At 35.9% G+C, this 72,089-nt stretch overlaps 1 long non-coding RNA gene across 2 annotated transcripts; it reads left to right on the top strand.

The window, feature by feature from the left end:
* Positions 1–9,553: 9,553 nt before the first annotated feature.
* Positions 9,554–53,516, top strand: LOC119238269 (uncharacterized). Of its 2 annotated transcripts, XR_008549911.1 has the most exons (4): positions 9,554–9,650; positions 46,490–46,713; positions 47,149–47,247; positions 53,208–53,516. It is a non-coding gene; the product is annotated as an uncharacterized LOC119238269 (long non-coding RNA). The 2 variants fall into 2 exon arrangements; XR_005123518.2 differs by lacking the exon at positions 46,490–46,713.
* The last annotated feature ends 18,573 nt before the right edge of the window (positions 53,517–72,089 follow it).

Consider the following 72,089-nt stretch of genomic DNA (forward strand, 5'->3'; position numbering starts at 1 on the left):
AGTTTTTATGAGAAGTGCTGCAAAATGTTAACTAGTTACCTTGTACAAACATTGGCATTTGAACTAATTTCTTGATTTTTCCCATTGGAACTCATATTTACTAAATTGACTCTGTTAATAAAATATTATTTTCTTGTCAGCTATACAGGCATATTGACTAAACACATAGTAATAGAATTTTTCATGTAAGTAATTAACATTTTTATCTCTTACTCTAATGTAGAATTATGAGTGGATAGTGTAACTGTTTTGTTCATGTTATGTTTTGTGCCCAACAATTGATATGTTGAATTTATCACCCTAAGAATCTCAGAATGAATGTATTTGGAGGGAGGGCATTTGAAAGAAGTACTTATGTTAAAATGAGGCTGTAGCATGGACCCTAATTCAATCTGACTGGTGTTTTTATAAGAGGAAAAAATTTGAACACACAAAAAAACATCAGGGGTGCAGGTGCACAGAGAAAAGACCATGTGAGGACACAGTGAGAGGGAGGATAACCATTTACAAACCAAGGAGAGTGGCTTCAGGGGTCACCACACCTGCCAACACCTTGATCTAGCTTCCAGAACTATGAGAAAATAAATTTTTGTAGTTTAAGCATCTTTGTCTGTTGGATTTTGCTGGCAGCACTAGCAGACTAATACAGTTAATTTGTTTGTATATTTGTTCATTCATTCGACAAATATGCACTACACATCCACTCTATTCCAGGTAGTTCTTAGTACCTGGGAATGGATGTTATATAAAGCACAGCATCCTGACAACTGTGCAATGTATATGGACTATTATTACCATGGAGCTAAAGAACAGAAAATAAGGAGAGACTGAGTTTGTTTTTCTGAATTTGTTTTATTGATATTTTGCAGAGGATGGTCAGAATGAAGCTCACACTGACCATAAAATAATTTCCAGATGTAATTTTAGAAGAGATGAATATTTTCTTCATAAGCAATAATGACATTGTATATATGTAATATAGAGCTGGTTAAGTGGATTTCACTTATTTTTGTTAATTATCTGTAAATTTAAATAAGTTTTTGTATTAGGGAGCTAGTTTTTGTATTAAGCATAGCTTGTAGAAAGAGGGAATGCCTTGCTCTACCCCTTCTTCCTAACACCTCCTTTATATGCACCTTCTGATTTACATGGAATTTGAAATGTCTCACATGAAAGATGGCACATGTATACCTATAAGGTGAATAAATTATATAATTATATATTAATATGTTATATATGTATGTGTGTGTGATTATCCTTCTCTCTCTTTCACTCGCTCTCTCTCGCGCGCTCTCTCTCTCTCTCTCTCACACACACACACACACACACACATATATGAGAATGGAGACAAATGGTGAGCCTGTGAATTTTTAGAGAGAATTCTACCTGGAAATTGTGAAATGTGGTGTGATAAGGCAGCTTCATTAATAAGGCCTGTAGCAGTTTTGACCTAGTCTTTCTTCAAGTTTAATGCTATGTGAAATTTCTGAAAGAATCGTGTCCTTGAAGTCCCTGTGAATGGATGCTCTGCTGTATGGGAGCAGGAAGGACAGTTCGCTTTTCTTCAGACAACAGAGATGATGCCATCATCTGGGCGATTCAGCAGAGTGTGAGCAGAATAGTTACCTAAGTAGAAACAGAAAGAGATTGTGTGGACTGGGCAATATGGAGAGCAACTCTGAACACTACTGGCATTGGTCCTGATGATTTTATGAGTATATAATTGAGTACATATCCAATGTTCTACAGATTCTGGAGTGGAAGATCCTCTTAGAAGAAGGCTAAAGATCTGCAGTTATAATGGCACAAAATGCGAGACTAGTGGCTAGCCTGATTTATTTTGTATTCACAGATGGATAAGGTCTTGGGATCAATGTTGATAGCACTGAAACATCTCCCCTAAACCTAGAATGAGCTAATCATATTGACTACTGAGACACTTTATTGCAAATCTTTATAATCTTCAGGGCTTACAGCCAAAACATAATTCTCATGCTATGTATTTTCTGTGATAATTTAGAGTTTCTTAAAAATTGCTTTAGTGCATGACTTCGTGCAAACCATGTATCACAGCTATTCTCTGTCATACTTGAGATTTGCTTTTAATACTTTAATTAAATTACATCATTTCCAAGTTTCAACTCCTTTCATGGATCAGTTAAACAAATCAAAGCATAAAGACTATTCTATTTGTAATTCCATTACTAATATCTGAATCACTTGAGTTTGGGCTGTCTTTTTTTCAGAATTGTACAAGCCAAAACAAAAGCATGCAGGGTACAATGGCAATTATACCAGGGTGGCAATTCCTCTATAGATAAATACATTAATATTAAATGTACATAATAATGTACCATTACACAAGTATAAAATACATATTATTATTGGATTCAGCACAACTTATAAGAATTTATTTGACTCTTTTTTGCTGGGGAGTTACCCATTTTACTTTTTGAGACCAACTGTTTCTGAATCAATTTCTTACTTTCTTCCTATATAATGTGTGTTTTCCTTTGGAACTTTTATGTAGTCCAAATTTAAAAGCTGAAAAGCCCGCATTTTTAACATTACAATTTGCTATTTTTAAATGGAAATCTCAAGTCACTCCAGGATCGTGAGTTCTTGTGACTGCCAAGTACTAATTCCAACTACCATGTGTTATCCTTTCAGGTAACCTCGGAAAAGAGGTTAAACATATCAGTTACCTTTCACCCTCCTGTCAATTCATTTAAATATAAAAATCATCTTTAAAACTTTTTAATCTATCTTATTTATCTAAATCAAGTCAAATCAAATAAACTTAAAACATTTGTGTATGGTCTGCGTATCATGAAATCCTTAATCTTGCTAGCAGCTCTTTCTATACCCACTCAAAACATACCTAACTGCAAATAAAATGAAGTTCTCCCTTCTACCACTCTCCTAGTAATTTCAATTCTAGGGTCAAGTGACATGGACAGGCAACCTATCACTACCAAGAGTTTGGAGCAGTGAGTTCCAAACTTCAAACTTCTATTTCTTTGATAAAGCATCACTTAACTCAATCAATTGAAATTCTGAGATGGGTCACAGAATTGGAATATGCATGTGTGTTTGTGTGTGTGTGTGTGTTTGGGGGCAAAGGGTGATGATTGGGTGTGAAAGAAAAGAATTCATCTGGTCAAGCTATATGGAAATAATAGCACTAACTGCTTCCTTTGGTTTGTTTTAGGAAAGTCCCTTTGTATTTGTCCAGTACACTGTTTCAGCAGTCCACAAGCGAACGTCAGCAGTTGGGAGAAGGGTGGCAGTGTGTCAGTGGTTTTTTCTGAGGCCATTGTCAGCATGGAAGTATTTGTCTGCGCTCTGTTGGCGGAGAGGCAGAGAAATGCAGCATCGCTGTGGTTAGGGTTTGCCTCTCCCCAGGGAAAAGAATGAAGCTTAGACTTCACAAAGCTCTTTAACCAGTTCTTGCCCTCTGCCTCTTGAGATTCCACTACTAACATTTATAATACGAGCCAACTTCATATTTATTGTGACACAGAAATGAATTCATAACCAGTTTTAGAACACTATGAGGCTCCCCTTCTCCAAATAAACCATATCATCAATTGATTTTCCGAATGTGTTTAAATGTAAAATCATAATATAACAAAATTATAGTGAGATATAAAAGCATAAGTAATAATCTAAACATAAAACAACTAATAATTATCTAATGACAATTATTTCCTTGCTTAATGTTTTTGGGCAAATTTGTTTTTTTTTTTTTTAAAGTGAAGGAATTAGGGCCTCCCCGGTGGTGCAGCGGTTGAGCGCTGGGTTGCGAAGCTGCGCGCGGCCTCTGCGGCGCCGGTTCGATCCCCGGCTGCTCCCCGGCCACCAGAGGAGGGTCCCACCATGGCGCGCAGACCTCTCCTGCCGCCCGCTGCTCCCTCAGCAGTACTTCGGTCCTTCTGCCTGCTCTGCTCCCCGCTCTGGCTCTGGTAATTCTCTCGCCCTCCCGCGCTTCGACTGTACCCAGTGCATGTATAACAAAAAAACAAAAACAAACCAGCAAACAAATAAATAAAGCATGCTCTATAAAAAAAAAAAAAAAAAAAAAAAAAAAAATAAAGTAGAAGGAATTAAATTGGAATTTAAAGTTAGTTATTTTATCCAAAAAAGTGAGAAAATAAACGCAAGAAAATCGATCCTAAGCTCCAGTCCATGTTATTTTTCCTATAGATGTTTGGACCTACAATAAAATGTACACCATCTGTAAAGAAAGGTTATGTGACTGGTTTAGTTCTCAATAGATCATTTTGTTCTCTCCAAGATAAATTGCCTTATATTTTGTCTCTAGCAAAAACCGTTTAAACAGTTAATCCAGTCTTCTTAGTACATTCTCTGTGCTAGAACTCTAGGATAAAGTACAGGTTGTGTAACTTAAGGAATTATCAGCCATCCTGGAAATAGTCTATCAATGGACTTCATCTTGATAAGTAAAAAATAGAAGCAAATGGTCATATATAGTTTCTTAGAATTAGAAATTCTGATAATATCATAGGACTTTAAAAGTGCATAGTGATAACATTTTCATGCCTACTTTCTTTTTACCTTAAGGAAAGCAGATTCTAATTCTATGGGTCCAATAGGCAAAAATAAATAAATTAGTAAGTCTCTATTGATATTTTTATTTTTATTTAAAGATGTATTTATTTATGAATACAAGAACTGGGGTATAGGCCAGAGGTGTGGGGAGTGAAAGGATTCACCAGAGACAGAGTGGGAAATAGAACAGGCAGATTGACTGAAATATATTGCTGAGGGGAGTAGTGGGCAAGTCAGGAGAGGTCTGCTGTGCCAGGTGGGTAGCTCCCTGGCCAGGGATCAAACTCATGCTGCAGTGGTTGAGGATAGTGTCATAGGATGCGGTCTTAAGCCCTTGCGCCACCAGGGAAGCCCAGGTATTTTTAAAAATCAAAAGCAATTAAGATCATGTTAAAAGTGTTTTCAATTGTATATTAATTTCGTTTGGGATTGTGAAATTCTGTACTTTTTGTTGTTAGTTGCTTGTTTTGTCACTTTTCCTTAGTATTTATTTCAAAGTTTCTTTCTTTGATTATCTGTTACTTTTTAATTAAGTTTAGGTTTTACAGATTATTATGAGACAATAAAATTTACCAATACATAGTCCTGTTCTCCTTAATCAGGCACCAGTTCATACAAGATACTTACACAAATAAATTAAGACCTGGAGTACAAAAAGCAATTCTCTGTGTAAGAATGGCTTTGAGAGATGCATTTATTTTTCCGCTATCTAATGAATCTGTGCGATACTAAGCAAAGAGAGATTAACAGAATTGCCAAGAATCAGCGTTCAGTCCTGAGGAAACAGGATGGAAAAATACACAATGACTAAGAGAATAATAGTCATAGATATAATTCCTTTGCTCTTAGGTGAAATATGTAAATATTTCTCTAAATATTCTATGACTGGGCCTCCCCGGTGGCGCAGCGGTTGAACGCTGGGTTGTGAAGCTGCCCACAGCCTCAGCAGGGCCGGTTCAATCCCTGGCTGCTCCCCGGCCACCGGAGGAGGGGAGACCTATGGCGCGCAGACCTCTCCTGCCGCCCGCTGCTCCCCTCAGCAGTGTGCTTCCGTCCTTCTGCCTGCTCTGCTCCCCACTCTGGCTCTGGTGAATTCTCTCACCCTCCCACGCTTCTGACTGTACCCAGTGCTTGTAAAAACAAACAAACAAATAAATAAATAAATATTCTACGACTTTATCATAAAACATTCATTGCAATTAGTTTACTTCAATGGCTTGATGTAGTTTTCTCCCATGATATGTGTGATGGTAAAAAGGAAAATGAAGCCAAATACTCAAAGTTTGTCTCTCTTGTACCTTTTTTAAATCCCTTAACTGTAAGCAACCTTTACAAATTGAGTAAAGAATTAAATATTGAAAGCTAAGTGACACTTTATATTGACACGGTTTTAATTAAAAAGAAAAAAGTTATGCATATTTATATATATACATATTTATATATGTATTATATAGAATTGAAATATGCATATACATTTCACTTTTTCAATTGAAAAAGAGAGAAAGAAACTAAGACTGGTTTCAGGCTAAACCAAAGTCTATATATGATCCCTGTGTTTTTAAACCTGAGTTCCACTGCTGACTTGCTATGAAATTCTGGTTATATAACTTAAACGGTATGTATATTGTCTTCCTAAAGAGAAATTACAAATGACTGAGAGTCTTAAAACTTTATCTTTATGTTTCATCTAGATATTAATAAATTGACAAACTTCTAGGGAGCCTATCATTATATTTTGTTCTATTGAATTGTGAAATGCACATAATATTAAGAAAACTATGTAACTGGAATGTTGCTTATATGAACCTTCCTAAAGTATCATCTCACTTTCATCTGGAGTCATTAAATCAGTTTCCAGAATTTGTCTAAATAACCTAAGTTAGAGGCAGAAAAGAAGGTAAAGTAGCCAAGAGTCAGGTAGAAACTCTTAATAAATGGGTAATAAACAAGAAAATGCAAATTTTAAAGTGTAATTATAAATTGTGATACCTATTCACATGAGGATCCTTAGGCTGTCATGATGGAGAATAATATAAGAAGTGGCCACTTAAATTTACCTTTGATCAAGTGACATTTAAGTGGCTATCCCAATCTTGGTGGAACCATGTGGACAAACACAAACAGGACAGAACAAGATGTTTCTGAGGATTTAAACAAAGGCCTGAACAACTGAAGAAAAGTGTACATCTACAAAATGCTTAAAAAGTAAGAATCAGTAAATAATCAGAGGATTCAGGGCCATGTTAAGGATCTTTTAAGAAATGCCATGTTTTTCATCGTCAAGCCATGTTTTCCATTGTCAAGTGTTTTTCTTTGCTAGCACCCTTTACCCCTAATACTATTTCTTCCTCAAAGCCTTCCTCCTTTTCTTTTCAAACTCATTTTATGTTCCTACTTGTATTCTAATAACCCCTCTTTTCTGAAATATCATTGTAAATCACATACTAGTCTGAATCCATAGGCTATGCTTTATTTGGACAGGAGCGCTTTCCTTTTAACCTGTCTATCTCCAGCACCTAGCACAATGCACAGCATATATCAAATGACTGGCAAATATTTGTAGAACAAATGTGTTCATTTCCTAGTGTCAGCTCTGCCTCAATGCATTTCATTCAATGTTAAGGTTGCTCAGCTCTTGAAATGTCAGTCATCTCCAAAGTCAGACAGCAGTGTTAGACACGGTGATTGCTCTCCTAAGTGCCTTCACTTCAAGCTGGGATCCTGGACGAGACACTGAAGCCAAACTACAAGTGACCTAATTAGTCCTTTGGTTAATTCCAAAAATTGGGGAATAATCATGAACTGGGTTGGCCAAAAATTGGGACACGCAGAGAGTTTGATGAAAGCTGAAATGTTTAGGGTGCCAGATGCAAGTCTTTTAGACAGCCTCAATAGTTTCCAAAACAAAGTAGTTTGCATTTTAATTGTTTTCTGGAGCTTTTATCAACAAAATATGTTCACTGAATAATCAGATCTTTGTACCAGATTAGAAATTAACAGTGTGTTGGCTACAAAAATAAGATACAAAATCTCTCTTTCTGGCCCTGCTCTAAAAGAAATTGTGACAGAATTCAGTCAGATGTCATGTATCTCTTCCCAGAGTGCAATTTTGGGGCTAACCAAAGTGAGCTGCTCTTAGATCCCATGCTTCTAATCAATGTCAGGGAGTGAATGCTAAGAAGGCAACCCTCCCAGAGGAATCAGTAGTTAATGGAACTTTGACAGGACTTTCATGCTCTTTTCTAAAGACTCATCTCTTGCTTCATAGTCACAGTTTGTTGGTGAGTTTGATGGCTGATGTCACAGATAAGCGTAACTAATACCCGACTGGCATTTTCTTTATGAAGGGGAAAATTCAAGAACAAGACATCTTTAAAGAAGACAACAAGCAAGGAGTGGTTGATGGGCTTAAGGTTTAGCACGATGTGTTTCAAATAAGGGGTAATTGACTAAGAAACTATATTCAAATATTTTGAATACTGCTACAGTTAGCTAGGATACAACACATATAAAAACTTCTTTTAGGGGCTCACATATCATTCTGAAGTGTTAAAGTGGTTATTGAAATTCAAAATATTTATTTTCTTAGATGTAATCCCAAAAGTCTTTATAAAAATGTACAATTGAATAAAATGTAATATATACCTACTTTATAGATTCGACACGTTATTCTGTCAATGAGTAACAGTGCCTAATTTTTAAGACAATAGTACCAAGATACAGCTTGAAAATCCAAATAGACAGAAATCACTGAGCAATACTTGAACCAAAATGGTTAAAGGCCATGTGTGCTGATTAAAAAAAAAAAAAATAGTTGACATTTGAAGAGAGCAAGGTCTGCTTGAGCACTTGCATAAAAGGGAAAAGCTCATCATTGTACCCACTGGTGGGAACTTTTATTTTTTAACCATTAATTACTCAAACTTTTGCCTAGGGCCTGTATTTGTAGACAGAGACTCACAGTCATCACAGATTTGAATATTACCAGATGAGCAGGATGAAGAAGAGGCCTAGAAAATTGAATGCAAATATCTAGGATAATCCAGCTTTAAAGTCGTTCATTTTTAACTTCTGCATTTCTTAAATTAGTGCTTCTCTTTCACAGTTTAAACATTTCAGTAGAGTCCTAAAAATTCACGCTGCTTCAGTGAAAATACCAGTTATTCTGTAAAATTACATCCTGGTTATAATAAGAATCTAGGTCTTTATTGTATGCATAAGTTCACTGTACACATTAATTGATCATTTAAATATTGTGTATTGACCTTTAAGATTAAAGTTTAAATGTTTCCAGCTGAATATCTGGAATCATTTTAGCCAGCACCCCTTCTTCTTTCCCTTCCTTCAACATACACTTACCCCATAAAAACCTCCCCTCTTTTCTTTTTGAATGCAAAATTTCCTACTTTTCCAGGAGAAGATGAAGACTTTACAGGATTTGAAGCTGTTACCTATTGGCGGGGGGGGGGGGGGGTACCATAGAAGAAAAAGAATGCAGAATTATAAGCTAAAAACATGACATTGTTTATTTTGAAATAACAAACTACAAATTTTAAGAAGTCGAAAAATGCCACCAGTGTCACAAAATATAGAAAAAAAACCCAGTATTATATTAATTTCCATATAACAGTCTGTTATCATTAGCTTTCAGGGTTCTTAAATCTCCTTCAATATGGACTTTTTCCTCAGTCTATCTTCGTCTTTCCTAATCTTAACAATTTTGAAGAGTCTAGGACAATTATTTATTTGGCAGTTAATTTTAAATAATTAAAACACTGCTTAGTAACAAGTTTATATATAAACTTTTCTGTTTTGTTCCAACTCGTATTATTGGCAAAACATTTATAGTCTGTGGGGTAAGAAAGGGGGAAAAGCATCAGGGTTTCCCGCCCTCCCACTGTGCATGCGCACTCAGCCAACCGGCTTGGGGTGGCGTGCGTGGCGTGCGTGGCATGCGTGGCGTGCATGCGTGGGTGGTGTAGCGTAGCGCAGTGTGGTGTGGGGTGGCAGAGCCCTACAGAGTACGATGACGACTAAAAGCGGAGACCGTGAAGACACGAACAGGCCTGCTGGAACCGGTAATGGACCCACCCGGGAAGGGTTGGTTGCGCGACAAGCCCTAAATGAAAGAACATAAGCAAAATATTTAACACAGAACTTGGCCTATGTATGTTGCTTGATAAATAATAGTTCTCTCCATTTCTATCTTCCTTCCGTGTATTGCTAAATTTCTCTCACAGTTATCAATTTTGTTCTATTTGGCTCCTTCCTACATCACTCCAGGGAAATTATTATGGCTGAAGTAAGCCTTTGATGCCCTCTGAATGTCTAGGTTCAAAAATATTGTTCTCATTCTTGAACTCTTTGCCAATTCAAAGACTTTACTATATTCTCAGGTCTTTGAGTCCATGAAAATACATAGTGTCAGTTATGTCGTAACAGCTTACCTGGTCTTGGCATTTCTCCCATGCTCTTTTCTGTGAGTGTTCTAAGGCATCTCTCCTTGACTGCACACTGTTTCCTTCATTTTCTGGCAACATGGTCTGTTATGTAATGGATGCTGGGTCCCACCAATTGATACGTTGAATCCCTAACCCCCAATGTGATAGTAACAGGAGGTGGGGGCTTTGAAAGTTAATTATATTTAGATGAACGCATATAGCTGCTGGAATGAACACTCTTATGGGAAGGGGCATCAGAGTTTCCTTTCTTCAGCCTGTGAGAATATGGTGACATGGTGGGCTTCTATAAGCCAAGAACTGAACCTCTACCAAGGCTCTCTTTTTTTTTTTTTTTAAGATTTATTTATTTATGCATACAAGAACTGGTATGCAGGCCAGAGATGCAGGGGGTGAGAGGATTCACCAGAGACAGAGTGAGGAGCAGAACAGGCAGATCTACTGCAATATAGTGGACGAGACAGGAAAGGTCTGCTGTGCCATGTGGGCTGCTCCCTGGCCTGGTATTGAACTCATGCTGCGGTGGCTGGATTAGCTTCATAGTGCTGCATCGTAACCCCTTGTGCCACTAGGGAGGCCCACCACCAACACTCTCCTAATAAAGTAAAAGTTGATGCCATAATCTTGGACTAGCCTTCAGAACTCCATGAAATGTCTATAATTTTAAGTTACTAAATCTATAGAATTTTGTTATAGCAGCCTGAGCTAATGAAGACATACTCTGTAGCATTTTCAATTAGTATTAATTTTTCTCTTATTAGCCCAGTGTTGTATATCCCACTACTCAAGTTAATATAGAGAAATAAAGATTTTATTCCCCTCTTTGCTTTTATCCCCCCTCTATTTGTTCTGACCTTTCAATTAATAACTATATTCTGATGATCTCCTGGTCAGCTGTTTGAAAATGTTATATGGATGTTTCTCCTGTTAATTATCTGTTCTCAGCGCATTTTTCACCTTCTCTGGACATAAACTTCTATCAAAAAACTGCAAAAGCTCCTATCAGAGCTGTAATGCTGTGGGGTTCCCAATATGGAGACATTTTTCCTCAACTTATTTCATATACTTTAGCCCATGTGAATTTTTAAACATCTGCTTTTAATGCATGCTGAGAACTTTTGATTGAGAATACGCTTTATGAAAAAGATAAATCTCATAGAGAAGAAAATATTTAAAGGAAAAGACTTTTTCCTTGTGATGGAAATTCTTAGAATCTACTCTCAACAATTTTCATGTGTATTGAATACTGCTAAAATTTAGGACAAAGCTAGACAGGGTCCATCGCTTTTAGAAAATCATTGTTTTAATATTAATTATTTGCAGTGGGAGGGTTATTAGTAAGAAACTTGAGAACAGTCAAATTATGCCACTCTCTTCCACAGATTTATTATAATTTTGTTTTCAGTTTGTCATTCCAATGCTTCTGTTTTTGATAACTGAGGTCTGACTTATCTATAAGGAATAAGCAGGGCCTCCCTGGTGGCACAGGGGTTAAAGATAGCGCTATCAAGATATCACCAGCCACTGCAGCACTGGTTAGATCCCTGCCCTCCAGGGAGCAACCCACGTGGTGAGCAGACCTCTCCTGCCTCGCCAGCTGCTCCCCTCAGCAGTGTATTTCAGTACATCTGCCTGTTCTACTCCCCACTCTCTCTGGTGAGTCCTCTCACTTCCACACACCTCTGGCTTACACCCCAGAACTTGTATGCATAAATAAATAAATCTTTAAAAAAAAAAGAAGAGACATTAAAAAAAAAGGAATAAGTAAACCCAAGGTTGTTTTTTCCCCACTATTATGAACAAATTGTATTGACTTTTTTTAATGAGGATTTCCCCACATATTAGAAACAGACAATATTAAAAATGTGACAAATGTAGCAAATGTTGACTGGCTGCTTTTACTTTTCAAGTGATCAAGCAAATAATTCCTTGCTGACCACGGGAGTTAAGGAGGACAAACTCATTGAGAATAAATTCTTGAGATGTACACCCATTCCCCTTGCATAGAGTCAGTGCTTAATTCACGTGTGTAGTGAGATGATAAAATAAAATAACCAGGTATGCACTTTTCTTTCCCTGTGCAATCAGACACTCACATCATCTCTAGGATAATAAAATTATTACAGCAGGATTGCAACGAAAATCATCCAGTTGACACTTTGTTTCAGAAAGTCTCTGAAAGTAAATCAGTTTGATTATTCTGAAAGTCAAAGATTTTGATTTTTTTAAAAAAAACTTATTTGACTAGAGGAAAAATTGACCTTGAAAATAATCAAGGCAAGTTTGTTGACAGGTTAGGAATAAGCATAAAATAAGACTAATACCACCTAGACCTCGTGGAACTTATGTGCCATCATTTAACCTGGAAGGGGGCAAGAAGAATTTCATGGTTGTTAGGACTGGCAATAAAGGGACTTAATTTGAGGGGCTATTTCAATAGACAAAGACAATAAACCCTGAGAGGTTTATCTGTATTCTTTTTCTCAATGTTAGAGTGAAGCAGAGATTAAGATATGTTTAGTGTCATGGAACTTACTGCAACATTTTGCCCTATCTGAGCAGCCATGACAGCTGTTCTGGTGTGTCTAGCGACCATCATCATTAACAGGCACCTGCATGATTTTTGCTTATGGACTGTTCCTTAGATGAGGTGCCTGACTGAGTTTTAAGAATCAATGAGTGATCCAGATCACCCTATGGGGATATCTCATTTAAATCAATAAGTAGATAAATCTACAAAGCAGAAAATTATTTGTTTTGTTCATAGAGAGTAATAAAGGGAAGTTACTATGTTCTATGGATATGGATTGTGCTGAAAACTCCACTATATGTGCAGCCTTGTTTCAGAGAGAAATAAAGACCTCTTTTTCATACTAGTTCACTATTATATTTGCTGTGAGGGTTAATACAAAGTCATTTCTATGATATCTTCCCATAATTTACATAAAAAATGTTTATAGACAATTTTGGGAATTCATCACTTAGAAAAAGAAACATTAGAGAGGGCTCTGCCCTGTAGAGCTTACAGTCTCTTTGAGAAAGTAAACATTAAAGATTGAGAAATGTATAATTCAGACATTTGTAAGAGCTCAAGAGGGAAGTTATGTTGTTCTTGGAAAGTGTACATAAGAATTTAGCTTAGAATGGGAGGCTCAAGGAATATTGTCCTCATTCCAAGGTCTTAAAGAGGAGTTAGAGTTCCTTGGGAATAGGTGCAGGGAGGAACAGAGGCCAGGTCAGGGAAGGGGAGTGTTCCAAGTAGAAGAGGAAGCCTGATCAAATGTCTTAATGTAGAGAAAAAAGCAGTAAATTGAAGACCCTGAAGGAAAGCCAGCGTGCCGGAACCAAGTAGATAATATGAAAGTCATGGTTAGTCTTGAACACCTCTCAGGGGCCAGACAATGCAAAAACTTGCATAATGACTTAAGAATTTTCATCTTAATCCTAAAAGTAGTGTGAAGGTGATGGTTTTTAAACAGCAGAGTGAAATGATTAACAGTGGATTTTGAAAAGATCATTGTGTGTCTTGCAAGTAAGAGGAAAGAATTGGTGAAATAAGAGATACTAGAAGGGATGGTGGGAGATAAATTAGGAGACAGGAGACAGATTCTCAGTGAGAGATGATGAGAGCTTAGACTAAGAGGTTGATACAAAGATGGTCTGAAAGGCACTGGGAGAGTTTGTCATAGAGAAATGATAGAGCTGCCCAAGTCACTTGTAGTTTCACAAGATAAACAAATGGAAATGTGGCAACATCATTTAAAAAAGAAGGAATACTGGAGATGATTCAAGGTATGGAAGGACTCTTAAGTTCATTATTCAGCATATCATCTTGAGATTCTTTTTAGATATCCAAAATATAAATGTGTGTGTTTGGAGCTAAGTTGGCAAAGTCCCTTAACCTCTTATGCTTCTTATTTATTCTGACTTAACTCATACTCACAATACTTCTGACACAGGTTGTTATGGGTTTCCCATGAAGAAATTGTCTGCTATGCTAACTCCATGTCCTATAAATTAACTAAGTTATTAACACTACCTACCGGAGGATCAGATCCCACAGGTTAAGGGTTCAGTCCCAAGAGGCTGCCCCTAATTCAGGTGCCAACAGCAAAGTTGTTCCTGTGCTTCCAACACATGGTATTCCATGACCCCCTCCTGAGTTTTAACTAATTTGCTAGAGAACCTCACAGAACTCAGGGAATCACATTTGCGAATTTGTTAAGGGATTTGATGACGGAAACAGACAAAGAGTTAGCTGAAGAGATACAAAAGGAGAGGCCTGGGGAAGTTCCCAGCACAGGAACTTTTGTCCTTATGGAGTGGGGGAGAATTATCCTCATGGTGTGGATGTGTTGACAAGCCAGGAAATTCTTGGACCCTGGACTTTTGGGATTTTTGTGGAGATTTTCTCACACGGGCATGATCATGTATTAACTCCATTTTCAGTCTCTCTCCCCTCTAAGGAGAATGAAAGGCAAGGCTGAAAACTCCAAGTTTCTAATGATGGTTTTGTCTTTTTGGTGACCAAACTCCCATCCAGGAGGCTGTGGGAGCCCAACTTGTGTCACCTTCCTAGAACAAAATATGCTCTTAGTTCTTTTATCACTTAGGAATTTGCATGGATTTTAGAAACTCTGTGAACAAACAGAGGTAAAGACTAGTCTTCATAATTTTAATTATTTCATAGGCACCTAAAGGAAAGGTCTGGAATGAATTTAAAAGTTATAGTACAGATGGCAAATGAAGCAGAGACATGGATGCATGTCCTCTGGAAAGAGTGAAGTGTACATAAAGGAGACCAGAGTCTCAGGAATTCTAACATTAAATGAAAAATTTGTCTGTTTGGGGGAAATATAACAGCTATACATGAAATGCCATTGCCAATGCTTTATTGCTTGTAAGTCCTTAACAAATTTTTCATCTGCATGCTAATATTTCTAATACACTATTACCCAAATATTTCATATTTATGTCTATGTCATACTCTTCTTTCCCTGACTTCCATTTACTGATGTAAAGAAAGGATTATATCTTTATAGCTCTTGAATTCTCCATGGAATTTCTTAAAGTCTTCCAGTGTGAGGGTTTAGTTTCCTTTTAGCACCTGCTGTTTCCATTGGTCCAAAAAACTCTTCTTGCCAAAGTCCATCCAAGATGCTATCCTCACTGGTCTCAGCCTGTCATGCTGTCTGTGTCTGTCTATTACTGAGGCTTGGCTGCTCAGCCATTTCGGACACACTCCTTTTAATGCAAGTTCTGTCAGAACTGTCACTTTTTCCTGTAGAAGCTGCTTTCACCTATTGTTGCTACATACTCCGCTTTCTGAATATCAGAGTAAGAAAGTTTCACTTGTGCCTTTATTGCAGACTTTTGGCCCTAGTCTCAAGGATGAACAAAATAGGTTAGGGCAAATGATAACCTGAATGGTTTTCTTTGGAATTATCCTTCCCTTCCAGTACAAGCCAACATCTCACCTTGCAGGATACAGCACAAATGGAATATAGTTTCCTTAGAATGACTTCTTTCCAAGGAAAATTCACAACGTTTATGAAAATGGGTTCTAGGGAAAGATTTCTCTGCAAGTTTTCAAAAAATGGCTGAATCCTAGAATTATTTAGATTACCATCCAGCTAAGTCAACAGTTACTACTTGTTACCAATTTCTCTCCTGCTTTACTTTAACTATCCAGTGCTTAGAAACTCAGCTGATTGTGGTTTCTCTCATAAACTGCTTATGTTTAAAAAAGTGATCACTTATATATCCCTGATAACCAAAGGCAAACATTTTTTTTTGTTATGAAATTTTCCCATAGATATCTTATTATGGAATTATCATTTTTATTATGTCCGATTCTATTCCCTCTCTGCTCTAGCTCCACTACCATGAGAGTGTATCATTGTGCATCTTTGTTAACTTTCAGATAGAAAAGAACACATGCAAAGGGAAGCAGTCCCAAGTGTGTCTCTCAAGACCCAAACTAGTTGGTCACCAAGTCTAGCTATTACTACAGACTGCTGAATACTGTACATATTTGCACATCCAGTGAGCAAAATAATATCTGCAAACCCAAAAGTATGATAAGTACAGAACATGAGGGCCTCCCTAGAGGTGCAAGGGGTTAAGACACAGCCTTTGAAGCTATCCGCAGCCACTGCAACGTGAGTTTCACCCCCCTGCCAGGGAGCTACCTGCATGGCACAGCAGACCTCTCCTTTTTCACCTGCTGCTCCCCTCATCAGTGAATTTTGGTCAGTTTGTCTGTTCTGTTCCCCACTCTGTCTCTGGTGAATCCTCTCACCCCTTACACCTCTGGCCTGTACCTGGTTCTTGTGTGCATAAATAAATAAATCTTTAAAAAATAAGTATAGAATATGAGTTAATTTCTGTGTTCTGAAGAGTGCTAAAATACTTAAGATGCCTAAGGGGTGACAACAGAGCCAGGTAAATCATCTGGGGATCTAGGCCTCTCTCACATCAACAAAAGCAGCATTGCTTCCTCCTGTTTTGCAAGGAGTTACCCTAAGATCCTTCACCCCTTACCTCTTTCTCTCTTGGTTCTTCCCTTTCTCAGTCTTTCCTGTAGACCCGCCTGTGTTTCTTCATTCCTTTTTCCTGTGTTCCCTTCCTTCCTTCTTTTAATTCCTTCTGTCTTTCTCCTTTTCCTCTATAATTCCTTCTTTTTTTCAAATCTGAGTTTGGAGAAAAAGCTTTAAAATCATAATATATTAAATACCAATCAGTCATGTAGTCTTCATTTTGAATAATAGATGTTTAGCATTCTTTCATATTTGTTTTCAAAAGAAATAAATCATTATGTATAAAGCTACAGGCCCCTTTGCTATCATGCCTTCTTCTCATCTCAACTCACTCTCTCTCAGACACAGAAAACTATTTTTTATGAATTGGCAAAAATTCTTGGTATTCTTTCTGTTGTTGAAAAAAATATATATGCAGTCTGTGAAAAAATATTCAACAGGTCAAAAATTACCCAATGAAAAAATCAGTCTTCCTTCTGTTACTGATTTATAGCCCTTTTCCCTTAATAATAATCTGCATCTTTTCAGAAGTATTCTGTGCTCGTATTTTTAGTTGAAAAGTTGTAATATGCAATTTCTTAGACACTGCTTTTTCACTTACTATGCCTTAGAGATCTTTCTGTATATAGATTTATAACATTATATCAAGTAACTTCTTAGTTTCTATTGTAATGATGTTACATAATTTATTTACTAGTTCTCCATTGATAAACATTTATGTTGCTTCCACTCTTTCGCTATTATAAGCAATTTACAGTCACTAGCTTATCGGTTTTATTGTTCTCTGTGGAATAAAGTTCTAATAGTGAAGTTTCTAGTTAATATGTTTATGGATTTTTACTGTTGGCAGATATGGTGAATATGCTCTTTGAAAGGTCACATCAATTTACACATCTCAGATATACACAGAAATACACACAGGTGTGTGTTTTCTTTTCCACCATTTTAACAACATTTCAGACTGTTAAAATAAGATTTCATTTTTAAAGAGAGTGTTTATTCTAAAGCACATTAGAAAACAACATGCACAATAAAAAATATCAATAAATTAGAAGCAGCAGACCTGGGACTTATTGAGACATTTACATGTTTAGCAGTTTGATGCTGGGAAAATCATTTAATCTATTAGTTTATTTTATTAATATACATAAAGGATTTTTAAATTATTAACATATAGAAAAATGCATGTACCTTACATACACTGTACCATGTTTCCACAAATGTGTAAAGTTACCCTGTCAATCAAGACATAGAATATTTTTATCTCCCCAGAAAAATTGCACCCAACTGCAAATTCTATCACTGCAGGTTAGCTTGCTTTTAAAAATTCATATTATTACAACTATATAAATGAAATTATACAATATTTATTAGTTTATATATCTATCACTCAGTAGTGTGTTCCTTCCATCACTGAGTAGGGTGTCATTGGATAAATATACCATAACTTGTTAATTCATTCTTCTCATGTACATTTGGTTTATTTCCAGTTTGGGTATATGTTGAATAAAAGTGTCATGTGCATTCAGGCTTGAGCTTTTTATTTGGGGATTATATGCACTCATTCTCTTGGATATATATCTAGAAGCAGAATTGCTAGGTCATAGGATAAGGGTGTGTTCAGATCTTTAAAGAACTGCCAAACACTTTATAAAAGATGTTCATTATACAGTCCACCAGCAATATATGTGAATTCAAGGTGAAATTTGGTATTTTCAATCTTTTAAAAATTTAACCAGCCTAATAGTTGTGAAATGGTATCTAATGGTTTTTAATATACATTTTCTTGAATTATCAGTGATACCCTATATCTTTTAATATACTTATTAGTTCTCCATACATCTTATATTGCAGTTTCTGTTAAAATACCCAATTTTAAGTAAGTATTGTTTTTAGTTTGGGTTCATGTGGGTTTCTTACATGGTCTGGAAATAAGTCCTTTGTAATATATTTAATAATACTTTCCTCTCAATCTGTAGCCCCAGTATTTTCTCAGTGGTATCTTTCGCTGAGCAGAAGACTTTGTGTTGAATATATCCAGTTTACCACTTTTTATTTTTGTGGTATGATATTTTGTGTCCAGGAAATCATTACGTACCTAACTTGTGAAGACATTCTCTACATTTTTTTTTTCTTGGCAGATTTATAAGTTTTACCTTTTATGTTAGGCCAGCGATTCATTTTCAAATTAATATTTAGGAATAATATGAGATAGGAACTAAGTTTTTTTCTCAATGTTATCCAGTTATTCATGTTGCTTTTCTTTTTGGTGGAAAAGACTTCCTTTCCCTATTGACTTCCTTTGGTGCTTTTGTGAAAAATCAATTGAACATATACAAGTGGATTCATTTCTGTACTCTCCCTTTCTAACTGATCTATTTAACTGTTCTCACGACCTTACCACATTGTCTTGAATAGTGTAGCCTAAAATGAACTTTAAAATCAGGTAGGGTTAGTCTTCCATCTTTCTTTAAACTAGATATTTTAAAATAAAACTGAGCTATTCTAAAGATTGAATAAAATGTGCTAAATAATATTATCTTTAATAAAGAATTATACAAGTGACAAGTGTTGTTAGACTTAAGTGAAAAGAAATATAGGATATTTAAGAGACTACATATATTTTATGAACAAAGTCAGATTATCTGAGTTTGCATCCTATGCCCTCTGCTTGCTAATTGTATTTTACTGTAAGAATGTTACATTCAGGTGTCTTTGTTTCAGCATGTTTGGATAATTGCATCTATCTCCTAGGGCAGTTTAGGAGACAAAATTAATTTAATCGATGCTGAGCACATTGGAAAATGCCTGGCACATTGTGAGTGTTAAATAAATATTCTTATTACATTACTTATCTATTGAGATTAACAATGTACCCAAAACTTAATACCTGAAGGCAACATTCACTTATTACTTCACAGTTTCTGTGGGTCAGGTTCCTCTCCTCTCATACGCTGACAATCAGGTGGTAAGCTAGGGTTAGGGTCTCTTGTAAAGACTTGGCTAGGAGAGGAGCCAGGTCCAGCATCACTCTTGGGGTTGCTGGCATGAACCAGCTCCTCATGGGCTGTTGGCCCACAGGCCTCAGTTGATTGCTGCTTGTTCATCTGAGGCTGCCCTCAGTTCCTTGCCATGTGTCTCTTGAATACAGCATGTTGCTTCATCAAAGTTGGCAAACCAAGAAGGGGTGTGTGTGTGTGTGTGTGTGTGTGTGTGTGTGTGTGTGTGTGTGAAATACAGAGGGGGGGTAAGGGGGAGAGACTGCTAGCAACATGAAAGTCATATTTTGAGCCTAATATTGGGAGTGACATCACATTACCTTTGCTGCACTCCATTGGTAGGAACCAAGTTATTGGGTCTGGCCTTCCCTCAAGGGGAGGAACACAGAAGGATGACAGGAATCCCTGGGAGTCATCTTAAAAGTTGGCTTACCACACCCATGTAGAAGCATTAAAAATATTTAAGTTTGTTATTTTCACTACTTTGTATAATAATTTTAATACATAAAAGATAAATTATTTTATAAAATTCTCTTAAACTGTAAACAAATGGTATATGTTACAAATATTTCATATACATCATAAATAAATATACTTTAATGTCTTAGTATAAATTGCAGCCCAAAAATGAGACTATAAAACTAGCGTTACTATTTTTTTCAGTTTGAGTGATAATTGTTTAGTTTTGTGTTTCAACTCTTATTTCATATTCAACCCATGCCTTTTCTATAATGCCACTGTTAATTGTTTTCTCATTAAAGATTTATAAAATTTCTTAATTTTTAAAAGGTTATTTTTTCTTCTGATCCATTATTGTTTTGGTTCCAAATACAACCTGTGGTTTTGAGACAACTAACATACTAGCATTGACCTATCAAGGCCAAAATTTACTGTGCCTTCATAGAAAACACAATGGCTTATTCCTGGTTAATTAAACTCATTTACATAGTTTTGACTATAATGTTTTTTAATATCAATTAACCTTGTGATTGTTCCTTTTTGAGGGGGGAGGGAGTCCCAATGTAAGTCCCAGTGTTTCATCGTTGCCATTATACATACAGACATCTTTTTTTTTTTCTGTTTATTTAATACATTGACAGCTGGCACTGTATAGTTTAAGTTACACAGAATAATTATTTGACTTAGGTATATCACAAAATAATCACCACAAATTTAGTTTACACTCATTGTCTCATAGAGATAACAAACACAGAAAAAGAAAATATTTTTCTTGTGATGAGAACTCCTAGGGTGGACTCTCTTAACAATTCTCATATGTACTGAGCACCTAAAGTTTAGGACAAAGTTAAAGTAAAAAACAGTTGTTTTAATATAAATCATTTACAATGGGAGGTTTGTTCAGAACACTCACATGAATGCTACCCTCTTCAACAGATTTATTATTATTTTGTTTTCAACTTGTCTTTCCAGTGTTGCTGATTTTTGATAACTTCGGTCTGATTTCTCTTATCTATAAAGAAAACCAAGGTTGTTTTTGTTTTTGCCATTATGAGCAAACTCTACAGAACTTATATTTAATGCAATGTAAATGCTGTGTAAATATTTTTCAAACTATTGATTTTGATATTGATTAGGAGAATATTTAAACTTTCTAAGTAATAAAACTTATTAATTTTCACATATAGTTTGTTATTGTTGTTTTGCAGTTATAGTTTTTTTTAAAAGATTTATTATCCATTTATGCATACAAGAAGTGGGGTGTAAGCCAGAGGTGCGGGGGTGAGAGGATTCACCAGAGACAGAGTGGGGGCAGTGGGCTAGATAGGAGAGGTCTACTGTGCCATGGTGGTTAGCTCCCTGGTGGGGAGCTAACTGGTGCTGCAGTGCCTGGCAAAAGCATGATTGCAGTCTTTAACCCCTGTGCCACCAGGGATGCCTGCAGTTATAGTTTTTAAACTAAAGCTATTTTCTACATTTGAAATTTTTTAAAATGTGATAAACCTGTATCTAACAATTAGCTCATGTATTCTGATGTCTTGTTAATTGTACTTATTACTTTTTCAACTTAGCCTTCATAGTTTGAAGGACATGTTAAAGGCTATCTTTAGGGTTATGTATTTGTTAATATGTGTATACATTTCTAACAATTCTTGCATTTTACATTTGAAACTATGTTATTAGGCAACTTAAATTTCTATTAATTTTACTATTTGTCAGTTAAAATCACTCTGCCTCATACAATGTCTTTGCTATGAACTTTACTTTGGAGGACATAGGGGAATATGATCATGAAGCAGCTAAACTAATGATCTGCAATTCAAAGGCATGGGCTAGAGCAGAGATTAGATGTGGATATCAAGTACATAAAAATGTTAGATGAAGCTTGGGTGTGAATTCAGGGCAAGATAAAGGGACAAAGGAACCAAGGGACATACTTTTAGAAACATCAATATTTATTTGATGTTTAAAAAGGGATAGCAAAGGAGACTACCTCAAGTAAATAGTAGAGCCAGGAAGAAGTTTGGCAAAATAATAGCGTCAAGAGAGACCACATCAAGAAGGTGGCGTTTTCACCAGATGCAAAACATTTATCCTTTAATAACAGCAAGGAAGTTGACATCCACTTCTTCCTCATCTATTCATATATACACTTTGGAATGTAAAATTGAGGAGAGAGATATTTTTAACTGTTTTCTTCATAAAATTATCACCAGATGCTAAAAACTTTGCCTGGCACATCTAGGGAACAAATTAAAAATATAATCTTGCTCATTAGTAATACAAACAAAAAGTACAATAATATATGAATTCAAGACAAGTAAACTCTGATATTCAAATATTTTTCTGTATCCCATTAGATTACATTATAATTTATAGGGTTAAAAAAGATAGGCCACAAAGTAGAGCAGTTTAAAACACTTTGATTAGAAAATAATTTACTTAGAACTATTGCAAAAATATCAAATATTGATGTCACAACTTTTTTACCTTATTCCACTCTAACATTTTTATGGAGCTATTCATATTTATTAATAACATTCAATATATCTGCCCTAATGTTAGTAGTACATCAGAATAAAAGGTCCAATTCTTATAAAATGGAACTTACGATGAAATGACAAATGAGTGATTGTTATATCGAAATTTTGTCTTTTTTTTGCAGATTATTAAAAGTAAAAAGTAAAACCTTTGTAGTTAAACTAAAAGGATAGATTATTATAAGCTAATTTTATAGAAATCCATTAAAATAGTAAATTCTTCAGTAATTATTTAAACAGAGGAAGATAAACAATTATCAAAGTCTGGTTTTTAAATGGCATAAACTTTTACATAAAATTTCATATTAATATAAGAGTAAGTTGCTGACTATAATGCACATATGAAAAAAGAATGGCTGCATATTAATGTAACATAAAATTGTCTGTTTAAGGTATTTTTTAAGACTGTATTTAAACTAATTCGTATTTTTATGAAATGTCAAATTTTTTTAAGATTTATTTATTTATTTATTAAAGATTTATTTATTCATTTATACTAGAACTGGGATACAGGTCAGAAGCGCGGGAGGGTGAGAGAATTAACCAGAGACAGAGTTGGGAGCAGAACAGGCAGACATACTGAAGACACTGCTGAGGGGAGCAGCGGGCCAGTCAGGAGAGGTCTACCCCACCAGGTGGGAATCTCCCTGGCCGGCCAGGAATAGAACCAGCGCTACAGAGGCTGCGGACAGCTTCACAGTGCTGCAGAGGCTGCGAACAGCTTCACAGCGCTGTGCTCAACCCGCTGTGCCACTGGGGAGGCCCTGTCAATGACTTTTTTAAAATAAACTTCAGAAAACACAAATAAAAACTAACTGTGTTGCATGTATTCAATGATGCACACTTGAAACTTATAGTGTTACAGTGCAATATCACTCCAACAAAAAATATTTTTTTAAATGTTTCTTAAGGTATCAGTCGGTTTGAGAGTCTGTTGCCTTCTTGAAAATATGCTGCTCTTGCATTTGAAGTCTTCCAGGGAATGAAAATAAGAATAAATTATATATATATTTATACATAAATATGTTTATGAAATGATGTTGATCTAACCATTGAAAGTGTTTTCTTTGAAATTATATTTAGAACCTGTGACATATTTGTTCTAGAAGTAGAGTTAAAGATGGTAAAGATTTACCATTCCAACGTTTAGAAATAATGGAGAGTTTCTACATGCTAAGCCTGATTGACATTTTGATCTTGTGAAATGAATTATGCATTAAGATCATCATTAATGCAGAGGAAATAAATTCCATTGGCTTCACTGTGGTGTTAAAGCATATATTCTTTTGGGCATCAGATATCTTCAAGTTTTCTTCCTGGATTTTGGTATATGTATTTGCATAAACCTATATACCTATGTCTCCATTCTGGCAACTATTTTCATTCGGAATGATTTGCTTTACTTCCCTTAGAAGGGGAAAATGAATGTTTATATCAAAAGGTGAAACATGATATTCTATAAAATATTCAGTATGTTTGTGGTGTTCTCTAAAATACTCTGTAGGGGGCCTCCCCAGTGGTGCAGCAGTTGAGCGCTGGGCTGCGAAGCTGCTCGCAGCCTACGCAGTGCCGGTTCGATATCCCTGGCCACCAGGCGAGGGTCCCACATGGCACACAGACCTTTCCTGCCACGCCCACTGCTCCCCTCAGCAGTGTACTTAAGTCCTTCTGCCTGTTCTGCTCCCCGCTCTGGCTCTGGTGAATTCTCTCACCCTCCAGCACTTCTGACTGTACCCGGTGCTTGTGTAAATAAATAAATCTTAAAAATAAAATAAAATAAAATACTATGTAGGCCCATGATTTTCTAAATTCAAATGACTGACCACTGTTCTCATAGTCTATTTCCTTAGTGAACACTTCAGATCTGACATTTCTAATATATTTTTTAAAGATTTATTTATTTATTTATATAAGCATGGGGTATAGTCAGAAGCACGCGGGAGGGTGAGAGAGAATTCACCAGAGCCAGAGCAGGGAGCAGAACAGACAGACAGATGAAACACACTGCTGAAGGGAGCAGCGGGCGCAGCAGGAGAGGTCTGCGCGCCATGTGGGATGCTGGCGGCCTGGGATCAGACTGGCGCTGCAGAGGCTGCGGGCAGCTTCATGGCCCAGCTCTCAACCGCTGCACCACTGGGGAGGCCCTCTAATATTTTCATCAGTATTTGAATTAATTTGTTTTATGGACCTTACTGACTGCATCCTTTGTAATTTTTGCACTTTTGTGCTGGTTACATTTTTTTATACCTAACATTACTTTATAGACTTTTCAAACAAATTAATTATCTCACATGGGGGCCTCCATGGTGGCCTAGTGGTTAAATCTCAGCACTACACTTCCAAGGCCCGAGTTCAATCCCCAACAAAGGAGCCAACTCAAATGGTGCAGCAGACCTCTCCTGTCTCTCCCACTTCTCCCATTGGCAGTGTATTTCAGTAAATCCACTTGTTCTGCTCCTTACTCTGTCTCTGCTGAATCTTCTTACCCCCCTGTACCTCTAGCCTACACCCCAGTTGTTCTATGCAAAAAATATAATTGTCTCACGTGGAAATTTTTTTACAATTACACAAATTATAAAATCTTTTCCTCGCACAATAAACAGCATCTCATTCTTATGATCATTAATATAAGAATAAATGTTTAAACAATTCCACATTTATAAATTTTATGTACCTAACTTTCATAATATTAAAAGAAAAAATGCTAAAAATTTTAATTTTTACAACATTGAGTTACAGAACTATTAGGCAATAGTGCTTTAAAAACATTTAAGCAATTGGAGTATTTGGACTCGGTGGCCCTTAAAGTCTTATCAAACATTACTTTCATAAAATTTATAATGAAATTGTAATACTACCTTTCTTTTTACTTTTTTAAATTTTTATTTATGCATACAAGAGCTGGGGTGCAAGCCAGAGATGATGGGGGTGAGAGGATTCATCAGAGACAGAATGGGGAGCAGAACAGGGAGATCTACTGAAATACACTGCTGAGGGGAGCAGCAGGTGAGACTGGAGAGGTCTGCTGAGCCATATGGGTCAGCTCCCTGGCTGGTCATCGATCTCATGCTGCAGTGGCTGCAGACAGCTTCACAGTGCTGCGTTTTAACCCCTTGCACCACCTGGAAGACCTACCTTTCTTTTTTCATAAATTATTTATTTCCATTTGAGATCATTTTTGCACACTCCCATCAAGTATTACCACCACAGCGCATCCACCACCAAACTCACTCATACCCTACTACCATGTAATCCTCACAACGGCCCTGAAAGGAAGCATTATTACTTTTACACATGAGAGAACTGGAGATTAGAAAAATTTAACAGATTGTACAAGGGTCAATGACATGTGGAAAGAGCTGGGTTTATAATCTTGGTTACAATTTTATCTAATACAATATTGTAAAATCAGGGAGTAGGAATTATGACAGACATCATTTCCTAAGCCATTTTAACTCTAATACTTTAAGACTCGAATATAGTGTCACCATTCAGTGATTGAGTAGTCTGTATATTAGTATCTTCAAGCTCATGCATTGTTTGTGAGCTATTTTATTCCATTTAGAGTAACTGTAACTATTAAGAAGTGTCTTCTTAGGTGCTCTGAAGTCTACCTTTTCATGGGCTTCAATTCCAAATCTATGTGCTTTTCCATGTGTAGGTCTCTTTCTTTGTATTTACATAATAACATATTTATTTAAATAGAGGAAATACAACATTTAGGCAAAGCATACAGTGTTTACTTTGCATTGGTATTATAACTTCAAAAAAACCCTTTTTCCAAAAATTATCATTGAAAACAGAAGTACTAACACAAACACTCATTATCATTTGATCTGTCCTGGCAAATATCTTTGTAAGATAAAAGATTATAACAACTAGCCTAGTCATAATTCAGAAAACTAATAAACTAAAGTTTCTTTCAGAATTGAGGCTCAGTTGGCAACTGAATATCAATACAGAGCAGAAATCAGAAATATGTGCAGAGTAAAAGGTATGTCATAGACAAAAACAGTCTACACAGAATTCTCACCATATCTTTTTTTTTAAAGATTTATTTATTTGTGCATACAAGAGCTGGGGTACAGGCCAGAGATGCAGGGGGTGAGATGATTCACCAGAGACAGAGTGGGGAACAGAATAGGCAGAGTGACTGAAGTACATTGCTGAGGGGACCAGCGGATGAGCCAGGAGAGGTCTGCTGTGCCATGTGGGTTGCTCCCTGGCCAGCTGGGGATCAAACTCATGCTGCAGAGGCTGTGGATTGCTTCATCTTGTGGTGTTTAACCCCTTGCACTACCAGAGGGGCCCAGAATTCTCACCATATCTTGAGCAGTAAATTGCAAAGCTAAGATGAAAGTCACACAGAGGTCTAGAGCACGTCTCTGGGGGAGAACCATCAGTTAGGTTTGGCCAAATACATAGTAGGCAACATGTATGTCCATAAAAAGCAACCAGAGAAGTATAATGGACCTGACAACAGAACCGCTTATGTTAAAACAAAAGAAATTTTGCAGCAGACACTTAAGACATTCATTCTTGGATATTGTGCTTTCAAGAAAGCTGTTAGTTCCTGATGCCAAAACAAGGTCTCACTCTATATGGGTAGCCAGTTAGAAATAAAAAGCAAATGGAGGTATCTAGTCACTGGATTGTAATTCATCTCAATATATCAATCAACTTCTTAAACCCAGTAGAAAGTGACAAGACAATGGTAGAGCAACCAATTTGAGAGACTGATTTAGAAATTCAGTTATCTATCTATCATCTGCACTTACATCTGTGAGTGTGTATAACATATCTAACTCATTTATCTATTTTCTTAATCTTAACGAATTTTTAAACTTTTCTCCATTATTTTAGGGTAGTATGTTGCTTCATTCAGGAGACAAATTTTAGTTTTGGGGATGGAAATGTATTTCTATGTGTCTGTGGTCTAAAGCAACAATTAATTGAACTATCAGTATACTTAAAAGTTCACAATGTCTATAAATTATGAGCTGCTTTAGGTAAAAAAATGTGTATTATCTGAAATACAGTAATAATCACTAAGTTATAGCTCATGCCCAAATGTGCATAATATTTTTATATTCTCATTTGATCAATGATGGAACCAGAAGGACACTTCCCATTTTGCCTCTATAATATCACAGAAGACAATAAAAGTTGAATATAAGTAAAATAACATTTTAGGTCAAATTATAGTATTTATTTACTCAAAAGAACGTTAGGAATCCTTAGCAAACACAACGATGAGTGAGAAAGCTGAGCTATAGTACACAGAGAAGAGTGCTGTTTCATCACTGTTTTTATGTGATGCTATTACAGGCAATAAGGGGAGCTAAATGTGATTCTCTCCATTTCTTTTTCAGTTCTCCTAGTCTCTAATTTTATGAGTTCCTAGCAAACCATAGACTCTTCTGGGAAAACACTACTCCATTTTAATGGAAATATGAAAATTAAAAGAAAAATTATAAGTAATCATATGCAATACACACACATTTCTCATAATTCACCATTATCCAACAGTTAATTTCAGACTGTTTTTTTTTTTTTTTTTGGCCCTATCTATGATTTCTGGTCCAGATCCTCAAAGGAAATGTTTCTCAACTTTTGTATATATTATTTTATTTAAAAGATCACAAGTTAAGGGACTCCCTGGTGGTGCAAGGGGTTAAGCGTCAGCACTATGAAGCCATCCACAATTATTGCAGCACGAGTTTGATCCCTGGCCAGGGAGGTGACCCACATGGCGCAGCAGACCTCTCCTGTCTCTCTTACTGCTCCCCTCAGCAGCGTATTTCAGTAGATCCACCTGTTTTGCTCCCAACTCAACTTCTGGTGAATCTTCTTACCCACCCCTACACTTCTGGCCTGTACCCCAGCTCTTGTATGCATAAATAAATCTTAAAAAAATAAAAGATCAGAGGTAACTTTATCATTGCATTTTTATATCTTAGAAAAAATAAAAATACTTTTGTATCTTAGAAAAAAAGAATAGTATGTAGTCAAACCTCTGTCCCATTACAAAGAAATACACTGAGTAACAATAACTGGAAGGAGCTACTGGTAGCATTGGAGGCTCAGAAAAAGTTAACAATGGGAGTCATGAAAGTACTGGAAAACTTCACCATTTGCCAAAACATTATACAAAGAATGCTTAAAAGCAAGTAGCTTGTTTTTTCTAAATCACATCCCCATGTCACTTCTGATACATCATTTTAGCTATCCCTTGTGGTTGTGCTTACTCTGTTATGATTGAATCATATTTGCTTTCATTTTAAGAACTATGACAGCCCTGGGGGAAAAATGCAACAGGAAGCAGAAAGAAATTAGTATTGAACTCCATTTTGTTCTGACTCTTATATTTTTGAAATAGGTTTCTGCAGCTTGGAAGCAGTTATACTTCAGGGTAGAATCAACTCACTTTCTACGTTGTATTTAGTTATTAGCCTTCCCTCTTAGTGCATGAGGATGATGCATGTTTTGGGATTGACTCTCGTTTTGAACTTAATATTCCAGAGAGTTAAAAACAAACAATGAGCAAAACCCCCACACATAATCGGCTTTCCCATCGTCTGTGATTAACTTCTGGAATATGATATTTGAGGGAACTTGAGTGATGCTGTGCCCACCCAGCTGTGATGGACATCTGCTTCAAAGAATTAAGAGACTTTGCAACCAGCTCGCTGTAGGTGTCACTTCTGTGCACTGGTGCAGAGGGAAAATTTGGGAAGATGAAAAGGAAACGATTAATGCAGTTTGTGTTTCAGATTCCATGCCAATTTAATAATGTGTATTAATGATGCATTTTGGCAATGAAGCTATTTAATAACCATTAAACAAAATTGCCATTACCCATTAACAGCAAACTCTGTCATAACACATTGCTTAATTCCTCATTAAATTCAACATAAAATAAATAACAGATTTCATGTGAATAGCTAAAAAGAAAGACCCCTTCATTTTATTTTCCTAAGAAAATAGACGTCTTTGGGGAAAAACTGGCCAAGTCTATAGGTTATGATTGGGGAACAAACAGAAAGCCTTTTTTTGTTGTTTAAAATTATTGTTCAGGGCCTCCCTGGTGGCGCAGCGGTTGAGCGCTGGGTTGCGAAGCTGCCCGCATCCTCTGCTGCGCCGGTTTGATCCCCAGCTGCTCCCTGGCCACCGGAGGAGGGTCCCGCATGGCACGCAGACCTCTCCTGCTGCCCGCTGCTCCCCTCAGCAGTGTACTTTGGTCCTTCTGCCTGCTCTGCTCCCCACTCTGGCTCTGGTGAATTCTCTTACTCTCCCGTGCTTCTGACTGTACCCAGTGCTTATATAAATAAATAAACAAATAAATCTTAAAAAAATAAAAAAATTATTGTTTAAAAAGTGTGAAAGAAAATGAGATTGTTCTGCTGTGATGTCTTTCAGAAAGTGCTGGTTTAATCTAAGGTTCAAATTTGCATTCCATTGCAAGGATTTCACCATGCAAGTGCAACTTAGTATTTAGCAACAAATTTAGGGGGAATCCTGTGTATGTTCCTGGAGCTCCTCCTTCAGGTGCTTCCTTCTCTTTGGTAAACTGCCTTGCACATTCCACACCCAGTACTGCACCCTTCCCCTCTTCTGGTCTCTGACTCTGCAACTCAGTGAGGTCACACTAGGGATCATCCTCCTGCCTCTCAATTTGGAAACTGCTTCCAGGTAAGCCATAGGGCTCATCTTGTTTGTTTGCTTTCCCCTTGAATCACAAGGTAGATGACCCAGGGTGCTATTTCTTAACAGCATTTGACACATTTTCCATGTTTTTAGATGTTTGTAATACTAGGAAAACTCAAGTTCTTGTTACATATCATGGTCACAGTACAATTCAATATCTATACATCCTTGATAATATTTTGTAGTTTACTGATATTTTTTACTTCAGCTGTTTTTAAAATATTTTAAAGAAATTTTTTTAATCTTTTTTTTTAAGATTTATTTATACAAGCACTAGATACAGTCAGAAGCGCTGGAGGGTGAGAGAATTCACCAGAGCCAGAGCAGGGAGCAGAACAGGCAGAAGGACTGAAGTACACTGCTGAGGGGAGCAGCGGGCAGCAGGAGAGGTCTGAGTGCCATTTGGGACCCTCCTCCCGTGGCCGGGGAGCAGCCGGGGATCGAACCGGCGCTGCAGAGGCTGACGGGCAGCTTCGCAACCCAGCACTCAACAGCTGTGCCACCAGGGAGGCCCTGTTTTAAAAATACTTTATATAGTCATTTTACATTCCAATATCTGCAACCCTTCCAAAACTAAATTAGATGTTTGTTGTTTTTACTGTCTCACTCATGATGACTTGACTTTTTTAATCTCAGTCTTTCGATATTCTGAGATCAATTTTTTTAAAAATATTTATTTATTTTTGTATAGAACAATTGGGGTGGAGGTCAGAGGTGCAGGGGGTGAGAAGATTCACCAGAGACAAAGTGGGGAGCAGAACAGGCAGATCTACTGAAATACCCTGCTAATGGGAGTAGCAGGCAAGATAAGAGGGGTCTGCTGTGCTATAGGTGGGTTAGCTCCCTGCCTGGGGATTGAACTCAGGCCTTACAGGCCTTAGCAACAATAGCAGTGATAGCACTGAGACTTAACCCCTAAGCCACCAGGGAGGCCCTCTAGGATCACTTTTATCCAGGAAGTGTTTGAAATGATTTCTGCTAGGAATTTGGTGTTGTAAGAACTGTGACCAGGCTTACTAGCAGAATGTCATTCTCAGGATCAGCTCCCTCAGGTTTCGTGTCTATAAAAAAATCACTGCTATCAATATATGTCTGTGACTAGTTCTAACTTTCCCTTTTGTATCATGTAGAATATGCACTGTTCTTTGATTTTTAGGATTCAGGTCATTTTCTACATGTCTATTAGGTATTTATTTTATTCTTAGAGATTTATTTTTTTCCCTGTAAGTACAGAAATGCATTGAAATATAGATTCTTGTGAAAAATCTAGCAGTTTTCCTCATGGGTTATGTATGTTGATTTGAAAAATTTTCTTTATGTCTTGGGTGTTCCGGTTTTATTACAAAATATTTGTGTCTAATTTTATTTATTTTATCTTGCTCCAGATTCAGTGTGCTTTTCAAATCTTATGATTTATGGTATTGAAAGTTTTATAATCATTATCCTTTCCCCCAAATGATCTATCCTATTTTAATCTATTGTCTTTTTTCCTCCATTTCTTTTCTCTTTCAAACATGTTTTAGCCTGTAAAATGCTCAGCTTATTCTCTATTTGTTAATGGTCCTTTGAGAAATGTCTTCTCTACTTTTTAAACGTTATGTCAGTGACTACAATTTGTGCTCCCAATGTATTTTTTTATTTTTTTTTTTTACAGTAATACAGCTTCTAGATGGGTAACTGTCCATCTACCTAGAGACATTTCCTAGCTTCATTGCAGCTACTTACAGTACTATCTCTGGTATATAACTAAAATTGACACATAAAACTTCTACTCATAGTCTTAAGGGAAAGGAGCGGGTCTTACTATTCTTTTTTACCAAAAAGGTGCAGTGGGGTGAAGATGTGATGGTAGAATATGGAACATGCTTACTGGGCTCAGATATACAATCTTATTGAGGATGTTATCGATAAAAATATCTGGTTTACTGACAATGTGAACTTGCCTTATCAGCCACAGCAGGAATAAATAGCTTGCATTTATGAAAGAGAAATCAACATCTATCTTATTTGAAATATCATTTATTTGGAATTTTGTTACAGCCACATAGATCTTGTTCAGAGTATATACCTAACTAATAAACCCATATATTAGAAGGTTTTTCTTTATTTGATCTATTTTTTTAATAACTTATTTGCTCTCATTTCAAATATATTGCTTTTTAATGCCACCTTTTCTCTTAAAGGTATTGATTTCTCCTTTGCTGTATATTCAATTTAAAGCTACTTATTTTATAGTCTGTATCAGACATTGATTTCAGAAGTATAACCAGCTTATTTGTGTATAATAAAATATTTATTGTAGGAATTTACTCATATATTTGTGGGACATGGTTAAACAATCTTTGGGAGATTATAGTTTCTGTGTTATTGCTGAACCTGAAATCACAAGGACAAATAGTGAGGAAGAAAATGTGGGTGTGAAGATGAGAGGAAGCAAGGATAAATTAGTACCTGCAGGAACAAGCCAGAATTTATCAGCACAGACTAGAGTCCAGGTCAGCCTGTCCATGCTTCTAAGTCTGCAGTCCCAAAGTTGGGTTCTGACTACCCCAACTTTGGGCTACCCTTCCACTTCAACAAGGACAACTGAAAATAAATGATAACCTGCATGAGTAGCAACCATGCCTAGTGCACAGACTTTCTGAGATCAAAAAGAACATACTTCCTGCTTTGCTTTACCCTTTCAAGTCCCATGAAAATATTTCCCATGGTCCCACTAACACAGACCTATGCAGGAGGGGAATTTCGGAAAACATAATTCTAGATTAGTTAATTTGGCATAATAAAAAGTCATAGTCTCTGTGCTGACCAAACTCCAAGTTTTCCCTAAAAAATACAGTTTCCTTGTATTAGCAGCCCTGTGCGATACTCTCTCACATTTAATAGGACTGACCCTTTGTGAGAAATAGGATATTGTAAAAGTGATAGTGTATGATTTAGATGGTCAGGTCATTAAAGACAATATAGCTTACTCCCTGCTTTCTTAGTTGCTCCTTCTCAGGAAAGATAGTTACCATTTTGTGATGACACCCAAGCAGTACTATATAGGAAAAAAAAAAAAAAGAAGGCCATATGAAGAAGGAATTGAAGCTTCCTGCCAACAGCCAGCACCAATTTGTCAATTATGTAAGTTAGCCACTATGGAAGCAATTCCTCTCACCACAGTGAAGTTGCTATATCTTGAGTGTTTGTGTCTCCCACCAAATTCATACATTGAAAACCTAATGCCCAAGGTGATGTTGTCAGGAGGTAAGGTCTTTGGAGGTGATTAGGTCCTGGAGATCAAGCCCTCATGAAAGGGATTAGTACCTCATAATAAGCCTCATGGAGCTCCTTTGCCTCTTCCACTGTATGTAGGTTTAGGGAGAAGGCACTGTCTAGGGAGTGGGCTCTCACCAAATCTCAAATATGCCACCCCCTGACCTTGTCCTTCCCAACCTCAAGAATTATTAAAAAATGTATTTCTATTGTTTATAAACTACCCAGTAGGTGGGTAGTTTTCTTTTGTGACAAACTAGACTAAGAGCAAGTCTTCAGCCTCCCTGGTGGCACAAGGGGTTAAGCACCGCTCTGTGAAGCAAAGCGCAGTCTCTGCAGCATGAGTTCGATCCCCAGCCAGGGAGCAACCCACACCGCACAGCAGACCTCTCTTGGCTCGCCTGCTGCTCCCCTCAGCAGTGTACTTCAGTCAGTCTGCCTGTTCTGTTCCCCACTCTGTCTCTGGTGAATCCTCTCACCCATCGCGGATCTGGCCTGTACCCCAGTTCTTGTATGTATAAATAAATAAATCTTTAAAAAAAAAAAAAAAAAGATCAAGCCTTCAGATATTTCCAGCTAGTGAGCCCTCAAGTCTTCTAGCTGATACCGCAAACAATGTGAAAAGAGACAAATCCTCCCATTAGTGTCCTGAGTAATAGAAACAGTGAAATATTATGATTAGTGTTGCTTAAGCCACTAAGCCACACTTTAAAAATACAATATTTAGTTCTCCATACTGCTTTGAATGGATTATTTCTACTTGTGTTTTTTGTGATTTTGTATTTTAAAACATTTTGGAAGGGCTTTACCTGAAATGACACTAGGTGTTTGGTAAGAGAGTGTTTATGCTCAAATGTAGAGTTTAGTATTTGTTTCTGTCAGGTGAATGTGAGAATTCACTGATATGCTTATAATTTGACATTGATACTTTTATCTTGAGGATTCCCAGATAATATGAGTTACATAAACTTGGATCCCTAATTCACATGAAATGAAAATACACTGAATTAATCTGTATTTCTCTGAGAGTGTTATCTGATATATTGACTTGCATGTAAGTGACCTATTTGGGAGATAATCCCAGGAAGTCAGAATGAGGGAGTAAAGATAGTAAGCCAGGGAAGGTATAAATACCAATGAAGCCATACCATTGAAATACATAGCTCCCTGGAGGCAAATAGGGGCTTCTTGGAGGAATTAAGAAATGTTTTTCTTGACTCCCATCTGCTGTTGATTAAGGATTGTCTTGTGGGTATCATGGGCTTCAGAGGGAAGCTAGGGCAGGGGACACTTACTTGAGATGGGAAGTTTGCTACATGTATGAAAACATTGTCACAGCAGTTGGAGCATGTTTTATAGTCTCAGTTATAGCTGCTACACATATGATTTCAATTTATAAGGGAGCTATTTTTTATTCTCCAATGAGAGCAAATCACATTAAAAAAATTGGAATTTCTTAATACTCCAGTGGGAAGATTATTATTATTTTTTATTTATTTATAGAAGCACTGGGTACAGTGACAAGCGCGGGAGGGTGAGAAAATTCACCAGAGCCAGAGTGGGGGACAGAACAGGCAGACTGACAAAATACAATGATGTGGGGAGCAGTGAGTGCGGCAGGAGAGATCTGTGTGCCATGTGGGACCCTCGCTGGTGGCCAGGGATTGAACCGGCGCTGCAGAGGCTGCGGGCAGCTTTGCAGCCCAGCGCTCAACCACTGCGCCACTGGGGAGGCCCCGGGAAAATTATTTTTTAATTCTATCATTTTATTGAAGGTTTAACACTTCTCAGAGCCTATCTTCACATGGAAGGCTCAATTACAACTCACTACCACCATCCCTACTAGATCTTCTGCCCTGATGTGGGCATTGGAACTGAGCTACTAAATTAAGTTCCAAGTTCCCTGACAGTAAAGCTGCAACTTCAACCCATCAATCTGCTGTTCTGATATTTCTTCCCATCACCATTCTGAATCATAGCAATTTTCTTTCCTAAAAGCTCAGCTTTATATTTCAGCATTATTACCCAATGTTTTACATATTTTTCAATATGAAGATGTTTAGCATATCTAGTCAAGCATGTTGTAAAAAGGAAACAGACATTTTAGCAGAATGAAAACCCCTAGTCTTCTTGCTTGATTACAGTGTAGAAATTGCCTGAGGAAAGAAATGCTACTAGCCTGTCTCTTATGAAATTAGAACTACTCTCCACAGTGATAGCAAAGGTATTTTGGATACAAAGATCCTAATAGTATCTCTAAAATATAATGTTGGGATTAATGAGTTGGGGTGGGGAGGTGAAGGCTTAGGGGGATGGGATAGTATTCAGGACAAAGCTGTTTATTTTGGCTGCAAAAGTAATTCCCTAATGTTTAGCCTAAGATGAAACCATACTTAATTTCAAGTTAAATGAAGTGGAGCATTGCAGTATTCACCTAAGTAATTCATGCCAAAATAAGACATAAATATGTTTTGCATATATTAGGTAGCTACTTCAGGATATTATTTCTTTTTAGTGAATAAGGCACTAGAGTACAATTGTCACAGTACCTTAAATATCTATAATCATAATCTAAATACATTGTTGGGCCTTCCCTGGTGGTGCAGTGGTTGAGTGCTGGGCTGTGAAGCAGTCTGCAGCCTCTGCAGTGCCGGTTCGATCCCAGCTGGCCGGCAAGGGTCCCACATGGCGTGGCAGACCTCTCCTGTTGCACCTGCTGCTCCCCTCAGCAGTGTATCGTCAGTCAGCCTGTTCTGTTCCCCGTTCTGTCTCTGGTGAATTCTCTCACTGTCCGACGCATCTGTACTGTACCCGCATTCTTGTATAAATAAATAAATAAATAAATAAATCTTTTAAAAAATAAATATATTGTTACATTTTATATCCTTCCATCAAGATAGAAGATAAAGCATTTACTCTTCATTTTATACTTACCCAGGTTTCTGAACAAGTAGCTATCTTCCCCTTTTCCTCATGTAGTTAAGAAAGCTTGGCTCTCTTTCTTTGAGAAATTACCTCAACTGAATTGTTAATCACAGCTCAAGCTCTCCTTTGAAGAAATGCTACTGCTGTATGTTTTCACATGGATAAATACCTAGGATTGAATGGCTATTTTAGTTTTTTTTTTTCCTTTTGTATGTCATGTTGAGAATTTTCTTTTTTTGTTGTTTTATTTATTTATTATTTTTTTATTTTTAAAAATTTATTTATGTATACAAGAGCTGGGGCACAAGCCAGAGATGCAGGGGACAGAGGGCAAGAGGATCCACTAGAGACAGAGTGAGGACAGAACAGGCAGATTGACTGAAATACACTGTTGAGGGGAGCAGCAGGTGAGACAGGAGAGGTCTGCCTCACCATATGGGTCTCTCCCTGGCCGGCCGGGGATCAAACTCGTACTTCAGAGGCTGTGGATTGCTTCATAGTGCGGTTCTTAACCCCTTGTACCATCAGGGAGGCCCTATTTATTTATTTGTTTATTTATTTATTTTTCATCACTGTTCATTTTTAAAAAATATATGCTTTCCCCCACCCCCTCAGGTGTAGTCCCCATAGAATTTCCTTCCCCCATGCACCCATGCACCAAGTCCCCAAAAATAGATGACTGGATCAAGAAAATGTATATATACACAATGGAATATTATTCGGCAATCAAAAAAGATAAACTTATGTCATTTGAAGCAACGTGGATGGAGCTAGAAGGAATTATACTCAGTAAAGTAAGCTATTTTAGTTTTAAGAAATTGCCAAATTATTCCCAAAGTCGTTACACCATTTTCTAATCTCATCAGTAGTATATGAGTGTCCTAGATGTTACCCATTCTTACCAATAATCCATATAGCTGTTTATTAGTTATAGTTTAATACCTATGTGATTTAATTTGCATTCCCCTAATTAGTAATGATACTATCTTTTTGTTACAGGACAGGAAGGGGCACCCTAGAGCCCCCAAACCTGCCTGCTATAAATAGATTTTGCCATCTGCCACATCAAGACAAAATATATAGACCTTTAATGGAAAGGAACTTTAATACAATTAGTGTGTAATACCGAGAAGACTAGGTATATAGTTTCCAAATCAAGTACCCAAAGTTACCGTCCCCTTGTGGGTAAATGTCCCACCAAACAGGATTGGCCCAGAGCAAGGCTCGAAGCTTGCCACACATCTAAAGCACCTTCCAGCGGGAATCATAGAAAAGGGTCAGAAACAGACAAGTCTGGGAGGAAAAGAACAAAATTAAAACCAAGATAAAAGATGCCACTGTTAACCTCCCCACAGGTCTCTCACCCAACTCTGTTTCAACCAGTCCAGGACCGAATAGCAAGCACAGTTTCTTCACATGTCTCTCTGCTCCTTGTGCCATCTCCAGGTCTCCTGGTTTTCCATCCTGCTTCCTTCCTTCTCCAGTCTCCTCCCCAGCTAATTCTCCTCCCTTCTCAGCTCCACCCTTCCTTTGGTGGGGCAGGGAAACTGGGACCTCCCCTTCTCCTGGGGACCACCCTGTTACATTTTCATGTATATATTTGCAATGCATATGTTTTCTTTAGGAAGGAATTAGATGAGTAGACATCAGGAGATTCCACTCATGGTCCTCTTGGTCCAGTTTTCTAGGTAATGTCATTCGTAAATATTCATGACATATTCAACTCTATGCCCAACCTGCAAAATATTGTAACATTTCCTTACTTTGTGTGTGGCATCATAAGATTGCTTTGAGTTAAGAATATTCAAAATTACAAATATATTAGTTGTAGTTTCACAAATCCACTTGGTTTTATATTTCAAATTTACCTAAACCAGCTTTTGAAAAAGAATATTACTTTTCATTTAAATAAAATGAGCTGGTTGGTTCACGGAGGAAAAAATCCAAACAATCGATAAAAGTCATCTTCACAATATTTGGGGTCCAATTTAAAATACCTATATTATGAAAAGAAGCACTAAAATGTGACTCTTGAGCAGGAGAAAATCAATCAGCAGAAGCACTTCCCCCAAATGAAAGCGATGATATATATAGAATGCTAGAATTTCAAAAACTTTCAAAACTATGCTCAAGGAGTTAATGAAAAACATGAATAAGAATATACATTGAATATGTAAAAATGAAAAAAATAGAAAACACAGAAGATATATAACATGTGAAATTAAGTCTGCTTTTTAACATCAGCTAGGCATTGTAGGTTAAAATGAATGAACTCAAATACAAAGTGTTAAGTTTTCTCAAACTAAAGCATAGAGAAAATAGGAACCATCTGACTGTTTCAGTAACTGGTAGACAATTTCAAGTGGTATAAGCTGTGTATGATAAATGTAACAGATAAGAAGATGCAAAAAACAATAATGACCAAAGATTTTCCAAATCTGATGAAATTTATAAATAAATTTCCAAAATGTGGCAAACCCTGAGCAATAGAAAGACAAAGATAATCACACTGGGGCACATTATAATCAATTTGCTCAAACTGTGATAAAAGAGAACATCTGAAAATAGAGGAAGATTCCGGGAAGTTGGCTTTATAGAAAATACCAGGAATCTTGTCTCTCCATCTAGACAATTGCATTGCCAAAATATGTCTGACTTAACTACTTTTAAGAATTTAGAATTTACTGAAAGCTTCCAGCTTCCAGGACAAGTGTTAGATGGCAAAGTTGTAGCTAATTTTAATCAAATCCAGTTCTTAACACTGTAGCAGCCACCCCATCCCCTACACCCCAATCCAGTGGCAGACAGCCCTGCACATTTACCGGATTAGCTTGCCCAGGAGCTAGTGCTCATTCCCCCAGTGAATTTTTAATAAAAAAAAATAAACCACAGCAGAATCATGGAGAAGCTGCCGTTCCTAAAATATATGTGTATGTGAAGGTGGATTCAAGCATGACAAATTACAAAAGTGGACATTTTAAATTTTGAATTGAACATTGTACTTCCCCACCAATCTACTAAGCTAATTTTTACTTTGTGAGCTGTTGGGATGCTGCTTTTTGGTGAGTTGCCTCTGAGAAATTCCTCCTCCCTTCCCTGAAACTTACTGCAGTCAATGATTGTGGATGCATTGACACAAAGTCCTAGTCAAGTTGCATCAACTCAGAAGAGCTTTAAAAAGCAGTTTCAGTTCCAGAATTCTCTATAGGATCAACTAAGCCTTTATTGTGAAAAAATCAAAACCTAACTGCTTTGTTTTTCAATCCTGCTCCCTTCCCTTGCCCTGCTGGTGTCAACTCCAAGTACACCACTTAATTAACTTCCTATGCTAAATTTTACCTGTAGTCTGCTTCCTAGGGAGCACACAAGTAGCATCATCAAAAATTTGAAGACAAACATGCCAAAGTGAAAATCAATGAAACAATAAATGATTACTTTGAAAGCATAAATTTAAAATATCAAGAATGAAAAGAGGTCATCACTATAGATTCTGAAGATGTTAAAAGTATAATAAGAGGATATTGTGAGCAAATTTATCCTAATAAAAATTTAAATTTTGGTAATAAAAACATAATTTGTGAAGAACACAATTAACCAGAGAGGACAGTAGAAAAAATTGAATCACAAAAACTTTTGATGAAAGTATGAAAATAGAAAAAGTAGACAAGTACATAGACCAACATACCTTAGACAAAAATAATTTACCAAAATTTATAAAGATGAACTAAAATGCGTTTAGTAGAACCAGAATTTAATGCTCTATCCCAAAGAAAATAAAAGTTGTTTTATGGTAGAGTATGCCAAAATTTTAAGGAATAAATCACTTAAATTCTATGCAAAATCCAGAGGATAGAAAATAATGTTTTCCTATTCTTTTTGAGTCTGGTTCAAAAATTAATATAAATATCAAATGACAGTAGAAGAGAAAATAGCAAATTAAATTAGAAGGAAAAATTCTAAATAAAGTATAAGGAAATTGAATCCAGCAGTGGATTCAAAACAATGAAAGGATAGTTTAGTAGAAAATCAATTAGTTTAATTTATATTGCAAAAACAGATTAATGAGAACTCTCATTTGAAACTGAAGAAAATGCAATTGACAAAATTTGACACTATGTTTGATCAAAATGTTTAGTCAAGTAAGAATAGAATTACTTAATCTGATAAAGAATAACTAGCAATATCTATAGTAGTGACAGTTCCTAGGGATGAGTTGTCATAGACATTTCCTTTAATATCACAAATATGACAGAGATGCAAAATGGTAGTATTTGAAATTTTGATAGTAATAGAGATCCTAATCACCATGGAAATACAATAAAAAGAATAAAAATCAAAAGGTTTTATGAGGATGAAAACATGAATCACAAATTACATAATTCTCTATAATTGCTATATATATATATATATATATATATATCACAAATCATATATTATCTCCATCCTATTCTGTTACCATTATCTCCATTGAGCTGGCAACTTGAGTGTGAGCATTAGGACCATGATTAGGGCAATGCAAATAAGGCACTCACCTCAGCCCAAAATGTAAGAGAACACTGAAAATACTTGGTGGTTAGGACAAATAATGTTTTGTGCAGTATTTTATAAATACAATTTAATCCAAAAAATGTTCTATGGTGAACAGAATATCAAAACCCAAAAAATAGACTGTTGTTTGTTTTAAGACCCTATCTGATTTTGCAAGAGAAATAGTTGTTTCTAATAAACCCCTTATCCCAGTCGGGGCTGCAGTTTTGTCACATCACATGAGGAGGGTTAATGAAGGTTGACATCAGATCAGATTGGACAAGGCAGAATTTTATATAATATTTTTCATAATTTTGTACTGTAGAGATTTTATAACTTTCCACTTGTATGGGCAAGTGAAATTTATTTCTCTTTTGAATAAGTGCATATGAGGAAATACAGTTTTCCTTTTGCCTCAGGCTCGGACATGGCTTGGCTTGGCATTGACAAAGCTTCATTTTTGTCTCTGGTTTTCTCAATCCTCGTCTCCCTCCATACTTCCCTTCCTTAAACCATGACACCCTAAATGCATTATTTCTTCCCTAGTATCTCTGCATTCATCTCTGGGGTCCCTTTTCTCCAATCTCACTCTTAGAACAAAAGGTAAGATCCTAGGAAATTACGAAGCAAGCAGTGATACTGTTATAGTACTTCAAATTCTTCAACTTCCTAGTTATGTCCCTTTCCCACTCACTTGTACTCATGGTATTCTCATTGTATGTTCACTTTTCTATCATCTCTAAATGTTGAAGGGATTTACAGAATAAACTCATTCTGAAATATAAGACTGAAATCAGCTGAATAGTCTCTACAATTCCTTTTAACATAAATCAAAGCCTTGCTAGCTAACATAAAATAATAAATATTGAATATCTGCAAGTATCAACCAGTGGATAAACAAATTAAGCCTTTCTACAGCACTTTATATAGAATTTTATTGCTACATCCTTTTGAATTGTGCATTAAACAAGTTTTAGATTATAACACACCCAAAACATAAAACTTCACAAAAGGCTATAGAGGAGGGAAAAAATTCTCATCTCTCTATCCATCTAGGTTGTCCAGCTGGAGAACTAACAAAAGACAGATTAATAAAAGATAATGATTCACATGTGTACCATGCATAAACACTAGAATACGCAGATATGACTAGCTCTAAGATGTGGTTAGAACTTGGGCTTATATAGCTTTAACAACAGAATATATCTTTAGAGAAATTAGAAGATAAAGGAAAGGACTTCGAGTTTCTTGAGTGGCAAGCCAAGGGAAGGCAAATATATGGAGATGTAGATGAGAGCTAGTTTTAGTCAGGTTTGTTTTGTGGATTGCTCTGGTGCAGTCTCCAGGTTGATAAGAGTTTAAGATTATATTTTCATAGTTAACTTGTCTCTTCTGCTAGAGAGAGGAGGTGGAATACCTTTGCAAATTTATGCAACACGTTTCAACATATTGGGGAAGTATAGTGAGCTTTTCTTGTATTTTCTTCTTTTCAGTTGTTTTTGGTTCAAAATAATTCTTATGATGCCTAAGTGGCATTTTTGGGGTGGTATATCCTACTACCCTACAGGACCAAGGATTTATTAACAAAAATAATGTATCTAGATGTGGACATTAAGAGGACTACTTCTAAGAAAGTTAAAATTTTGAAGTCTTAATTAAATCCAGAATAATCAATGTGTACCAGTACTACAAAAGACTTCAGAAGTCTCTTCATCTGCCAAATGTTTCCCACTTTGAGCATGCATTTTATTTCTCTCATGAATTTTGAGTTGTAATCTCTGAAATAGGCATGACTGGCATTGAAAACTAGAAGGAATATAGTGCTGTGTATTATATGCAAATTTCATGAACAACACAACAAATAGACTTTACTGAACAGAATGGACATTTTCCAGTGACTGCAGTTAGAATGATTGAAATTATAACTTAGGAAGTTGGGTTTTTTTTTATTTGGTGAGTTTGGGGAAGGAAATTTAGGAGGAGGTAACACCTAACATTTTCTAAGCACTTAACATGTTTCAGAAAGATTCTAGGCTGTTGATAAGGGTTATTTCATTTACACCTCTTTTTGCATAATTTTTATGAGGAAACTAAGATATACAAAGATGATGTTTTCCCATGTTCAAAGAGCTAGTACATGAAGAGAAACAGGAATGCACAGTGGGGAGAAAAGACTTGCCACATCACATGCTTCACATACTGCTCTATTATTTTTTAGTTGTCATCACCATTGCATGGTTTACAATTAGTATCTATTTCTCTCCTTTAATTACTCATCAACTTTCCATGACTTGAAAGTAGGACTTTTATATCACATAATAGCAAGTTATCTGCAGTCCTTTGAAAAAGTATTCAATATGTTTATGTGTTACAGAAACATTAACAAAATACATACCTTAAAGTATTACAGAGATCTCTGTCTGATCAGTTCAAAGGAGTCTATATTCTCTCCTATTCCAACTTGGAATCTTTCTCAGACTACTTACATATGAAGAAGAAAACAAAACACCTGCTCTTCTTTTCCATAAAGCAAAACAATAGGTGAAATAAAATAAAACAGCTTTTAAAAAAAGTAACAGCTGAACAACAAATATTACATAATTTTTAAAAGAAATTTTTGAATATTTTTCTTTCTACTTTTGTGAAAATTTTCACAAAAACATCATGTTACTCACACAGACAAATTGTGCAAAATGCAATACATTAAATGATATGCCCATTACAATGAAATTAAACAAGCATCAAAGGTAGAATATTCACAAAACACTTGGAATCTATAACCCACTAAAATTCAGGCTACCAGCCAAATACTGTAACTTCAAACATCAGACAACTTAAGGTGTATGATTTGAAAATGAAAATGCATAATTTACAAAGAGCTCTAGGTAGACAAACAGTGGTGATGTGGATGCGTTATTTGTGCCAAATATTTATTTCTTTGCTGTCTGATTATTCCAGCTCCCCAGAGGTTAGGAGTCTATCACCTGCTGTTCCTCAGTTCCTAAAATCAGAGACTATAACACAGATGGAGCACCTAAGTTCTCAGGGCTCTGCTTCACAGAGATAAGACTGCCTTGGAGAAGTGCTCAGCTTTGCCTCCCTCTGAAAGAGCCTGAACACCATCAATAATAAACAGTTACTTCTCTACTGTTATGTTAAACCACACTCTTTCATACGCAGAGGAAGTTTGATGAAAGGGAGTTATTTAAATCACTTGAAACGCCTGTAGTTTCATAGTTTTCGTTATTTCTGGTGGTTGTGTTCTCTCTCTCCTTGTTTTTCTTCCTTTTCTCTAGCCTCAGCTCCCTTACCCTCACCCCCATCTGCTGCCAAAAATGCAATGATTTAAGAACCCAGTGGAAATATAGAGTCACATTTCTCCTTCAGTCAGTTGCCTTGAACATTTTTGGTGAGCTATTCTTTAGTCACTCCTGTCATCCTGCTGTCATTCATAGCATTATATCTCAAAGTATGAGAACATTGCAAAAATCTACTAAACCCATTCTGAAACATGTATTATGTCCAGTTATAACCTTGTGATTAAAATAAGTCAACTTCCAGGTGCCAAAAAAAAGATACCTGAGATCCCTAATGTCATAGGAATATATACATTTATTAATTTTATCAAAAGATAGAGTCATTTACCTTGAAAGCTCCTAAAAACAGAAATACAAACTCTTCATGTTGCTTCTAGCCTCTAGAGAGTGGTGAAAGAATCAGATTGTGCCACTAAACAGTATTTCATATAATTTACCACTTTGATCAAATATCAGAATTGACAGCGGCTTGTGTGTATGTGTGTGTGTGTGTGTGTGTGTGTGTGTGTGTGTGTGTGTGTGAGATGGGAAACCGTGCCTGACAACCAGACATCAATTATTGCGGGAATTTTACCAAAGTATTTTCAGTTTATTCCTCCAAATAGGACCTTTAGTACAATGTTCACTGGCTAATTATTTTTCTGCCCTCAGTGTAGTTATCCTGGGTACTAAGCTGAGGTGACATACATCTGTGTCTCCACATTTTTCCCATTTATTGGGAATACTGAGCACAAATGAATCTTTTGTATAGAAACTATGATCAGGATTTTTAAATAGTGAATGAGGTTAAATATTCATTGCCTGAGTTAATAGTACCCATTTAGAATTCACCTCTTTTAATAAAAGCTTCCCCTATTATTTCCTTAACTTCTCTTATAGTGGTAGAACCTTACCTTTGATTACTAAATACAGTGTTTTGATTCCCCAATTAAGCCCAGAGTAAACCCTTTTTTATTAAAAACCAATCCTTGGAGAACAGTTAAACAGGACCCATAAAGACTGTGCTCCATGTCCACATTTGTCATATAAGCGAGGTAATTTAAATGGACAATTAATTTAGATTTGGTTTATTAGTTAGCCTTATTTTGATTTAGCCCTCAACATTTAAGTCACTCTGCCAAATGGAAATTATAGCTCATCTTGCAACTTAAATATTATTACCAATTTATTTGAATTATTTTCAAAAATTTGCATATTCTTATATGTGTATATAGATAAATTTTAAACTTTAGCTTAATTATAAGTTGTTAAGTACTTTGTATTTCTTGGGAAGAAATTATTTTCCAGATGAATACATTTCTAATTTTATATAAAATATAATAGAAAATAGTACCCCGATGCTCCTTTGAACACACCGCATCTTCTATTAGGAATTCAAATGATAGGCTGCAACCACAAGTTTTTATCATTTTCTACAGTTAGTTCAGTCCCATGGGGCTTATGAGGCTCAGGGTTTCCTCTGTGAAGCAATATTTTATAGCCTAAACATCTTTCCCCTTTTTCCTGTTTTATACATTGGATTGTAGAGAACACCAATCTCCTCCAGCCTATAATATCTCAGCAGCTTGACATCCACCCAGTGGATGCTGCAGTTAATAAATAATAATTAAGCACAGGTTATGGCAGGAATTCCCAGCTGTATTCTTTGATCCACTATTTCCTCTTTCTTTCAGTAACTGGTTACTTTGGGAACAAAAGCTCTAGAAATATTACTTCCTCTGCCCTCCCAGTAGCTGGAAAGCTCATTATTACTCTTTTAACATCATGTTAAAGATTCAGGTTAGACATGATTTTACATGCATCCAAAGTCCTCCAGTACAATGTCACCAAGAGAATATTTGTACGAGGGATATGTGAAATGGTCTGTATGAAATTAGGAAGCAGAGCCTATAAGACTCTCCTTATTTCAAGTTTGTACTTTCCCATGACCACCCTCAGGTTTAATAAATCATTAAAAGAATGCACAGAATTTACAGAAAGCAGTTATACCCACAGCATGGTTATTACAGGGATAGAACGCAGATTAAAATCTGCCAAGAGAAGAGACATACATAGGACAGAGTCAGTGAGGGCTCCAAACATGAAACTTTCATTTTCTTTAGGATGCATTACTCTCTTGTCATAAACATGTGACAATACACACAGAATATTACAACCAGGGAAGCTAATCTGAATTTTCCTGTCCAGAGATTTTACTGGAGCTCCACCTTTGACTTTCCATATGGCTGACCTTTAGTCTCCAGCTCATCGGAGACAGAGTGGATACCCCATCATGAATCACATCATTAAACACCCAGAGGCAAAGGCTTCCAGCTAAATAAAGACATTTTTAACAGGGAGGACATTCTAAGGAATGAAGATTACCTCTTATTGCCTAGTCAGCTGAGGGCAGAGGCGAGAACTATCATTGGGTAAGGTTATATCCTTTGCAAAAGTGCTCTGGTTGGGCCTCTCTGGTGGCGCAAGGGGGTAAGATGCAACCTATGAGGCTGTTCGCAGCCACTGCAGCTCCAGTTCCATCCCTGGCCAGGGAGCTAACCACATGGCACAACAGACCTCTCCTGACTAGACCGCTGCTCCCGTCAGCAGTGTGTTTCAGTCAATCCACCTATTCTGTTCTACACTGTACCTCTGGTGAATCCTCTCACCTCCCACCCCCCACCACGCCCTGCACCTCTGGCCGTACCCCAGTTTTGTATGCATAAATAGATAAATCTTTAAAAAAAAATGTTCATTTGAAAGGGGACTTCTTCTACAGTAAAATAAATCTGATGTATGAGTGGGATGGTAGGTATGATGACAAATTTCTTTTAATTACATCACCTCTTCCAACTCCTGGCTTCTAGAAAGGAATGTATCACACTTGGAGCAGAGTTCTGTGAACAAAGACGAAGCAAAAAGAAATTGCTGAATACTAACTCATCTTCTATCCAATTAAATCCCAGGTATTTAAACATAAGCAATTCTTTAAAGCTAGTCTCAATATTCTTCCTTATAATGAACACAATTTTCAAACTGTAGAATCAATATAGTCCAATAGTAAAGATATATAAAAATGTATGTAGAATGTTGCAAGCAATTTCTCAGGTGAAAGTCCTGAATGTAAAATATGTGTGTGCTTGTATGTATGAGAGATTGAATTTTGATTTGTAGTTTCAACTTACTTAATAAGGAAGTTAAAACCCAATTTATTCAATCATATCAAAAGCTGTATCTCCAATGACAGTTAAGTCTTAGTTACACTTGTAAAAATTTTAATTTCTTCTACCTCTAACTTACAAAAATTTAATTGTATTCTGGTTATTAAACTTACTGGTTCCACAAACGATTGTTTCTTTCATTAAATATATATGAAAATTTCATCATGGTACATAAATGGATTTATTGCTGATTTTTATTGTTGATTCTTATTTAATCATTCAAAAATCAAGTCAAAAATATATGTATCCATACATGTTAGCAAAGAGGTATTATGCATTTTTTCATGATGCTTGGTTCATACAAATTAAATAATGAGAAATAGAGATTGATATATTACCTAATTTTTATAACTTGCAATAAAATGGATAAACTCATTATACGCAATGTACATTTCAATCTTGAGTGCACAACATTTACTAATTTATCTCTCAAGATACGTGCCACTATTTGTTTCTTAATAATATTCTTTGAAACATATAACACAGTTATGCAAATTGATAAATGAAATCAGACTATGTGACAAAGCGAAAGAATTGGGTGTTTGGTTTGAGAATGAGAATTGGCTTTGCTAATTTGGCTGTATTGTAGACATTTTTCATAAATTCATAAAAGATATCATAATGAATGAATTTCATCTGCAACTTCAAGTTATCCTGACAAAAATATCTTTGAAGTTCAAGATAAGAACATTTTCTAATATCAAATTAATAAAATTGTTTCAGAATTAAAATGTTTTCATTACTCCAACTGTGTATCAGTCAAGATCTCAACAGATGACAAATTAAATTAGAAAATTTGAGGATAGTTGCTTACAGGAGAATGGTGGCGTTATAGAGGAAACACAGGAGTTTAAAGGAGAATTAGGGCCAAGTGACAGAGAGAAACCAGTGGGCAAGGACCCACACCAAGTCCTCCATTCAACTCTGCATGTAAGAGCAAACAGCAGGGCAAAGAAGGAAGGAGATAAATTGTAGGGGCACACGTAAGTTCCCCAATATAAGCCCTTTTTCAGTATGTCAAATTATACAAGTGCACCTAAGAGAAGGAATAACAGGTAAATAAGCCATTATTTGCAAAGTTTTGTGTGTGTGTTTAAATGTTTCACTATCTTTTTATTACTTTTATTAAAGATTTATTTATTTTATTTTTTATGCATACAAGAACTGGGGTGTGGGCCAGAGGTGCGGGGGAGGGGGTGGTGGTGAGAGGATTCACCAGACTGAGTGGGGAACAGAACCGGTGGATCTACTGAAATACTGCTGAGGGGAGTAGTTGGTGAGACAGGAGAGGTTTGCTGTGTGATGTGGGTTAGCTCCTGGCTGGAATAGAACTCAGGCCTTCGCAGTGGCTGGCTTGATCTTGACAGTGCTGAGACTTTAACCTTTGCGCCACCAGGCCCAATTTGTAAAGTTTCGAGAAAGCTTTTTTGGATGTCCTTCCTGTATCAGTACTAGAGCAGCAACCCATAGGAAATATGTAAATATAGAGAAAGTGATTATGAGTCACATGTAGTTATGGAGTTAGAGAGATATCATAATCTGACCTCTGAAAAATGGAGGCCAGTCCAAACCTGAGGCTTGAGCATTAGGAGCCAACAGTTTAAGTCCCAGTTCAGGTCTGAAAGCCTAACACCCAAGAACATCTGGTGACTCTCCTAAAAAGTTTAATCCTGAGCTTTCTTACAGTGTGCCGAGAGTTACACTATAATTTACATTGTGTATACTACATTCTCTTCCATCAAAATATTAAGGATAACTTCTAAAAATTTATTTTTGATTTTTTGTGTGTTTTTGACATATTTAGTGTTTATCACTTTAATCCTTTTTTAAAAATTACGGTACATGGAAAAGATACAAAAGATATGATTTCCTCAAATTTGTAGTCACATCCCAATGCTATTTTTTGAACAAATAACACAACTTTAAATGCTTCTTCAAATCTCATATTTCCACTTGAATCTGTTTCTGTGTTCTCTGTTTTTTTTTCCATTGATCTGTCTTTGGTTGTGACTGTACTTGTTACGTACAGTGTCTTTCCAGGCTATTTTAAAATTTAACTGCTAGTGCAATTACCCCATTATATGTTTTCTTTAAGGTTTTTATATTTGCTCTTCCAGATTAACTTGAGAATTGCTATTTTTCAACTTAAAAAATTACCTTATTATCACCCTCAATGAGTTGATTCATATGTTTTGGTTGTGGAACTATTAAACACCATTGAAAATAAGTCTACACATCAAAGACATCTTTACAGACACATCACCCAAAGCAGTGATAGTGAAGGCAAAGATCAACAGCTGGGACTACATCAAATTAAAGAGCTTCTGCACAGCAAAAGAGAAAATAACCAAAACAAAGAGAAACCCCACCGACTGGGAGAACATTTTTGCACACAACACTAATGATAAAGGACTGATCACAAAAATCTACAAAGAGCTGATGAGACTCAACAAAAACAAAGACTATACTCCAGTCAAAAAAAGGGCAGAAGAGCTAAAAAGAAACTTCTCTGAAGAGGAAATGCAAATGGCCAACAGGCTTATGAAAAACTGTTCAACCACTTGTAATCAGGGAAATGCAAATCAAAACTACAAGGAGCTACCATCTTACACCAGTGAGAATGGCACATATTAGAAAAACTAGCAACAACAAATGTTGGCAAGGTTGTGGAGAAAAAGGAACTCTCCTGCACTGTCGGTGGGAGTGCAAACTGGTCCAACCACTATGGAGAGGTGTGTGGAGATTTCTGGACCTACTAAACATAGACCTTCCATATGATCCAGCAATTCCACTCCTAGGTATTTACCCAAAGGACACAGAAACATCAATTCCAAAGAGCACCTGCACCCCTATATTTATAGCAGCACTGTTTACAATAGCTAAGCTTTAGAAATAACCCAAATGCCCAAAAATAGATGATTGGATCAAGAAGATGTGGTCCATATACACCATGGAATATTACTCAGCATTCAAAAAAGATAAACACATGCAATTTGCAGCAACATGGATGGAGCTGAAAGGGATCATGCTCAGCGAAATAAGCCAGAAAGAAAAAGAAAAATACCGGATGTTCTCATCATAGCAGGAATCTAGAAAACTTAAATAAGGGACCAGGAAAAAGAATAACTATAAGAAAGAAAATATCAAAATCAACAAACAACTATGAACCAGAGACACTCTATGGGGGGTGGGGGGTGGGGAAAGGAGGGCTTGGGGTAAAAATAAGGGGGTTGTAATTGTATGGGGAATATAAAAATAAAATTTAAATAAAGAAAGAAAGAAAATAAGTCTAGCTACTATGAGCAGCAGCTGTCTCAAATTATTACATAAAGTACAGACCAGTTGATTTGTGATTTTCATTGTTCTGTGTGTTTTATTGGGGGGGGGAGGGTGAACTAATAATATAAACCATGGATTAGTTTATTTAAGCACATTTCAAAGCACATATTTTCTTTCTTTTTTTTTTTTAGCATAGAAATGGGGTATATGCTAGAGGTGCAGGGGTTAAGAAGATTCACCGGAGACAGAGTGGGGAGTAGAACAGGCAGATCTACTGAAATACGCTGCTGAGGGGAGTAGTGGGCAAGACAGGAGAGGTCTGCTGTGCCATATGTCAATTACCTCCCTGGCCTGGGTTCAAACTCAGGTAGCAGTGATAGTGCTGAGACTTAACCCCTGGTCCCAGTGCACATCTTTAAATGGAAAGTTTTGCCAAGTCTATTGATTCTCAGAGCAGCTGTTTATTAAGTTCTCAGCACCTCCAGTTTGAATTTCAGGGATCTGTAAATCTTATCTTCTGGAAAAAGCCATCTATCTGGGTTTTATTGGGTTATAGAAATGTAATTTTACGTATTTATGCAAATATAAAGAAAAGTTAAATTTTGTTCATACAGTGATTCTTTTCCCAGGGCACATGTGGCATCTCTCTATTCAGGTTGTATTTTTAAGTAAAGATTTATTATTTCTTCATAAAAGCCTTGCAGACTAATGTTGACTCTGCTTTACTTTTATTTATTTTATTTGTATTGTGAGTAAAATACTTTTACTTTACTTTTCTAAAACTAGTTATTTCTGATAATATTATAGACTTATTATATGAAACAAAGACAATATATAAGTATGATATATTTTGCCCTGCATATTATTGAATTCTCTCATAAATTTGACAGAAATATCAATTAACATACCTGTATTTCCTGTTTGTTAATGGTAAGATATTATCGTTTTTATTAACTTCCCATTATTTAGATATCTAAATTTTCTAATTGTATTACTATACTTACTAGAAGACTAGTAGGAGATATAATCAATGGTTTGGGATATTATTTCTCTGCTCGCTATTAGTAATGGCCTTCCTATTGATTCTTGATGCCCTTCAGTAGATTAAACATATTTTCTCCTCCTCTTAGTTTGTCATATTATTGTTTCTTGAAAACCAAGAGTGCATACTGATTGTTTCTAATTCTTCTCTAGCATCTTAAGATAGCTCTATATATCTTTAACCCTTAACTAATTAATATATTCAAGTAGGTAGTAGATGTCTAGTTCTAAAAATTTCTTCATATTTACAATCTAAATATTTATTTTTCATTTTCATCTTTGAATATTTCTTGTATTCCATTTGACATATTGCTATTGTTATTTCCCAAATTGAATAGTTTATTTTTTGTTTTCTTATTTTCTCACTTTTAAGACTTTTAACTTTATTCTGAAAAAGTTTAGCTGTAGCTAGTAGTACTTTTATATGTTGTATTTCCAGTTTCATTCAATTTTATTTTTTTAAAGATTTATTTTATTGAGTACATATACAAGAACTGGGTATAGGCCAGAGAGGTGGGGGTGAGATGATTCACCAAGACAAAGTGGGGAGCAGAACAGGCAGATCTACTGAAATACACCGCTGAGGGGAGCAGCAGGTGAGACAGGAGAGGTTTGCTGCACTATGTGCGTTAGTTCTCTGGTGGGGGATTGAACTTTTTTCTATTTTCTAATGCCACTTCCCAAAACTGTAAGTATATGCTAAGTATTGTTATTTTTGGCTTATGATGCCAACAAATTTTATTAGAGAACACTGAAAATATTCCTAAACAATGGCTAATGCTGTTGTTATTAGTCACGAGCTCTTCTCCAATCTTGCTTTCTAACAAATCTCTAATTTTGTTTGACCCCAACTTTCCTAGTCTAAGAGGATTAATTTTCATTGGTCTTGACCATCCAATTTAACTTCATTTTCCTGGACAGAGCTTTGCTTTCACACTGTCTTTGCAGCAAAAGAACTAAGCAGGTAACCCTAATTCTGTCCAAAGCATTACAATTGGAGATCTCCCAAGGGAGCACTAAAAATGGGATTTTTCTCTTAGATACTTGGGGTATAAGCATGTGAAGATAGCTCTTGCCTCTAGCACCTCCTGCTATTGAATGAAATCTGAACTTGTGGCTGCTGGAACAGGGGAGATCATTTGATATCTTAGTGGGAAAACAAGAAAATTGCAGGAATATTTTAGTAGGAACAGTTATTCTACTCTTCTTCAAACTTTCTGAATTTCAGTTGTGCTCTGAAAAGCTTGGAATAAGATCTCTTTGTATCATGGTTTTGTTTTGTTTTGTTTTGTTTTGTTTTAATGTTAGTTGCTGTCAGGTCATTAAGTTCTGACCAAACATTTGCCACTGCTAAGTGTTTCTTTCTCTCATTGTCTGGAATGCAGATAATATGGCTACAGCTAAAGCTATCCCTCTATATCATGAAGTGAATTGGGAATGGAAACAACCAGAAACAATGCAGCAAACTAGCAGGACCTGGAGCTCCAATTTTGTGGAGTACCTTCCTGGACATGGACCACATATCTAAGCATTTATATAATGAAGAATTGGCATTTCATATTTTTGCCCCATTTTTATTTTGGGTTTCCTATACCTTAAATCCAAAGCTAATCTCAACTAATACTGATACTTATTCAAATTGCTGTATTTGTTGTAGTTTGTTTGTAACTGCTTTATTTCAGTTTCTTATGCAATGAAACAATAAATGTTTTCTTGTCTCTTGTTTGGCTTCTCTGTTACTTGCAAACAAATCATTCACCATGATGGGAAAAACTTTACAGATAAATCCATAGACTTTGTACTATTTGCAATAACAAATTTTCTATGTGAGATAAAAGGACTTTGCTATTAATTTCTTGAGTTTCCTTCTGCTTGTATATATTTTGAAGCAACACCATACTGAAAAACACACTTATTCTCCATTTTTGAGAGGATAATAATAAGAAAAACAAATTAGACAAAGAGAGCCTGAATGGGCTCTCTTATATGTGGAATGTAGGGAAACATAACAAATGGTCAGTCAAAAATCAAACCAATAGTAAACACTTATCACCTGACTGCAGTACTGAGGCAACCAGAAAGGGAGGGTGGTGGGGTGGGAAAAACTAAATCACGAAACAAACAAAAATCACACTTTCTGACTTATATTGCTGTTTTTCAAAGGCAAAGCTTTTAAAGAGAATAATCCTCCTTAGGAAATAGTATATAAACTTCCATATTTCATAGCTACATTATAAATTTTCAACATCATAGGATAATTTCCATTTAATTTCATACTTGAATTCATAATTATGTACATTTATCTATATTTGCATTCTGATATTCAAAATTCTATTTTCAATTATGCTTTTGGCCTTATGATATAGTACAGACAAAAAGCTCTTAATTTTTCTCATTCAACCATCATGTTTAATGGCATAAATAAAAGCTGTGACCCAAATGAAGAGCATGAAGATATTTTGAGTCATTATATACTATGAAGAGCATATGACTAGTGGACTGAATTTGAGAAGTTAACATGCTTGAAGTTAATTCTTGATTTCATAAGCAATGTTCCAGGGGTGGGCAATGAGTAGCATGAAGAAGACAATTTTTTAGAAAAGCAGAATGTTGTTTCCTTTTCCAGATGATTTGTATTTCAGGATCATTCCATCTTTAAATTGCCAACCTAACTATTACTTGAATATCTTGGATCTGTGTGTATGAACACAGTCAACTCTCTCAGTGCCTTAAGCATTGCTGGAGGATATTCAAGCTATTTGCTGATATCTAGTTACGTTTTAACCAAACTTTATTTTATAAAGAGTCCCTTGGCTCAGCTATGAGGCATTTTTATACCTCCTTTGATTGATGCTTCCAGCCACAGACCTCAGTGACTTGGTAATATTTTAAATCCCTGCCTAAGTTGTTCCACTATTAGATAACCAGTGTATGGGGTTGCCAGAATATTTGTATCCCTTACCCAGTTACCAGGGATTGATTTAGCAGTTCCTGAGAGAATGTTAGAGTTTGATGACACTCCTCACTCTGAAACACTCCTGTGGTTTCATAGAAACTACCTTTGAAGTTAGGCTTCCTTTACTTCTTCTGATCTTATTACTTTCACTTTATTTTTTATTGTCTCACAATGCGGCATTGAAAGTCAATCGTACCTGATTTTGTCACTAAGCTCTATTTAGGATACTGACCCTTGACCTACAAGTTTCACAAAAAACACGTTGGAATAAGTAAATAAGGTCGTGATATAACACTGCCAGGCATATTATAAATACCTTAAGTAAATGAAGCTTCTTCATTTCCCATATTGCAGATATCAATATAATTAGTCATTTTTTTATTTAAGGACCAATTTAACAAAAATAGTGTTCAGTCAACATGTATTGTCTATCTATACTAAATTTAATCGAGTATTAAATTCTCTTTTTAAAAATTCCTTGGTTATAAATTTGTAATTTAGAACTTTCTTGATTAATGAAATAATTATTCATTTTTATACTAGAACTACATTGTTAAGTTGCAATAATATTGTTATCATTTTAGGATGATTATTGTTACAGTGTTATTGATTAGAGTTACTATTACAGTATTATAACATTAAGATTATTATGATTTTGGAGTTTTTTGAAAGGTATTTATTTGAGGTTAGGATGATTAATCAGTATTTTTAATACTATTTTAAAGTTTTCAAGGTGGTTGTATATTAGTATGCTGAAATAATTTATGTTCAGGTTATGACAAGCACATTGTTTCACTTCCCTTTAAACATTATTTAAAATCTTATGTAAGATCTAAGAAAGGTTTACTTTATGGGTCTCCCTGGTGGCACAGGCAGTTGAGCGCCGCACTGTGAAGGTGTCTGCAGCCTCTGCAGCGTGGGTTCGATGCCAGCCAGCAAGAATCCCACATGGTGCGGCAGACCTCTCCTGTCTCACCCACTGCTCCCCTCAGCAGTGTATTTCAGTCTGTCTGCCTGTTCTGTCCCTGCTGTGTCTCTGGTGAATCCTCTCACCTTCCCGCGCATCTGGCCTGTACCCCGGTTCTTATATAAATAAATAAACCTTTAGAAAAAAAAGAAAGAAAGGTCTACTTTGTCAATGGATTACACCAGTTTTCTATTTTAAAGATTTATTTTTATTTATGCATACAAGAACTGGGGTGTAAGCCAGAGGTGCTGGAGGGCGAGAGGATTTGCTAGATACAGAGTGGGGAGCAGTACAGGTGGATCTACTGAAATACACTGCTGAGGGGAGCAGCAGGCGAGAAAGGAGAGGTCTGCTGTGTCATGTGGGTTAGTTTCCTGGCCAGGGATAGAACTCATGCTGCAGTAGTTGGTGATAGCTTGATAGCACTGAGACATTAACTCCTGCCCCACCCGGAAGCCCCTGCACCAGGTTTCTATTATCACAAGGATTAAACCTAAGCAATAAATCTTTGTATTTAGCACATCCCCACAATCAACTTAATTTCACCTGGATTTTCATACTTGCACTTCAGAATTTATAATCTCCTATTAACTTCATAGTAATATCATTCTAGCTTTACATACTGGGAGATATCCCTTTCAGCTCTTATGGGAAATCAGAATATTCACTTAAAATTTAGTCATGTTTGCTATTCAACACTTCAGCTACTATATTCTAGAATTGTGATTTGAGGCTTAATAAACCTAGGATCTAGGACTTAAATATTCCTCTGAGAAATACAATGGTGGGCATTTTGATATTTTTAGAGAAGTTAAAAGTGATAAACTTAGAATAAGATAAATTACAAACATTCAAAACAGCTTTCATTAATCATTGTTCAAAGATAACATTGAAGGAATTAGTCCATTAAAAATAAAAAATGAAGACTCTGTTTCTACTTAGAATATATAGCGGATGTCACTCCACCCTAGTGATAAGAAATTTACAGTTTCTTAAGCTCACCAGAGATACAAGCATGCAAAGAAATTTACTGAATTATAACCCACAAAGTGATTAGCCTGACCTAGAAGAGAAATGATCCATGGCTGCTTTTATATCTCACGAAATAGCAGCAGGAAGGAAAAAAACTATCATAGTTATGACTAAGGAGAAAACAGCTACACATTTAGTAAGTTGTTAAAGAGTGATAATGGGCTGGTATTGTTAGGGGGGAAAAGGATGTCCTAAAGCTAATTCCATACAGGCTTTGTGGACTCCACCCCCACCCCAGGCCAAAGCCAAAGACACTGGGAACTCCAAATCCCATCACCACCAAAGGGAAGGTGGCTGGGACCTGAGGGTGGGGTTAAGCAGCCAGGTTGGTATAAAGCCAGACACATGGGCTTTGGAGGGGGTCCCCCATTTTGGCTCTCCGCCAGCTGGCAGCATCAGGCCAGTGCTGAGAGTGCCTTTGGGTTTCCAGGTCGGTGGATCAGGTAGGACGCATTAAAGACTTTATTTCCCTATTTTCTCCCTGAGTTGTACATTTTCCTTATTTCCTTTTCCCTTGTAAATAAACCTTTTATTAACCTTTTGTGTATGCCTGTAGTGGAGTATTAATAAGTCCCTTTTAAGCGCGTGGGTGAGGACCCACAGCCAGGCAACCCGTTCAATATTGGGGCTGCCCTATAACAGTATGACAGTCTAGATTCCCAGAGAGGCAGAAACAGGGAAAATGTGGGAACTACCTGCCAGTTCTTTTCCATAAGCTTCACTGAAAGATTGTGAGTAGCAAAGATTGTGAGTATGAGAAAGATTGAGAACAGCACAGTTTCCCTGAGAGATTCCACATTAGATTCAGATGTTTAGGGTCAATTGATGTCTGAGGGAAGGACAGTAAAACTGAGAGAAACCCATAGACACTTTGGGTGCTCATCATAAATTAGGGTCTGCTAAAATGTAAAATGGAGAAAGGACAACTGAGAAAAAGCCTTAGGTTTTTCATGCCTTGTGCTAATTGCGGTGCAGCATCTGTCTATGCTTGGAGGAGAGTGGAGGGTAATTCTTAAGGTGCAGGTGCACAGATTTCTGAAGTCTGAGAACGTGCAGAAGAGAGCAGGAAATCCCCACAGACATCTGGCTTCTACAGTGATGAGCACGAGGTAGAAATCATGTAGGCTGGGTGAGGAGAAAGAAGTAAGATAAAACTCTCCAAGGTACATAAGCATAAGGCTTGCAGACACGAAGACAGGAAAACAGAGAAAGGGTGCAGGCACTCAGATCCCATGTCTACTAAAGGAAAGATGTTGAACTTAGCTTCAAGTAATCTGAAACCTCAGTAAACTAAATTTAACTAACACAATGACAAGTTCTAGACTGAGCTGAATAAGAAATGAGATTAACTCCAAAAAAGAGGCATGTTCTTTTCTGGGCATAAATATTAGTTCAGTCAGTTTTTATTTTCACCAATTGATATTTATGAAAATTTTATTAGACAAATGAAGAAGAAAGAAAATCAGATCCATGAACAACAAAGAAGCAGTCGGGTGATTCGGGGATCATCAACAATTTAAAAATAGCCATAACAAAAGTGTTAAAATTCTCATGGGAAAGGCCAGCTATTTTAAAATAATGATGGCAAATACCTAAAGGATCTTGAGCAAAGGCAAATGGCAACAAGCATGACCAGATAGGATCTATCAGCAGGACAAATATTGTTAAAATATATAGTGAAATAGAAATGCTAAAAATATGGGAACAAAGATGAACAGATCTCCTAATGAGCTTATCAGTTACTGGGCATTGCAGAAAAAAATAATTATTGAATCAGTGTTCCTAATATAGGTAAATGGATGTCCAGATGCAAATACCAAAAATAAAAAGAGGAAATAAAAGAGAAAAAAATTTGCATAATTTATAGGATAATATGAAATGGTCTAACACATTTACTTGGAGGCCAAGACCTAAGAATGTAGCAAAAAAGCTCATTAAAGAGATAATAGCAAACATTTTTGCAAAATTCCGAAGACATCAATGCATAGATTAAGCATTGTATCTACAGGGAATCTCATGCAGGGATATCATAGTCAAGCTGCTGAAAATCAAGGAAAAGAGAAATAGTAAAAACACCAAGAGAGAAAGATATTACATGGAGTAGAACAATATTAGAAATATTTTGCTGTTTTGCTGATATCTTACCAGAAATGATTAAAGCCAGAGGTTGAACTCACATCTTTTTAGTGTTGGAAAAATAAATATGATAAAGACCTATATATTTAAAGATAATATCCTTTTAAAATAAAGGTAAAATAAAGACATATTCAGGTAAGCAAAAGTTCAAAGAATTAGTTTACTGAAAACCTGCCCTACAAGAAATTCTAAAATAAGTTCCTCAGGCTATAGAAAAAAAAGAATGAAGCACACCAGAAAAAGAAATATATAAGTAAATGTAAAGAATATACTTTAAAAACACTTCTAAACATTTATATACATGTCCATTTGTTTATATCTATCTCTTTACATATTTTCAAGAAAGTACTGATGATTTAAGTAAAAAAAAATAACAATTGTGATATTGAAAGCATGTATAGAATTAAATATGCGGTGAAGGCACAAAGAATAAGTTCTAAGTATATTTTTGTAAGTTTCTTTGTTTATAAAATAGTAGTAGTAGATGATGATTTACTACAAATCTTAAAAAAATTCTTAATATTCAGTCTGGCCCTATTTCAAATTTGCCTGCTTACTTTTCATATAATTTATTCTTATTTTAAATTATATTTTCCCACCACCATCCTTTATAGCCTGTTTGTCTTCTTTCTTACCCCTTCCCTGTTAACTTCAGAGCCCTCATGGTATTTATTAATGTCCACCAATTTTTGTAAGTATTTTACTTATCAGATGAGCTGCTATGTAAATGTCCAGTGTTTGTCTTTGTCATTCTGTCTTGCTTTAAGTAATAAATTATTTCTGAAGATCAACTTGACCAGTTAAAAATGTATAAGAGAAACTACAAAGTAATAACACAGACATGAGCACAAATTCAACAGAGGAGATCAGATGGAACACTGAAAGTACCAGTTCACTCTAGAGATTACAGGAAAAGATGAAGAGTAAGGAAGAGCAGACAGGCAAATAGAAAACAAATATCATTTTAGTAGAGTTAAACACAAACATATCAATTACTACATTAAAAGTAAATGTCATTTAGTTCCTCCAGAAAATTTACCCAAGACAGAATTAGAAGCTCAAAATATTTACTCATGTTAACACCTGTGAATAATAAAGGGAGCATCATTAGGAATAAGAAAAGCCTGGATGTTGGCAATGGAGGTGTAAAACCAGTAAAACTAGTGATGAAAGGGAAATGGACTATACAAAGGAGTTTCAGATCATGAATATCCTTTCCTTCACATTCCAACAAGTTCATGGGCAACAGGACATAACATGGATGATGCTGACCTTCATGATATATGAACAAAGTATTTTTTTCTACTATAAAAATTCTCTTTCTGTATGCTTCATTTTTTTGCAAGCTAGCCACAATTTGCTACAACCCACATCCAGGGGGTGGGTTTCACTTCCTTTAGGCTTTAAGGAGGAAAGCCTAAATAAATTATGTGGCATTCTTAGGTAGATTTGTCCATTCTCCCCCATTAATTTATACACCCAGTTATATCAACAATGGGATATTTATTTTATACATTGTATTGTGATTTAATTCTATGTTATTTATTTTGCTGCTCAAACTGTTCCAGCTTTGGCTACTGAGGGCTCTAGCAACTTGGTTTTTGAGTCTCTTTGCATGCATTTATCCTTGTGGTTTTTTTGACCGTTTCCTTGCTTTCTGCAAGATGCTCCAATTTCACTTCATATATTCTCTGTCCTCTCTCTAGATTAAGTCATTTCTTTTTTTTTTTTTTTTTTTTTTGGTTTTTAAAGATTTATTTATTTATACAAGCACTGGGTACAGTCAGAAGCACAGAGGGTGAGAGAATTCACCAGAGCCAGAGTGGGGAGCAGAGCAGGCAGAAGTACCGAAATATACCGCTGAGGGGAGCAGCGGGCAGCAGGAGAGGTCTGCGTGCCATGTGGGACCCTCCTCCAGTGGCAGGGGAGCATCCGGGGATCGAACTGGCGCTCCAGAGGCTGCGGGCAGCTTCGCAACCCAGCGCTCAACTGCTGCGCCACCGGGGAGGCCCTAGATTAAGTCATTTCTCTGAGGAACCCTCATGCTATTTCTTGGAGAATGGTTTTAGTATCAGAGCTCTGAGAGTGGGTAGGCCCAGTTTTGGGGGATGTCATTGTTCTACGAGCTGTACCCTGACAGAACAAGGAAACAGATGTATATGTACTAACTCACGAGTAGACACATGTCTATAATTCTTTTTCTACCTGTACATCTGTATCTATATTAAGCTAAGCATAGCTTCATGTATATGGTTTTTCTTTGCCTAACCCATTACCACATGGTTCCCTTTCATCCCCCTTCTCCTTGTGTATCTGTAACGTCCCTCTCCAATAGTGAGAAACCTGACTCAGCATTCACCACCTAGTTGCTTCTTTGTTCAACCCTACTACACATACGCAACTCTTCAGAAGGGTTAACCCATGTCCTTGCAAGATACAACTAGAGTGCAGTGTTTATGTAGTTCCTTTTGTCTTTAGCCTTATAGTTTCTAATTTAGCATCATTTCCCCAAATTACTTAGATCAGTTTCTTTTCTGTCTACCTCTTTTAGTGAACATATGCCATGCATTTGTAATTCAATTAAAATCTTTTATCACATTTGTCTTTATTTCAATATATTCTTCGGCTATGTTTTTCTTAAATTTACATGTATTAATATCTTTGCACTATAATGTTCTATATATGATTTTAACAATTGCAAAGCATCAAGTATCTGTATACTACTACAGTATAATACTACAGTATTATACAGATTAGGTCCATCATGTTAAAACTTTTTCAGTGCTTCCCCCAAACACTGTCCCCTCCCAAAATCCCCCATAGTTTTCCCTTCTCTAAATGTTTTATGAGTGGGATCTATTAATATTCATATTTAGGCCCCATTCCTTTCAGATAGGATAGCAACATGCACTTAAAATGCACCTGTGTTGTTTCTTTTTATCACGAGCAGTATTCCATTGTATGACATAGTAATTTGTTTATCCTTTTAGCTGTTGAAAGGCTTCTTAATTGCTTCAAATGTTTGGTGATTCTGAATAAAGTTGCTAATCACATTCTTTGCAGCTTTATCTATAGTTTTTGTGGGCATACATTTTCAAGTAAGTTGAATAAATATCTGCGAGCGTGATTGCGTAAGATGGCAAGTCTAAATTAAATTAAAAAAAAACCTATCAAATTGACTAGCAAAGTGATGTAACATTTTGTATTCCCATCAGTAATGATTGGGAAACTCCTATTGCCCTACATCCTTGGCAGAATTTGTTATTGTCAATGAAGTATCTGTTCAAATATTTTTCCCATTTATTAATTGGATGTTTTGAGGTTTAAGTTAAAAAAAGTACTCTATCAGAATTGATAAAGAATATTGATTAATGCATCCTTTTATAGGTAACAAATAATTGTTATTTCTGAAGGTTAATCATAAGTCTAGAAGTCAGGCAATGAAAGTCCTATGACTAACTTCTTTTTGAAGAGTTATTTTGACTGTTTTAGAATCTCTGCCTTTTCACAGAAATCATTTTATCAATAGGATATCTTCAGAAAACCTTGCTGGAAAAAAAATATTGGGGACTTTTAAAAAAAATTATTTATGCATAGAAGAACTGGGGTACAGACCAGAGGTGTGCGTGTTGGGGGGTGGTGAGAGGATTCACCAGAGACAGAGTGGGGAGCAGAACAGGCAGACTGACAAAATACACTGCTGAGGGGAGCAGCAGGCAAGACAGGAGAGGTCTGCTGCGTCATGTGGGTAGTTCCATGGCCAGCTGGGGATCGAACTAGTGCTGCAGAGGATGTGGATCTCTTCGTAGTGCTGTGCTTAACCTCTTGCACCACCAAGGAGGCCCCTTGGAACATTGTGATTGGAGTTTTGTTGAAGCTATAGATAAAATTGGGAAATATTGTCATCTTAGACTTCATTAAATATTCTGATGTTTCCTTCCTTCCAGTTCTGTATACCGAAAATGGATCAAAATATTTTGAAATAAGAAATAGTATGCACTCAGGTACACATCTAGCAAAATATGTTAATATAAGTTTTAAAATTTAGAAATAAACAGAGTGTGTTCTCAGACCACGTGGAAATTCAAATAGGAATCAATAACACAAAGGTGTTTTGAAAAACACCCAATTTGTGGGAATTTAACAAAATAGTCTAAAAAACCTGTAAGCTAACTAACAAAAAAACCCTCATAAGTAAAATCAGAAAAAAATGATATGAAATACATTGTGAACTCTTCAGGTGATTAAAAAATTATGACAACATTAAATATAACTAATGAGAAAGCTTCACACCAAACAGTAAATATACGGTAGTGTCCTTAAATAGATGAAACGATTTAAACATCCTGTCACCAGTACTATACTGAAATTGATAAATACTTTCCTGCTGAAATCAGGAACATAGTAAATAATTTTTTTCTCACTTATTATGTTCCATACTGTAAGGGGATACTGGCTAGTAAGGTAGAAAACTATATCAAGCATTGAGATTAGAAGCAAGAGCAAAATATCTTTCTTATATGACCTATTGTGTATCTAAGAAATCCTGAGAAATATAACAAAAAAATACCCATAAGAATTAAAAATGGAGTGATGTCACCTAGATGACAACAGAAGATACTACCAAGAAAAACTACTAACAATCTTCCAGGACACCCCTGAGAGGATACCACAGCATGGTGGTGAGGCTTGAAGTTCCCCTGCACTTCTGAGACCAAGACAGTACCATGTTAGCCTTCTAAAGGTGTCTGTCTGAGTACCTTAGATCAGCATATATTTGCTAAACTATAGATCAGGCAATGATGACTGAAGATAGGTTTTTCCAACCTCTGCAGACAGGCACAATTATGCAAATAAGGTCATCCATCAAGGTCACCTTTTCTTTAGATGCTCCAGTTTCAGGATCATAGAATTTACCATATTAAACCTTAATGCCTAGCAACAACCAACTTTCCACTTCTTCCATTCCTCAACGAGGTGCGTGTAAGAACCACAGACACAAGCTTGTCATACAAACCCTGCTTATCTGGGAAAAGATTTTACTAATAAACTTCAGCTGTAAATACAACACTGGGAACATATATTATCATCTAGCTCCTAACCATACCGGTTTTGCCTCAGTTTAATTTAAAAGTGTACTTCTAAGATATCTCAGGGAAACCACTGTGACCACCTGATTAAAATTCTATGTCCATCAGTGCCTATGAAGGGGAGAGAGTGCCATGGAGAGATGGCTGGAGGGCAACAGGCAGGACCCTATGCAGATTCAGTAACACATTTTCAGAAAGTGATGGGCTGGGGAGAAAAGAAGGGAGGAAAGACAGGAAATAAAAACAATAGCAATAAAAGAATAAGAGTTTCCAGAATTTTTAACCTTATTTCTCTCTCACCCCTAAGCTTAAGACCAAAGATTACCTACCATATGGCATTCTAGATTTGTTACCAGTCTTAGCTAGAGCTAAGATGGACAAATTTCAGCTCTGAAACAAATCTAGGGGCAGCATATATGTCCAGATATTTACTCTCTTTCATGGAAATGAACTGGGTTCTTGAGCTCCATTCCAGCAAAGTAATCTTGGAATCAGGAAGCCATCAAGCCAAAATTTGTCTCATTACAAAGAGATAATTTTCTGAGTGATGATAGTGGAAATATAGGCTTTGCTTATCCCAGACATAGCTGATAAATTTTTATTATGGATTGATTTTCCTCTTCAATTTTCAATAGACTCATGGAAAATGCATTAGAATAGAAAACAGGAGAGCTAAATCATGTTAACTCTTTTATTGGCTACTTGTTTGAAATTCTGAAAGTCGCTTAATTTTCTAAAAAATGGGAAGTGAATATATCAGGGTGTTACAACTAAAGCTGACATAAGATAAACATCTCAAAGTAAGCAAATGTTCAGATTGCCAAGTTATCTTAAAAAAAAAAGTTTCTGGACTGCAATTATATTGGCAAGAACACTGAGGCTACAAGTTTGCATTATCAGCTTGTTTGTTGTATCTATAATGCAAGAACATTTTTATGTGTGTACTTGCAGTTTTTATTTATCTTTAACAAATACATGAAGTTTAATGAAATAATCTTGAATATATCTTCTAGGTTGACACTATTTGAAAAAGCTATTGATATAGCTAATAGCTCTCCCCCCCCAAAAAAAAATACCAAAACTATAGTACTTCTGTATTTAGTATTATGGAATACTCCTGTATGTTATTATGAGAACAATATTTGAATTTATTCTAATACTTGCTGTCTCCAGGTAAAATTTTGTTGTATGTAGATAATCTCTTCAATCAAAAACAGTGTTTCTATTTGTGGTAACTTTAGTCATCAGGACAGCCAAATGGTATGGCCTTTTTCTGGTATGAAATGGGTTTCTGTAAATCATATGAGGAAGGCAGTTTATTTAGACCAAAACTACGGTAATGTCAGCCGTAATGTTAGCCACATCGTTAGCAGCACTATCTTCAAGTATAAAAAATTTCAAGAAAGTCTAACATGTATTTTTCTTTCCATATACAATTTCACTAAAAGTCCAAAGCAAACTTCACAAAATAGAAAACAGAAAAAAATGTAATGGATTTCATTTTGTCATGCAGCCCAGTACTATCAATACAAGTAAAATCAGAGTTGAATTTTCTTGGTGTGAAACACCCCATCGTTGATTTTCATACATTACACTAAGCCACCATAAGTCAAAGCCTATATTTGCAAGTCCAATGACTCTGTGATCCTGTCTGCAGTGAACAATGCTGAGTAAGGAACCATGTGTTACTTAGCAATTATTTCATGACACAATGATCATTTCAAAGTTGTTCGTGTAATAAAGAAAGGATTTTCATAAGAGGAATATATTTTTGAATACTGTTTTATTCTCTAGTCAGGTGTCCATTTATTGTTCCTCCCAGAAAAAAATTCCATGGAACAAGTCGAAATGTAAATAAGCCATTAGCTGAAGGGAAAGCAAAATAAAAAGTCCCCATACTCGGCACTAATAAGATTTTAGATGGCCTCCCAGTAATAAGCATATGAAAATGATAGATATATTTTCTACTTCCTCCAGGGAGTTTTTATCTGACCTAGTTGCAATGCTGTGTTGTTGAGTGTGTTTTCTACACATGAGTTTTGAAAAAATGTTAAGGGAGATTTGGAGAAGCTTGATGATTTCTAGATGTATTAAGAAAGAAATGAAATAACTCAGGTTGAAGAGAGTCAATAAAAATCAAATATAGATTTTATGAAATTGGAATAAAAAATCTTTTTCAGTGATTCTATAAAATTGTGATAAACTCTGAAAATGTTGAGAGATTTGGGAAGCTTTGTGATTTCTAAATGTGTTAAAAGAGAAGTGCTCAACTCAGGATGGATAGAGTCAATTAAAATAAAACATTGATCTTATGAAACTGGAAAAAAAATTAAACCTTTCAGTGATCATATAAAATGGAATAATTTCAATTCCTAATAGACGTGTATGTGTATGCATATATATGTATATATGTGTGTTTATGTCTATATATATATTTCCCAGATGTCAAAAATAGATAGAAAAACTGGAAGATGGAAAAAATAGACTAAACACAGGAATATATATATATATATATATATATATATATATATATCAATCACCAGAGTTATCCTGCAGATAAGGACACTTGCAATCAAGGCCTTTCCTAAAATGACAATCAGCAGGTGAGCATGGTGAGCTGGAGGAGCGGGCAGAGCACAGATTCCTCAGGCTAGACAATGCGGAAGTGATTGCTTTCCCAGAATGTCTGAGAACTATATTTCACTACAAACACCCAACATAGCCCAGGGTGGTGCCAGATTCTATTGACAAAATCATTTGACATTAAACTCCAATAGAGGAGATTTTCAAGAAACAGTACATTGCCATCTAGAACCCATGCAATTTTATAGTTAAAAAAGGAAAAAGAAAAAAAATGTAATTTTCCCTTTCAGGCACCCCATTTGAAATATGAGAAACATTTCATGGAAGTGAAATAAGACCTTTGGGATAATGTGAGATTTTAGCAGTTTTGTATGAAAAAGGGTGCTAGTTTGTTGTATTGAGAGTACATGGTGTGCATGGGTCACTGACAATTCAGTCATAAATGGGAATAGTGTGGAAGACGAAAATGCAACATTTTGTTTTTTGTAAATCAGTTTCTCAGAAGAGGGGTGGATCTTATAGTTAGATTAACAGTAGAGAAAGGAGTTAGTTGGGAAAACAGGAAAATTATTATTAGAGTGTATAGATATACTAATCAGGATCTCTTCAACTACCTATCCTTTTTCAAAATGCACTCCTGCTTGGCTTATCCCTTACCCACCTGACACGCAGAAGGTTATTATTTTAGCTTGATTGAGATTTTGAGGTCATGTTGAATGATGAAAGACAGAGGATTTGTGATCATTTACCCAGTTGATGTGTTAACGTTGCATGCTAAGTAAAATATTCACTCATTTGTTACAATATTATAAAGATACCTGTTTTAATCCTACTATGAACAAGGTATTGTAACAAGCTCAAAACCTAAAGAATGATTGATTATTATAAAATAACTTGATCAGATAAAATATTTAATCACAAATATGTTTAATAGTTTAATCACAAATAGTATGATCTGATTCAAAGTATAGATTAGAATCACTTGAAAAAAAATCATATTATGACCATTCTCTCATACATCCAAGTAGAAGAAATAAGACAAAGGAAGGAATAAAGCATTAACTCTCCACAACATGAAAGCTTCAAGTTTCAGAACAATACTACTGTGTTATAATCAAGACAATGCTAATAATAGCTTCTATTTATTGAGCTCTTAGTAAGCATATGATAACTACTAGCTCTTATTATGCATCAGATACTGTGTTAAGTGGTTTCATATTGTATTTCATTCAAACCAAATAACAATTCTATGGGAACAGATTTGCTATCCCTATTTTACAGACAAAGTGAGGGTACAGGCAATTACTGCTTCATGTTCACAGAGCCAATAAATAGTGAGATAACTATTTGAATTCAGATTTCCTTGACTCCAAAATTAGTTTTTCTATCGACTTAGCTATATTTTTCTTCAATCTTATAAGTCATCATTAGGCTCAGAGAAAGTATGCAGCTCTTAGGCTGTTGCTCCCTGAGGGACTATTAGGTAGTAAGAACCTCAAACTAAGATTTAATCTAATACCTAAACTTGTATCTAACCTTAACCTTAACTCTTTGGAGATACCAGTGATTTCCATATGACCTGATCTTACATGAAAGTGATGTATTTTGAAGGAAGAGACCATGATCTCTGATTGGAGAGGTTTATGAGGAAGTGCATGTCCACATTTGCATTTAAACTCATTTCAAGTCAAGATAGGTAATAACCTCAGAATTTCAGTTTCCCAACACAACATTTAATTTTTTCTGAGGATATATGTTCAAAATAAATCAGCAGGGGTCTCCGCTTTACAATCATTCAGAGATTATCCAGAACACATGGCATCCTTGGTCACTGGATTTATTTTCATTTGCATCAATTTTGTAGATTCACACACAAAAAAATTTTAAACTCTGACAATATGGACAGTTAAAATTTCAATTTGAATAGAAATACTGTTCAGTAAGACTTAATATAAGCCATATATTAATCATAATCAATCTCAATACTTTATATATTTAATTTTGTTACTTTTAGGGATTCAAGTTATCTCATTGATATAATGTGCATTTGTTTACTTGTGATATTGGCGATTTACATATTTCTTTTTAGAAAGATTGAACATTTTCTATTTAGTTATTTTTTCTTAAGATTTATTTTATTTATTCATGCATACAAGAGCTGGGGTGTAGGCCAGAAGGGGTGTGTGTGAGAGGGGGTGAGAGGATTCACCAGAGACAGAGTGGGGTGCAGAACAGGAGGAATGACTGAAATACACTGCAGAGGGGAGCAGTGGGTGAGACAGGAGAGGTCTGCTGTGCCATGTGTGTTGGCTCACTGGGTGGGGATCAAATTTGTGTTGCAGTGACTGCAGATAGATTCATAGTGCTGAGACTTAACCCTTTGCACCACCAGAGAGGCCCTACTTTGTTATTTTTTAATGAGTTTAGACATTCTGAAAATATTATATATGTTTGGTTTTTTAGGCACATTACTTTCCAGAAGTGACTGTAATAAGGTATACCTAAGCAGGCAAATATGAGGTTTCTCTGTTCCAAAGAGATAAAGGAAAACTGTACTTGGCCTGAAAGCAAGGATTAGAAATCAATTAGTAAAAGGTATACTTGTGGGGAAGGATCTGGTTGGGAATGTTTGTTTTTCTATGGTCTACCTTTTATCAGGAGTCCTTTATCTGTAATATAAAGTATTTCAAAATTCCTTTCATTTATTATGTCTCATTATACAAAAGCAAGTATCCCAATGTATATGTTTGTAAATATAAAGTGAATTTACAATGCTTTTTTTAAATTTTGGGATGTTTTACTCTTTTGTGCATGATTTGTTATTTTTTTGAATTTTTGTATTTAGTTTTCTTACATTTAATTTTGATCACAAATATGAGGGTTTTTTCTTTTCAGAATTTTATATTTTCTGATATATGTCTTAAATGCATGAGACTCTTTGTTTCAATTAAGGAATTTGACATTTGGTATCATTTACCCTTATAAATGATACTTTCTCTCTTTTAACCAAGCTAATTGCTTTGTATTATGGTTGAAATAGGCAGCATCCATTCCTTTTTCAATTAGTTTATCTCTTACTTCTAAAAGTCATAGATATGACTATATTTTCCCATAATTTCCCTTTTTCACCACAGTCAGTGTCACATAAACCAAAATATACATCATAAAGCATCCAATTTGTATTTATTTATTTTTAAGATAGACAATAATGGTAGATGGTTTCAATTTTATTACTAGTATTTGTTTTACAAATTAATTTATTAATAAAAACCAGGCATGTATGGAGTACCTATTGGATAAAATAAATTACAGATATAAAGTTTTAATAAAAAGCAGTTATCTGGCCTTATGATCTTCACATACACAAATGGAATGTAAGTTTAACAATGATAATAAAGAGAAAAAGAGGGATGATTTTATGCAGGTCTCTCACTCCCTCTTAATACTGGGAATCTTCATTTCTACAGTGCCTTTGAGAGACTGCTAAAATATACAGTATTTGGAAGAAAGGAAAATGAGAAACTAGAGAGTATGATAATGAAGATAATCAGTTGTCATGAAGACTTAAACTCTTAAACTCTTTTTTTTTTTTAAAGATTTATTTATTTATACAAGCACTGGGTACAGTCAGAAGCGTGAGATGGTGAGAGAATTCACCAGAGCCAGAGCAGGGAACAGAACAGGGAGACTGATGAAATACACTGCTGAGGGGAGTAGCGGGCATGGCAGGAGAGGTCTGTCGCGCCATGTGGGACCCTCGCCAGCAGCTTCGCAGCCCAGTGCTCAACCGCTGCACCACTAGGGGAGGCCCTAAACTCTTAAACTCTTACAGTAACAAATACTTACCCCAGTCTTCCCAGGTCAGGAATAATTTACCTTCTTCTTTTAGATTTCTACAATGGCTCTAAGGTTTTTTTTTTTTTTTTAGATAAGAATTTTGCATAATAATATATTGTGTAGTATTTTAGGTAGAAGGAATAGCAGAATCAGGGTGAGGATTTGCTTATTATTCACTAACATTGGAAACTTACTCTGTATAGAATATTTAAGGAAGATTGAAAAGTTATGGGAACAAACTGACTGGACCAATTAGCAAAGTAAAACTGCAAGAGAAGTTGTATAAATCTTCAAAGGAGTAAGTGCTTAAAAGCCTGTTTATATACAGATCTAATTAATAGCCATGATATGTAAGTGTCTCTTTAAAGGTGAAAAGAAAAAGATAATGCAAGTGAGAGAGGGATAAAAACCTGAGTGACCACAAAGATGATAAATACCTTTCCAAAACATCACATAATAAATACTGCTTTTCAACAAGACTCAAGTGAATGGAATAGATTATTTACGGGTATTCAACAGAAATTGTGACTATACACAGGATCTCAGAATAAAATTCTGAGATGCAATAGTGACTAAGTTAGTAAATGAATTTATTATTAGAGTGAGAGCTCTGATGAACTTCATGAATGGAATTGCCCCACAGTTCTAGTTATGAAACCATCAAGATACTTACAATTCCTTCATCATGGTATACCTTTTAACTCTATCTGTTTAAAAAAAACAGTAATGCAATGTAAATATAAAATAGAATAACCTCAGTGTGTTTGTTTTCCCAGTGAGCATTGCTAATCCATAGATTACAGAATCATATTTTAGAAAGAGTATGCATATATCACTTATTCCATAATCTTAATGGTCAGTAGATTGAAGAGCATAATTAAGGAGAGCAGAAAGCTTCACCAGGGGACAATCTGATTAGAGTGACAGTAAATAAAGAGGGCATAAGCATTAAGAAATATAGGTGAAATGAAGCACAACTTCCAAAATAGTTTTGATATTTTATGCAAAAAAGAAGCTCCAGACCAGTCTATGAATTAATATAAGTAATAAAATAACCTTTTAAAAGGAAATGATTGGAGGGCCTCCCTGGTGGCCCAGCGGTTGAGCGCTGGGTTGCAAAGCTGCCCGCAGCCTCTGCAGCACCGGTTTGATCCCCGGCCACCGGAGGAGGGTCCCACATGGCGCGCAGACCTCTCCTGCTGCCCGCTGCTCCCCTCAGCAGTGTACTTCGGTCCTTCTGCCTGCTCTGCTCCCCGCTCTGGCTCTGGTGAATTCTCTCACCCTCCCACGCTTCTGACTGTACCCAGTGCTTGTATAAATAAATAAATAAATAAATAAATAAATAAATCTTTAAAAAAAAAATAAATAAAATAAATAAAAGGAAATGATTGGAGCACTCTGAGCATACAAGCTAAGATGAAAGGTAGGAAGAGAAAGTAAAATACCTTAACCAAGCTTGACTTTCACTGTGACCTTGATAACTTCTGGAGATTGTTGTAAGAATCTAATATTTTAATATTTTGTTGATACAAATTAAATATTAGTTTCCTTCCTTTCATTTGAAACAAAAGTGTTGGTTGTAGAAGAAAGTAAATGTGTTCTCATTATATGTATATCACAAAGGAAAGATATGTTGATTTTTTATTCTAAAATATATGTGATCACT

This window comes from Talpa occidentalis, unplaced genomic scaffold, assembly GCF_014898055.3.
Source record: "Talpa occidentalis isolate TD23 unplaced genomic scaffold, MPIMG_talOcc4v2.1 talOcc4.11, whole genome shotgun sequence".
NCBI classification, from domain to species: domain Eukaryota; kingdom Metazoa; phylum Chordata; class Mammalia; order Eulipotyphla; family Talpidae; genus Talpa; species Talpa occidentalis.